This window comes from Onychomys torridus, chromosome 11, assembly GCF_903995425.1.
Source record: "Onychomys torridus chromosome 11, mOncTor1.1, whole genome shotgun sequence".
NCBI lineage: Eukaryota > Metazoa > Chordata > Mammalia > Rodentia > Cricetidae > Onychomys > Onychomys torridus.
Window position 1 is genome coordinate 17,611,437 of NC_050453.1, and position 71,509 is coordinate 17,682,945.

A 71,509-nucleotide genomic window follows, 5' to 3' on the forward strand; every position below is an offset into this window, starting at 1 on the left:
AGCCTAAGACAGAGGGCAGGCTGGTTCATCAAAGGTCCACTGTGATGGCTTGCAGGTGGAGAAGGGCATCTCGTAGAGATAAAACACTGATCAAAGGGATCCTGACTCTTCATGGCATAGTAGGTTGGACTTAAGGCATAGTTCATTAGCCATTTCACCATCTCATTAGTGGAGCTCAGAAATGGGAACACTAGTAGCTCTGGTGAAAGTTGACGATCCTGGGTGTCCGCTGAAAAATGAATGAGAAAGGGAGAGAGACAAGGCCATGGGACTTCGACAGCATAACACCTTTAGCAGGGCATCCTGTAGGGGTCAGAGCCTGCTATCTGCCTACTAGCTGGGATCATTCCAGGGAAGGAGGTGAAGGGGAGAGGGTAGAAGGGGAGGGTGGAAAGGGTGCCTTTCTTGGCCCTCAAATTTGCTTTTGCTAGGACTACCAAGTGAGTAGTCAGAATGTTAGATGATTAAGAAATATCATGAAAAAAAAAAAAAGTCGGGCAGTGGTGGTGCACACCTTTAATCCCAGCACTCAGGAAGCAGAGCCAGGACAATCTTTGTGAGTTCAAAGGCAGCCTGGTCTACAGAGCGAGATCCAGGACAGGCTCCAAAGCTACACAGAGAAATCCTGTCTCAAACAAACAAATAAAAAAGAGAAATATCGTGTATGGCCAGTCATTAACAGGGGTTGGGGAGTGTGGCAGGAATGTAGGAAAACAAAGACCTCAGTTCTATAATGCTAACTACTGTGGTTTCAAAGAAATTGAAACCATGTAACCCAAATGGAAGAACTTTTTAAATGGCATGGCCATGGCTAAAATATGCAGAAACAGGAGAAGTGGAGAACCATTTTTCATATCTCCATTAGTGATCTTGTCTTGTGTGTCACCATGCCCAGCAGTCTTAGTATGTAATAGGTTCTCAAGGTTTAATGATCACACAGTACACAGGTACAGTGAGGACAGTTTACTGTGGTTCCAGTTTGGAATCTAAGCAGAGGCTGGCCGGTCAGTACGTGAATAAGCGAAAGAGCAAATGCTGAACTGCCTTCACGGGTGCTCCAAGACCATGACAGTATACCTACATTGGGGGACAGTACACAGAATATGATTCTATTCCATTTTTATGTATTTGTAATGGTGGGTAGCAAATCCTGGATCTTATATAGGCTAGTAAGCAATCACCACTCTACATCAGTGAACTACATCCCCAGTCCTTTATTATTAGTGTTTTTTCAAAGCAATTTTTGTTTGTTTGTTTGTTTTGTTTTTCAAGACAGGGTTTCTCTGTGTAGCTTTGCCCCTTTCCTGGAACTCACTTGGTAGACCAGGCTGGCCTTGAACTCACAGAGATCCGCCTGGCTCTGCCTCCCGAGTGCTGGGATTAAAGGCGTGCGCCACCAACGCCCGGCTGCAATTTATATCAAAAGTTTATGTCACAGTTAATTTGGTTTGTAATGAAAACATTAGATCAGGGCTGGAGAGATGGCTCATAAGTTAAGAGCACTTGCTGCTCTTCCAGAGGTCCGGGATTCTCTTTTCAGCCCTATTATCGGACACCTGGCATCAGCCACCACGGAAACACTAGGAGCAGAACATACAGGAGCACAACAGAGGCGTACTGAACCGGCAAGCAGACTGCCCATTTCAATCCCCATCAGAGCAACTTAAGCCCTATATAAAAGTCTGAAGGCCTGTGGGGAATCAGTGGTAGAGTATTCGCCTCAAATTACCAGGTTCTGGATTTGATCTCCAATACTTCAAGCGAGAAAAAGCAGGCGCGGGAGTGGGGGGTGGGGGGAGACAGGGAAATTCTTTTGTAGAAGGGATGTATTCCATTTTATAAAATATGGTTGTGAGGATCAAAAACAAAAAACCACCCAGGTACATTACGGATATGACGTGGGTCACTGACTCAGCTCTGCGCCTCAGGTACGGTAAAATGTGAAGAGTTAGGACTTGAGCTCTAGATTTCCTAACGTCCTCGACTTTGACTGCTTTTGAGTGTGCACTTTCGGTCCTTTTTTTTTTTTTTTAGTTCTAAACGTATTCGGCTCCGTTCCAGCGCCCATGCATATTCTTAAATTCCCGCTTGTGTTTTGTAAGGGTATTTCCTTCCTTAGCAAAACCAAGTCTTCAAACAGAGAAAACAAAAACTGGCTTTCCCAGACCGAAGACGGGAGACCAGGACACCATGGCGCCGCGCCTTAGCCGCCTCCCAGCACTGCATGCTGGGAGTTGTAGTCCCACCCCCGTCACGCCCCTCACGCCCCTCACGCCCCTCCGCGCCTCTAGAGTTTGAAAGCCCCAGGAGGGACTGGTGGGCGGGGCGCGGAGGGCGGGACTCTGGCTTGGCCCCGCCCTCCGCTCGCCGCTCTCGCGCGGTTCTCGGCCGAGCAGCGCGCCAGGCCGGAGAAGGGGTGTGGCCTGGGCCCTGGGGTGGCGGCAGTTGAGGCCGCGGCGCCTGCGGGCGGTGCTGCGGCTCCGGCCTGCGCCAAGTGGTCCCGCCCCGAGCGGGGCGGCGGAGCGCGGGGCGGGGCCGGGCGGGAGGGTGGCGGCCCGCGGGGCGGGGGCGGGGCCGGCCTCTGGCTCCTTCTTCCTCCGCATGTGGCTGGCGGCCGCACAGCAGTTGGGTTCACGCTCCGTTCGCCCGCCGCGTCTCCTCGAGGGCTCTTCTGGCCTGACCCGAGCCATGTCGATCTCAGAGAGCAACCCGGCGGCCGCCTCCCTGCCCAACGGCGACTGCGGCCGCCCCAGGGCGCCGCCCGGAGGGAACCGGGTGACGGTGGTGCTGGGCGCGCAGTGGGGCGACGAGGGCAAAGGCAAGGTGGTGGATCTGCTGGCGCAGGATGCCGACATCGTGTGCCGCTGCCAGGTGAGGGACGCCGGGCCCCGGCCGGGGACGCCCGGCGCGGTGAGGTGTCACCTTGAGGTGCGCCCCTCGGGCTGGGAGCTGCGGGGGGAACCCGTGCCCTGGAGGCTCGGGGGACGCTCCGGAGGAACCTGGAGGGTGTGCGACGCTTGCGCTGCGTTTTGGGGTCTGGGGACGGGACTGGCGGTTCTCCGCGGGGCGGAGTTGAGGGAGCTACCGCCCGAGGCCTGCTCCCGACTCCCGCAGTGACCCGGTGAGGACCCGGCGAGGCCCCCACCCAGCGGGGCGGCCAAGGGAGGGTCCTTTTTCCGAAATTCCCAGAAATGGAGGCTCACCCCTGCCCCACCTGCAGGCCTCAGGCGCGCAGAACCTCCGCTCCTTCGCTCCACTTTGTTGACATCAGAGTCTGCCACGGCGCTTTGGGACTGTTCAGGGTCCTCTTTTTTATTTTTTTTCCCCTTTGTATCCCATAAATTAATATTTAGGGGAGATCTGTTTTTACTCATTGGACTCTAAAGAAGGAATCCCCACTCTGTTGAAAATTGAGAGACGAGTCGATACAGAGATTTCAAATTGGATATTTAGAAGTATTTACAGTGTTTCGGTAGCATGAAAAGTTGACTTTCGGGAAATCGAGTGCTTCCTACCCGGAGACACGTGGTTTTCAGTGTTAGCTTTTTTCCCCTATTTGTTGTTTGCTTTGAAGCAGCCTAGAGGCGAGGCCTTAGTAAAGGCTCTCAGAAAACTATCTCCTAGTTTCAGAATTCACACATGAGCTGTACCCATGTTCAAAACAAGATGTAGTGTTTGCAGTTAACGGTGGCATGTTTAGGTTGAAAGAATATTTTTTTTCCTGAAGGTACATGGTTTTGTGTGTTGATGCACAGGTGGTCTAGGTTAGTCAAGGGACCTGATGGGAAGCTTTCTACCTAAAATTGAATTCTAGGCAGAAACAGCTCTGTAAAAAGCTAGATACCTTTTTTTTTGTTTTTTTTTTGTTTTTTTTCTCGAGTCAGGGTTTTTCTGTGTAGTTTTGGTGCCTGTCCTGGATCTCGACCTGTAGAACAGGCTGCCTCAGACCTAGATCCTTCTGGCTCTGCCTCCCGAGTGCTGGGATTAAAGGCGTGTGCCACCACCGCCCTGCTAAAGCTGGATACTTTGACTTTGGTTAGCTTCCTTTTTATTGCGTGCGCAGAAACCCACCCTGTTTCTTAGGCGAGCTAGCCATTGTAGACCTGGCCGGCCTTGAACTCACAGAGATCATTCTGGCTCTGCCTCCCGAGTCTTGGGGTTAAAGGCGTGTGCCACCACCGCCCAGCCTTTAAAATCAGATCTTGGGTGCTGGACTGAAGACTTAGAAAAGTACCTTGCTGGATAGAAGGGTGGGTTTGAGGCCTGCTTGGCTTTTTTACTTAATAGTTCACAGGTCCAGCTGCTTTGTAGATTCTAAGGTTGTAGCCATTGTAGCATTTATCCTAAAAGTTCTCAGCATACTATACCTTTAAAAAATTATAGAATCAGCTTGTAGACTGAGGTATTACTATGTTACCAAGAAAGTGTTCTGAAGGGAGGTCATGTATTGGGCTGATCTGATGCCTTTGGAATGTCCAGAGAAATGACTGGGGAGAAGCCATGCTTGGCTTCCAAGTGTTAGCTGAGGCTAGTAGAGAAGAAATAAGTGATCAGACTCTCCACACTTAGAAACTTACAACATTTATCCATATATAACTTACTGCTTATATAATCCTTACTTTTTTTTCTTGTATGTTTTAAGAGTCCATCAGAACTCTTAACTATTCTCATTAGCTGCAAGTAGGTAAAAAATCACTTAAGCATTTGTTTTTGGTCTGTGTAGCCCTGGCTGTCCTGAAACTAGCATTGTAGACCAGGGTGGCTTCAAACTCAGATCTGCCTGCCTCTGCCTCCCAAGTGCTACCATGACCCTCTAGCATTTCAAGTGGAGTTTTAGCCATAAAGAAAAAAAATTGTCATTTATAGGCAAATGGGTGGAGTTGGAACATTATGTTAAGTAAGCCAGATTTAGAGAAGCAAATATGGCTTCTTGTCTCATCAAAAGAGAACTGAAAAGACATGAAAGTAGGAAGAAGTATTTGGGAAAAGGAAGGGGATTGGATCAAAGAGGTTGAATAGGACACACGGTACACCTGTATGAAAGTATCCTAATGAAATCCACATAGAATCACAAAATAGTTCTTTCACATATAAAATGTAGCTTGAAAATGTAGTTTAAAAGGGGAGGAGGGGTGACCGTTTCCTAACTAGTATACATTTTTTTTTATTTTTTGGTTTTTCAAGACAAGGTTTCTCTATGTAGCTTTGGTGCCTGACCTGTAGATCAGGCTGGCTTCGAACTCAGATCCTCCTGGCTCTGCCTCCCCGAGTGCTGAGATTAAAGGCGTGCACCACCACCACCCGGCCTTACTATACATTTTAATAAATTATATGCCTTTTGGGGAAAAAATAGGTGCAAAACAAATGACATTACATCATTGGAGCACTTAAGGCCTATCTTCCAATTCAGGATCATAGATAGTTATTTATAAATATATAGGTACTCCAGATTCATAAATACATTACTGCTGTGCTGCCTTTAGTTTTAGATCAATTTTTTTTTTTTTTTTAAAGGAAAGGAGAAGAGTAAGTGGAGGACCAGCTGTAGACTGATGACTCATCCAGGAAACACCTATTTTGTATCTACAGGACAACACTTAGCTCTGCAGTGGAAATGCCAGAATGTCTGAGCCTGTACCCACAAGAAACTCCTAGTCTAGGAAACCACTGCTGTGTAAATGGATTTGTTGCCAGGACAGGACTAAGAGAGGTGGTAGTGTGTGGAAACAGGACAGCACAGAAGTAGCTTGTTAGTTAGTAAGCCTATCTCTCTTTTCCCAATAAGATACTGTATTTGCTTCCTTTATTTTGTTGAGTAGAACCTGCAGAGATGAGTTTATACCAGCTTTATTTAATGTCTTAGAGAAAGCAAGGGTGATCTTTGTTACCCTGGCAGCCATGGTTTGCCTGTGATCAGGTAAAACTTGATGTTCCAAACTTCTTCATTAAGACCCTTTAAGGCAGTGCTGTTTCCTGCTTTCATTATGAGTTGGTTCATAATGGAAGTCTAAGGTATGAAACAAAACCCAAGACTGTCATTTTCACATTTGTGTGTCCGAAACTGAAAGTAACAATGGTGAAAGCCAAGTGGATGCTTTGAACTTTGCAAAGATTACCCAACACTTGATGGCCATCTTTGCTAAAAAGTAATGCAGATGCCTTTGTCTTTTCTTTCCCTAGCTAGTGTTTCTGGTTGTGTTGAGTAGTTTAATTAGTGTGCCAGTAGTAACTTAACAGTCAACTTTGGAATCACAAGCTAATTAAAATTAATGCTTAAAAGGGTGCTTTTGTTATGGGTTGACAGGTGCATTGGATTTTGTGAAACAGTTCATCTGGAAAAGTGAAGATTCACTACCTACCCAGAAAGTGTCATGGATAGTAAGCATTGACTCAAACTGCCTGGTTCTTAAGTGTGAACACTAGACAAGAGACCTTTTTGGTTTCTGGAACAGTTCAAGGGCATGGGATCTTGAGGTTCTAATCTACAGTGGGAAGCCCTGTTGTATGGTGGGAAGGAGTCACATCATACAACAGGGCCCATGTGGGAGGTTTATTGAGGGGAGGGGAGGGGAGAGAAGGGGTCAGAGACCGGTCCCTGGGGTTGAGAGCAAAAAGAGAAAGAGGTGGCAAGGCCTGCCTTTTTCTAAGGAAATGTAGCGAATGTGCACAGGGGGGGTGCTCTTAGTGGCTGCAGCCAAGGATATATATATATCCTGTCAGGACCCTAAGGGCAGGCCGGTAGAGATGCCTAAATGCTAACGAACCCCACTCCTTCATTCATTTTGGGCCCTGTTGGTTATAATAGTGTCCATATCTTCAAACAGTAGAGACAGAGAGAAGGAGACTATTTCAGAGTCAGTCCCAAGGGGCTGAGAAGTGCCTTTGAGAAATTGTTAGTCCTCAGTGCTTGGACTTTTGCTGTTGTAAAAGAAGATACCATCTTTGTCTTGTGTTCATAGCACCCTCAAGAGGTTGCCTACACCTACCTCTACTATCACTGCAGGAACTCATTCACATTTTAGAAAGAGGGGAGTAATTTGAGGGACTAGAAAGGTCCAGTAGCAAAGTAAACTAAGAATGCAGTCATTTTTGCAGACTTGATTTCCTCCTTTCCTTTCGGTGCTGTCTTTTCAACTTCCCCAGAACCTTTAGCACTTCCAGATTAGAAACGTAGACATCAATATTTGGTCTGGACTTACAGTGTAAAACTGGACTTTGTAGCCTCTCTGGTTTTGAAGAGCATGGAAAGAAAATATCCAAAGCACTTGTCTTCTGATTTCTTTAAGATCCAGTTAGGAAGAAAGGGTATTTGTGGAAAGTCTGACAACATTTACAAGATGACTAAGTATTGTTATTGCATCCCTGTAATCTGCAGTACCATTCTTTAGAGTATTGTCCTAGACACCGTAGAAATGTTATTAAAATTCAGCTTTCAGCATTTAATCTTTTTTTTTTTTTTTTTTTTGATGCAAAAAAACAGTCTTTTTATTTCAAGTTAACTCAGGTCTCCCTTCAGTCTGGTGCATGCAGCAGTAGAGCAGGAGGAGCCCTGAGTAGCAATGGGGCAGGGTTCTTTTGTTTTATTATTAATTAATTTATTTTTCTATTATCAGCTTGATATAGTATAAATTTTTATCCTCATAGTGAAATGTTTCATTGAGGCTTGCCCAGTAATTGAGTAAAACCAAAACTTGTTATAAGCCACAGTCATCCTAAGGTCCCTCCTGCTATGTATGTAGCCTCCCTGGTTCTGTGGGTTGCAGTCTGATTGTTCTTTGCTTTCTATTTAGAATCCACTTATGAGTGAGTACATACCGTGTTTGTCCTTCTGGGTTTGGGTTACCTCACTCAGGATGATATTTTCTAGTTCCATCCATTTGCCTGAAATTTTCATGCTGTCATTGTTTTTCTCTGCTGAGTAGTACTCCATTGTGTATATGTACCACATTTTCTTAACCCATTCTTCAGTTGACGGGCATCTAGGTTGTTTCCAGGTTCTGGCTATTACAAATAGTTCAGCATTTAATCTTAACGTATATTTTTATTTCTAGAGCAAGGATGTGAACTCCAAGAGCAAAGGATATACTTACTATGTTGTAATGGGCTTGTTTCCTGAATCATGTGCATTCTTTGTTACAGACAGTGGAAAGAAACTGTAATAAGCAAACTGAGGATTTGTCTAGTGGATGAAGCTTAATTAAAAACATTTATTCTTGCTTGTTTTTTTAGTCAGAGTCTCACTCTCTGGCTTAGCCTGGCCTGGAATTTAATGATCTTCTTGTCTCAGCCTCTCCTGAATTCTGAGATTGCAGGCTTTTGTCAGAATGCTTGGCTAAGATACTTTATAATGTTTAGATTTATTTTATGAATATATGTTTTGTCTATATGTGTAGCTGTGTACCACTTGTGTTTCTGTTTGGTGCTCGTGGAAGTCAGAATAGGTCATTGGAGTGAGCTGCCATGTGGGTACTGAGACTTGAACCCAGGTCCTGCAAGAACAAGTACTCGTAAGTGCTGAGCCATCTCTCCAGCTGCCTTAGTTACTTTTTTTATTGCTATGATAAAGCATCATGACTAAGGCAACTTGTAAAAGAAAGCATTTCATTTGGTTTATGGTTTCAGAACCTATTACTTTCCAACTTAGCCTCAGGCAAATTCTTAGGGCAAGGGGAAAAGCAGCCACATTCTTTCCCAAAGTTTTATAAGAATGCCCTCTAGCCCAGTTGGTGTTGTTTGCCCGGCACCGCTTGCTTTCGGCTTCCACATGCAGTCTGTATGGCTCTCAGTAGGCTCCTATTAGGATGACTCGTTAAGCTCTGCTCACAGTGTTCAACTGTTTTCCTAGTCCAAAGTCTAAAAGTCTTCCACATTCTTCCAAAAAGCATGTCTATCACAGCAACAGTCCAGTACCAATTTCTGTCTTTGTTACTTTTCTATTGCCATGACCACACCATACCAAAGCAATTTAAAAGAGAAAATGTTTAATTTGTCTTACGGTTTCAAAGGGAGTCCATGAGTGAAGGAGCAGCTGAGAGCTCACATATTGATCCTCAACCATGAAGCAGAGAATAATAGGAATCACACTCTATTTTTGACCTCAAAGTTTGCCCCAGTGACATATCTCCTCCAACAAGGGCACACTTCCCAATCCCACCCTAAACAGTTCCACTACCTGGGCACCAAGTATTCAAATAGATGAGCCTAGAGGGGCCAGTCTCATTCAGACCTCCACACTAGCATCTAGATATTTAATTTTAATGTAGGAATAGCAGTCAAAGAAAATTGGTAACATACCTATTAGGGAATATATACCAGGAGAGAAGGTGTTTGATAATGAGAGGTCTTTGAATTTTCTTTTTTAAATTATTTTTTCTATTATCAGCTTGATACAGTATAAATTCTTATCTTAATAGTGAAATGTTTCATTGAGACTTGCCCAGTAATTGAGTTAAAACCAAAATTTATTATAAGCCATAGTCATCCTAGGGTCCCCCCTGCTATGTGTGTAGCCTCCTTGGTTCTGTGGGTTGCAGTCTGATTGTTCTTTGCTTTCTATCTAGAATCCACTTATGAGTGAGTACATACCATGTTTGTCCTTCTGGGTTTGGGTTACCTCACTCAGGATGATTTTTTCTAGTTCCATCCATTTGCCTGCAAATTTCATGCTGTCATTGTTTTTCTCTGCTGAGTAGTACTCCATTGTGTATATGTACCACATTTTCTTAATCCATTCTTCAGTTGACAGGCATCTAGGTTGTTCCCAGGTACTGGCTATTACAAATAATGCTGCTATGAACACAGTTGAGCATGTATCTTTGTGGTATGGTTGAGCATTCCTTGGGTATATGCCCAAGAGTGGTATAGCTGGGTCTTGAGGTAGTTCAATTCCCAATTTTCTGAGGAACCACCATACTGACTTCCACAGTGGTTGTACAAGTTTGCACTCCCACCTGCAGTGGAGGAGTGTTTCCTTTGCTCCGCATCCTCTCCAACATTGACTGTCATTAGTGTTTTTGATCTTAGCCATTCTGACAGGTTTAAGGTGGTATCTCAGAGTCATTTTGATTTGCATTTCTCTGATGGTTAAGGATGATGTTGAACATTTCTTTAAGTGTCTTTCAGCCATTTGTTCTTAATTCTGTTTAGCTCTTGAGCCTATTTTTTAAATGGGATTGTTCAGTATTTTAATGTATAGTTTCTTGAGTTCTTTATATACTGTAGAGATCAATCCTCTGTCAGATGTGGGGTTGGTGAAGGTCTTTTCCCATTCTGTAGGCTGTCTTTTTGTCTTACTGATTATGTCTTTTGCGCCGCAAAAGCGTCTCAGTTTCAAGAGGTCCCATTTATTAATTGTTGTGCTCAGTGTCTGTGCTGTTGCTGTTATATTTATTTTAGGAAGTGATCTCCGGTGCCAATGTGTTCAACAGTATTTCCTACTTCCTCTTCTATTAAGTTTAATGTAACTGGATTTATGTTGAGGTCTTTGAACCACTTGGACTTGAGTTTTGTGCATGGTGACAGATATGGATCTATTTGTAATCTTTTACATGTTGACATCCAGTTATGCCAGCACCATTTGTTGAAGATACTTTCTTTTTTCCATTGTATAGTTTTGGCTTCTTTGTCAAAAATCAGTTGTTCATATGTGTGTGGATTAATGTCAGGGTCTTCAATTCAATTCCATTGGCCTGTATGTGGTTTTTATACCAGTACCAAGCTGTTTTTATTACTATAACTCTTTAGTAGAGCTTGAGGTCAGGGATGCTGATGTCTCCAAGGTTGCTTTATCATACAGGATTCTTTTAGCTATCCTGGGTCTTTTGTTTTTCCATATGAAGTTGAGTATTTTTCTTTCCAAGTCTGTGAAGAATTGTGTTGGGATTTTGATGGTGATTGCTTTGAATCTGTAGATTGCTTTTGGTAAGATTGCCATTTTTACTATGGTAATCCTACCTATCCATGAGAATGGGAGATTCTTCCATTTTCTGATATCTTCTTCAATTTCTTTCTTTAGAGATTTAAAGTTCTTATCAAAAAGGTCCTTCACTTGTTTAGTTAGTGTTATCCCAAGGCATTTTATATTACTTGTGGCTATTGTAAAGGGTGATGTTTCTCTGACTTCTTTCTCAGCCCTTTTATCATTTGTGTATAAGAGGGCCACTGATTTTTTTTTTTTTTTTTTTTTTTGAGTTGATCTTGTATCCTGCCACTTTACTGAAGGAGTTTATCAGCTGTAGGAGTTCCCTGGTAGAATTTTTGGGGTCACTTATGTATACTATCATATCATCTGCAAATACAAAGAAGTTTGACTTCTTCCTTTCCAATTTGTATCCCTTTGATTTCCTTTTGTTGTCTTATTGCTCTGACTAGAACTTCAAGTACTATATTGAATAAATATGGGGAGAGTGGACAGCCTTGTCTTGTTCCCGATTTTAGTGGTATTGCTTTGAGTTTCTCTCCATTTAATTTGATGGTGACTGTTGGCTTGCTGTAAATGGCCTTTATTATGTTTAGGTATGTTCCTTGTATTCCTGATCTCTCCAAGACCTTTATCATGAAGGGGTGTTGGATTTTGTCAAAGGCTTCTTCAGCATCTAATGAGATGATCATGTGGTTTTTTTCTTTCAGATTGTTTATATGGTGTATTACATTGACAGATTTTTGTATGTTGAACCACCCTTGCATCCCTGGGATGAAACCTACGTGGTCATGGTGGATAATTGTTTTGATGTGTTCTTGGATTCAGTTTGCCAATATTTTGTTGAGTAGTTTTGCGTCAGTGTTCATGAGGGAGATCGGTCTGTAATTCTTTCTTTGTTGCATCTTTCTTTCTTTTTTTTTTTTTTTTAAAGATTTGCTTATTTATTATGTATTCAGTGTTCTGCTTGCATGTCTGCCTGAAGGCCAGAGGAGGGCACCAGATCTCATTACAGGTGGTTGTGAACCACCATGTGGTTGCTGGGAATTGAACTCAGGTCCTCTGAAAGAACAGCCAGTGCTCTTAACCTCTGAACCATCTCTGCCGCCCCGGGAACTAAGATATTTTAATGTGCTTCATATTATTAGAGATTTTTCTTGACATTTTGAGGCATGTTTTCTGAAGCACAAAAATTAAGATTTTTTAGAAAGGCTGATTGGCCTGTGGGCTAAAGAGATGAAAATCCAGATAAAAGCTGTCTTATTTCAAAAAGACTAACTTGGCCGGGTGGTGGCGGCGCACCCTGTAATCCTAGCACTTGGGAGGCAGAGGCACGTGGATCTCTGTGAGTTCGAAGCCAGCCTAGTGTACAGAGCTAGTCCAGGACAGGCTCCAAAGCTACAGAGAAACCCTGTCTCAAAAAAACCAAAAAAACCAAACAAACAAAAAAACTAACTTAAGGCAAATGCTATGCTTTTGGAATGTAATGTATGTTTTAGGATTCCACCACAATGGTGATAAATTGTTTTGAGTGTAATGATATATACCAGGAAGTTTATGGCAGTATTATTTATAATGACAGAAAACTGAAAACAACTCATCCCTTTCGATGTGGGACCAGTTTAATTATTGTATGTACTGCTAAAAAAGAATATAAAAGAATGAAGTGGTTTTATTTGCAAGGTTATGGAATGGTCTTTAACATTATTAAATAAACAAATCTAGTTATCTGTAAACAGCTGATATTCATCCATAAAGAAGAATGAAGTAGCATCATTTGCATATATAATTGTCTTTTATATATGAGAAACATGAGAATTGACATTTGGGAAAAGGGTGGGGAGAGGAGGTAAGGGGAGTGAATATTGGAAAAGAATAAAGCATGGCTGTGTCTGTCCATTAACTTCCTGTGGAGGCCCTGGGTTTGAACCCTCGCATCACAAAACAGCAAGAAAATAAATCTAAATGTGTATTTTTATGCACAAATATCTTCAGAGGAATACTAGAAATTTGTGACTGGGTGCCAAGTAGTAAGTATATGAGAAAGGCTTCACATTTTGCTCTCTCTCTCTCTCCCTGTGTGTGTGTGTGTGTGTGTGTGTGTGTGTGTGTGTGTGTGTAATTAGATTGATAAATGTCCTGTATATAGGGCCAAAGACAAACTAAATGAGTTGAATGTTTGCTCCCCTTCTTTCTTAAAAAGGAATGTGACTGTCTTTCAGAAACCGAATCTACCAATTTCCTGACCCTTTCAGAGCAATCACTCAAGTGTACTATAGCAGGAGAAGAACCAAATAAGTATATTTTTTAGTAAGTTAATGTATATGGCAAGCATTTGGGTTTTGTTGGGTTATAGATTGACAGTTAAATAGGAATTAGTTAGATGAGCTATTTATTATCAGGCTCAATTTCATCCTTTATTCTGTTTCAGGGAGGAAATAATGCTGGCCACACGGTTGTTGTAGATTCTGTGGAATATGACTTTCATCTTTTACCTAGTGGAATAATTAACCCAAATGTTACTGCCTTCATTGGTGAGTGTTTAAACTGAACTGCTTGGGGGACAATAGTGGTATATTTTCAATATCAACACTGACTTCACTTTTACTAACCAGATGGTTCCTTGTGTCATTAATTTTGGCCACAATACCTTGAGTCGCCAGCTGCTGATTAGCCTTTTAGGTCTTTTGCCCTAGTGGTTCCCAGGATGTTTGCTTTGTAAGCATCTGTGCACATTATAGTCCTTATTCCATAGAGAAGCTCTGATCAAGTCAGTTTTCCAAAGACTTTCCAACTCTGACTATGAAATGAGAGATTTAATTCTAAATAATTATAATTTGATGTATTCTGCTGTTTAAAAATGCTCATGAAACACTAAATTGATTTTGTGACTGCAGCAGTCACAAGTCTAAAAGTCACTGGTCCAGACCATGACCCAGCCATACTGTTAGCTTCTTTCAGAACATGATTCACTTGTTTCAAAGATATTTCAAGTTTTTTCAATGTAATTTTAGCATTTCATATCCCTATCATTTATACATATTATAAACTTTGAATGATTTCTGTGGTAATTCCTTAATAAAATGGGATGTCCTGTTAACAAATGTAACTTATTCTGTTCAAAATAGATGGTTGTTGCAGATGTCTACATTTTAACATTTATAATATGTATGTCTATATTATAATTACAGGTGTTTAAGGTGGAGGATTGTTTGTTTCTTTTAGGAAATGGAGTGGTAATTCATCTTCCTGGGTTGTTTGAAGAAGCGGAGAAAAATGTTCAAAAGGGAAAAGGTATGAAAGAATGAGTCTAACTGTAATGTGTTATTTTCATTAAATGTGTTATTATCATTTTCCTTATCTCTGATTAATCTCTTCTACCTCCCTTTTCTGTCTGACTCATCATACTGAATGATGAAATATCTGCTCCTCACTTGCTGGATCCACTTTCTTTGGTTTCTTTAGAATGTTTTCCTTAGACTATCCCCCAAACCAACTTAGAAGACATGTTTACACCTCACAAACAGCTGTAGGGGAGCTTACTAGTTCTGGTTTATCCTTGAGTTCAGTATCTTTACTGCTCTGCTGGAGAAGCCACCCCTTAATCTAGAGAGAATGGCATTGTAGATGTTGTCAAAGCTAACAACAGATGTTTATTTATCTTTGGTTTTTCGGGGCAGGGTTTCTTTGTGTGGACTTGTATGTCCTGGAACTAGCTCTGTAGACCAGGCTGGCTTCAAACTCAGAGATCCATCCACTTGCCTCTGTGTCTCCTGAGTGCTGGGATTAGAGGTGTATATACCACCACCATCTGACTTTACGTGGTTTTTTTTTTTTTTTTTTTTTTTTTCGAGACAGGGTTTCTCTGTGTAGGTTTGCACCTTTCCTGGATCGATCTCTGTAGACCAGGCTGGCCTTGAACTCACAAAGATCCACCTGGCTCTGCCTCCTGAGTGCTGGGATTAAAGGCGTGCACCACCACGGCCCGTCCTTTTTTTTTTTTTTTTTAAATGTTTGAAGCTTAACTTTTTTATGCTGGGGATTGAAGCTAGGTACCTGCACGTGATAGGCAAGTGCTGTATCATTGAGCAACTTTCCTAGCTCCTGAACCTGATTTGAATATCCATGTTGGTTTTTTTTCCCCCCCCAGAGCTGAGGACCGAACCCAGGGCCTTTCGCTTGAGCAAGCGCTCTATCACTGAGCTAAATCCCCAAACCTCCACGTTAGTTTTGAAAACAGTTTATCCTGAGAATACGTAGAACTTAATGTACTGATACAGAGGAAACTACCTGTTTGTGTTTGTTTTGTCTGTTCCTTCAACAGTCATCCCCCTAATTTATTGCACGATGGGACCAGGTATGAAAGCTCTCAGCCCCTGCTTTTGGTAGCTCAGGGTTAGACGGGAGGTGCATCTATTTCATTAACATTCCATATCCTAGGTGTAGTAAGCTACAATACTTTGGAGGAATCACTATTTTGTCTAGGCACATTTCTTTATAACTCAGGAAGGGTGCCATTACGAAAGCCAACTACCTTCTTGAATGTCCCCCATGCTATGGACCTGATCCCTGCCCCTATGTCCAGCAAAGTATTTTTCTGCTATTTGCTTTTTGGGAGTTATTAGTATTTTATGTGTGACTGCCTTGAGACAGGAACTATTTAGAAAAAAAAATATGGAGATAAGAGCCTGAAGGAGCTTGTATGTTACAAACACAAGTGACAGCCTTGATAAGCTCGATGTCTTCCACGCAGAAGATACAGACATGAGTGCTCCAGTCAACACTAAAACATTTTGTTCATAAAGAAATTAAGTCTAAAAAACGGTTATACAGTGTTTGATAAAGTCTATCTTTTCTGTCCTAGGTCTAGATGGCTGGGAAAAAAGGCTTATCATATCAGACAGAGCTCATATTGGTATGGATGCCATATTATATTTATTTATAACTGCCTTTTAACCAAATGTATCAAATAAAAGCATTTAGAAATGAATTATTATGTTTATGGATTGTAGTTGAGGCTAAAATATTGTAAGATCTTAATTTTTTTTTGCTTGTTTGTTTTGACAAGGACTAGATTGAAATATACCTATTTCTGAAGACAAGGGTAACTAAGCGGATGAGTAACATCAGCAATGCTTTGTGACATTTTTAGTCATTAAAGAATAAATCATATCAAAATACAAAGCATTTATTTGTACACGTTAACATTCCTATAGAAGTGCATGTGCCCTGCATCAGGTTTTCAGGATGGCTGCTGTGATGAGATGGATTATTGCTCTGCATTCTAGTCTTTGTTAAGTAGAGCTACATTCTGAAATTAATTTCAGCTATCCCTAGTAGTGGGGTTTTCTTCTCTTCACCTGTGGGTACTGAGCACACATGCAGGTAAAAAAATTAGACTAAATTCTCAAGGTAGTTTTCTTTTCTACAATGTCTAGACTTCTGTAGAAAATAGAAGCAATATTCAAAAAAACTTCAGCAAGAGTAATCAAATGTAACTAGAAGGCATTAAGGTTTTATAATGTGAAAGTCATTGTTCTGATTATACTACTAATAGCTTCCTCTCCTAGGGCCTAAGAAAATAGTAGCTTTGTGTCAGGGTACTAAATTAATTTTAATTTTTAAAAATACAGTTCAACTGCTTTCTGTCAGCCATTTATTCGTGGTTTTCTCACTGCCTTTTTATTTTGTCTGATAATAGAAAATAAGTATTTAAATGCAAATGTTATTTTAACACAGAAGAAATTGTATGGCATAGTCTGATCTCAGGTGTATTATAACTGACTTGCTAAGTTAGGGTTTAATGAAACAACTCTTTTTTTTTTTTTAGCTGAGGATCGAACCCAGGGCCTTACTGAGCTAAATCCCCAACCCATGAAACAACTCTTAAGAATCATTTTGGTTTCTGAAATAATTTAGAAAGGCTACTGTCTGGATAACAGGATAGGAGCATGTGATAAACTAATCATATGATAGCAGTTTGAAGTATAACATGATTTGCTGACATTCACAAAAACATTTACTCAATGATAGAGGCTTCCAAGTGCCTAGAAAAATTTCTGTGATGACTTCTGAGTCATTATCTGGTCCCTTTGATCAAAGGTTACCACAGCTCATATTTCTCTTATACATTAGTTCTGTCATTTGGAACTTTATTTAGAATTATAGCTTATACTGGTCTCTACTGAACATTCTGCCTATAATTGTTACAGTTTTATTGTTATTGCTATTTGAAGTATTTCTCTTTACCTACTATGAATATACCAAAACTTTTATCCCCTTTACCATTGAGAAAAATTGGGTTTTTTCAATATTGGTTTATTAAAATAGCATTACTGTGACATTCTTATAGCTATCATTTGATATATAATATTCTAGTATAATTTTAAGGATACTCTTTTGCCTACTTGTGTGGTACTGAGACATGTATTGATTTACACTCTGCAAATTCAGCATCTGTAATGTAACTAGTATACAAAAATTTCAAAACTCTCAGAAGGCTTGCCAGAGAAAAGTGGTGATCATTCAAAGCTGTTAACTTACCTTGCCAAGCAGGGCTGTGGGTGGGGCTGCCCTTGTAGCTTGTGCAGTGCCTCTAAAGCAGGAGGTGAGGGTGACAACACTTCTGCATAGCTTTGGAGGCGAAGGCTTGTAGGAGGGCAGTTTCAGTCCAGATTTTATCAAATTTTTCTGTTTTCTATATAACTAATATGTATCTTCTAATGCTGTGGTGGTGCACGCCTTTAATCCCAGTACTTGGGAGGCAGAGGCAGGTGGATCTTTGAGTTTGAGGCCAGCATGGTCTACAGGATGAATTCCAGGACAGCCAGGGCCACACAGAAAAACTGTCTTGAAACAAAGAAACAAACAGACAAAAACGTTTCCCCTAAATCTGAGAACTCACTCATTCTATTTTAACAATTTATGTGAAATAACAGCATAATTGGTGGAAAAAAATCATGGCATAATATGATAAAATTATTGAAATTGTATCCCTAAAACTGGTGACTTTTATGATCTGTTAATTATAAAGTTGTTTAAAAAAAAAAAAACAAGTAAATAAACTTTAGTTAGAAGTTCAGAAACCAAAACCCTAGGCCTTCCTGCCTGTGAGCTGTTTATGTAGTGAGTCAGTAAATATTTGAGCTCTTGCTGGTACAGAATTAACTAGCAAACTGACATTGTCCTAAACTCAGGGTATTGTGTCAGGGTATGAATGTGCATGTAGGCGCACTGCACAGGAAGCTTATTATTGTGGTCAAGGACTGCAAGGGATGCTAATGTGAACAGAAGAGTGTTTTGCCATATAAAAGAATTTTTCCTTAAAAGTTGTGGAAAGCCATTACCTTCCAAAGACAAGGATGTGATTTGTTTGTGTCTTGGAAAGACATTTTTGGATGCATTAAAGAATATGTATTCCAGCCAGGCGGTGGTAGTAGCACACGCCTTTAATTCCATCACTGGCAGGCAGAGGCAGGTGGATCTCTCTGAGTTTGAGGCCATCCTAGGCTACAGAGTGAGTTACAGGAAAGGTGCCAAAGCTACACAGAGAAACCCTGTCTTGAAAAAAAAAAGAATGTGGAATCCATGTCCAAGAGTGGAAAGAGGCACAGGTTAGAGTGTAGTTTTAGTGAAAGGTGCTAGAAGTTTGGGACTAGGGAGGAAGAAAGAGGAGGTGTCCAAGTGATTCCTAGACTCCTAGAGTCCAGAACTTGAAGATGAAGAAGGAAAAAAAATATTATCTTTGGCTGGGTGTTGGTTGCACACACCTTTAATTCCATCACTGGGGAGGCAGAGGCAGGCAGATTTCTGTGAGTTCCAGGGTGGCCAGGGCCAGAGAAACCCAGTTTCGGAAACAAAAAGAAAGGATATCTTTGTAGTTTGAACTTTATTGAACTTCAGGTGAGGACATTCTAAAATTAGCTGTTTGTTTGTTTGTTTGCTTGCTTGCTTGCTTGCTTTCTTGAAACAGTTTGTGATCCAGTCTGGTCTCAAACTTGTGATCCTCCTGCCACAACCTGGGTAGTGTTGAAATTACAAGTGTAAGCTGCCATTATGGCTTTTAGAAATTATACCCATAGAATTTGTCATAAGGTTGGAAGGATTTCTAGTTATAGTAATTTGAAGTAGACTGTTTTTATCTTGTATGTTATATGTATTTCAGTAACAGCTATGATTTGTTTGATTTCTCTTCAGTATTTGATTTTCACCAAGCAGCTGATGGTATCCAGGAACAGCAGAGACAAGAACAAGCAGGAAAAAAGTATGATCTATATATCTATATATTTAATTTTGATGTAGTTTGAGCACATCTACATCTTTATAAATTCTGAACCAGAAATAAACAAAACAAAACCCAGAATAGTTAGATAAAAATATTTTACTTAGGTTTCCGAGAAAACCAGTTGGATTATGCAAATAAGCTTACAGGAAATAGCATAAATAGCAGTCATATGTAACCTCCTTCTTTGGAAAGATCTGACTGCAGACTTACATCTCCCCTCTGTAACTTAAAGCTTGTTGGTTTGTTTTTTAAGTTTGGGTACCACAAAAAAGGGCATCGGCCCAGTGTATTCCTCCAAAGCTGCACGGAGTGGACTTCGGATGTGCGATCTTGTCTCTGACTTTGATGGCTTCTCTGAGAGGTAAATAGGCTGTTTTTTTCAAAATTAAGAAAACAAAAACATTTTTTAAAACCGTATGCAAAATTGTAGCATCAGTATTCAGATTTACTTCATGAAAAATAACCTGATGATGATGATGTAAGAATAGTGTCCTAAGAAGACAGAGCCATATTGGTTTTTAAGGAGTGAGATGGGAGCAGCTTTTCTGTGAAAGGAAGTGCTCCCAGTATGGCAGTATTGGTGTGCTCACCACGTCCTAGGATCTCATCTTTGGGATTCAGATTCAGGGACCCTGTTATGCCTTCCCAGGTCCTGGTAAGTTATTTGGGCACATCTTCAAAACTAGAAATGCTGCATTGACATAGTCTCTGTAAAATGGTTTCCATGGAAAATGTAGTTGTTTGTTCTCACTGGCAGGCAACACTGAAAAGTCCTAGAGATTAGTTGCTAGTGTCTGAGTGTCATAAGTGTCTGAGTGTGTATAGACTGTCCTTGTTCATTTCTTTACACAATGGAATATGGTTCATCTTTTCTATTCAGATTCTAGTTATTCTATCTCTTCTCCAACTATACACGTCACCTTAATTTTGTCTTAAGTGTAAAAATGTATCTTAAGTGTATAAATTATTCATGTTTATCTCCTTTATTAAATTTTATTTCTCAAAAAGTAACTTCAGTTTCAGAACAAATTTGCTTTTAAGATTGTTTGCAAGACAGAAATCACTTGACTTGAATGATATTATTTGAAGTATTCTTTAAGATAGTTAATGACCTGATCTGTTTATTCCTCAGGTTCAAAGTTCTAGCTAACCAGTACAAATCTATATACCCTACTTTGGAAATAGACATTGAAGGTGAATTACAGAAACTTAAGGTAATGGTTTCTTAGTTCAGTGACGTGCTTTAAATACGTATTTGCCAAACTGACATTAGGTTTTTCCTGTGTTCTAGCTTTGTATAACTATTGAAAGAATTTACACGTCCTTTCTGGGTTTCTATATAATTCCACACAGTTTGGTCTAGATGGAATACTGGATGGGAAAAGGAATGGTATGTGAAAGTAACCAGATCATAGTTCTCAGATGCACCTGCCAGACACTTAGCTTTTATTCAGGAGACAGTGGGAAGCTACTGGAGAATTTTGAACAGAAGGAAACTCAGGTTTGGATAATGAAGAAACCACACACAGCTGTTGCTGAAATGTAGATCAGTAAAGAAAGGGACAGTGTAGTGACTTGTAAAGTCAGCACGTTTAGGATTGATAACCGGTTAGTTTCTTCAGCATTTATTTCTGAGACAAATAACTTTACTGGCCGTCGAAGAAGCCCACCCATGCATGGTAACTATTAGATTCAGATTCAGTGGGACCTGAGGTAGCAGAAGGGTTCTCAATCACTGGTAAATCCTAGCACTTGGGGAGTAGAAGCAGAAAGGTCAGAAGCTGAAGTTCATCCTCAGCTACATACTGAGTTGGAGCCCATTCTGGGCTCCATGAGGTCAGGGGGAGAAAAAGAAATAAGGAAAAGAAACAACAAAAGAACAAGGTTTTCATAAGTGACATATGTTGAACCAGGGCTTTGCAGAGTCATTTTTAGCCACACAAAAAGGACTGAAATATGCATAAGGAAGAGAGTACAGACAAGCCCCAAGGAGGGGCCAGACAGACATTCATTAATGGATGCAGTATATTCATATGGGTTCCTCGTAAGTAGCTTCTAGAATTACCCTTCCTGGTGTCTGTAGTTGAAATCAGGTTTTATTTATTGCAGCTGTAACTACAGTTCTCAGGGAGATCTTGTTTATATTTGTACTTGAATTCTGAAGTTAACCATTACTAGCACCTCATGTTAGTAGTTATACTGATGACATATTATGGCCTTCTTATAGTAAAGGAGGCGGCACGATGTCACTGACATTTGCATGCTGGGCAGTGTAGTTTGTGCCTTTCCATGTTTTGGTGTCAATCTGATTTGAATTTGAAAATTGTGGGGTATATGAATTATAAATGCAGCTTTTCAGATACCTTAAAAATATCAAAGTGCCACCTAATTAAATAGAGAGTCCTTTTTATTCTTCCTGAAAGCTAGCTTATGATGTGAGTACTTTGCTCTGTTCCCACTGAAGTTGGTATAGAACTTTTAAATATCATAGTGCTTGTATATTTTGTTCAGGACCTCACACATGCTAGGTAAGTACTTTGCCACCGCGCCACACCCCCAGCCCTTGTACTGCTAATCACTCTTCGGAGAGACCAGAGCTAATCCATCCATATGTTGCACTGGGATGAGCCCCATCACCGGTGCCTTCTGCTCTGATGTGTCAGTTTCCACTGTCGAAGGCCAGGTAGTTCACTTTGACTGGTGTTGCAATGTATTAGTGCACATGGAAACTGGTTTTTGTCTTTGTGTAGGGTTATATGGAAAGGATTAAACCGATGGTGAGAGATGGAGTTTATTTCCTATATGAGGCCCTCCATGGACCACCCAAGAAAATCTTGGTAGAAGGTGCAAACGCAGCATTGTTAGATATTGATTTTGGTAAGTGAGATATGATTCATAGGGAGTTTGACTGAGCCCAAAGTACTTAGATATAAATATTAATGTTAGCATTAAAGAGGTTATAAATAGTGTATTTAGCGTTTGTATTCAGGAATGTCATCTTATGGCAAGGTTTTAAAAGGAATATTGTGGCAAGCACAGTACGAGTTTTATACTTCATCAGAAAAATGGAATCATTTGGATTCTGTGGGTTTGGAGTTCTGCAGATTGTGAATTTCATTAGTTGGTTTGTGATTTATTCAACTCCAGTTTCTCTGGAATTGTAAATGATAAGATCAGTTTGGGGAGAATCTTCTCCTTTAAGTCTTTACACAAATAGAAATTAGGATTAAACCTATTTTAAGATCTAGGCAAACGTGTATGTTAATTCACACTGTTCATGAGACTTGCTGCTAGTTCAGCATTCCTCTATCCTTGTGGCTAAGCGAAACTTATTCAGATGACTCTCATTAGTCTTGGTGGTCACACCTCAGTATACTCTCTTACACTGTTAGCAGTTCTTTTTTTAAAATTTATTTTGACTTTGTGTGTTTGAGTGTTTTGCCTGCATGTATGTCTGTAACCATAGTGCCCTTGGAGGCCAGGAGTCATTGGATCCCGAGAATAGAGTTACAAATGGCTGTGAGCCACCATGTGGGTGCTGGGAATTGAACCCGAGTCCTGGAAGAGCAGCCAGTGCTGCCCTTAACTGCTGAGCTGTCCCTTGAACCTCTTGACATTTCATTAGCTTTGGATACTAACTAAAGAAAATGTATTTTTCTATAAAAGTATTTACCCCTTTATCCTATAATATGCCTTCTCAACCCAGGAAGTGTGTAATTAGCAGAGTGAGTAGTTAAGTATAAAGGGGAGAAAATGTACCCCCATAATTGTTCCTGTAATTTGAGGGTTGCTTTGAATAGAGTTCAAAGGCTGGGAAATGTTGAACACCACAAAATTACTATTGCCCCAGGGTCCCGCTGCACCCTAAATATGCCCACTAGGGAGTCATTTGAAATTAATGGGAGTCAAATCAAAATATGTAGGGTAGAGCCAGGCGGTGGTGGCACACGCCTTTAATCCCAGCACTCGGGAGGCAGAGCCATGTGGATCTCTATGAGTTCGAGGCCAGCCTGGGCTGCCAAGTGAGTTCAAAGGCGCAAAGCTACACAGAGAAACCCTGTCTTGTGAGGGGGATATATATATATATATATGAAGGTTTCTGCATAAAATTTTTCCACAACAGTGATTATATACTATATAGAGCCAAGTTAGCAACTGCACATGCTCTGGGGTTCTCTACAGCTAAAATGCTGCAATTAAAGCTCTGATCATCTGTATTTTTAACTCATTAAAGAGAAAGAAGAGAATCAAGCCTAAGACATTGAGCCTTTGAGAGGTAGTGGTCAAGTCTGTCAGATACCTGGAATAAATTCATATGCCTGGTCTTAATGTAATTCTGTTCTACAGTGTATGTGTACATGTGTTCATCTTAGTGTTTTATTTTTTATTTTTCTATTTTCTAGGAACTTACCCTTTTGTGACCTCTTCAAACTGTACTGTTGGAGGTGTTTGTACAGGTTTGGGTATGCCCCCTCAAAATGTTGGAGAAGTATATGGAGTTGTAAAAGCTTATACCACTAGAGTTGGTATTGGTGCCTTCCCCACAGAGCAAGACAATGTAAGCCCATTTCTTAGTAATTCAGTGTTTAAATAAAGTATGGAAAGAAAAATCGTGTTCCCCAAACCCCCCCAACCTTTGAGACTCCTGCCTCGCTCTTCATTTACAAGGGTCATTTGATGTGTTTCAGGAAAACTATATAACTTTAGTTCTTGAAATGATTGGCTAGGTTTGTCTGCTATATAATAAACATTAATGACTTATTTGTTTATGAACTTTTCCTTTGTTGTGAAAATTATATGAGAGATTTAAAAGGAGGAAGGATGTATTTTTTGTTGTTCATGGTTTCAGACCATGGTTACTCTGGTTTCTGAGCCGTAGTAAGACATACATTATGGCAGAAGGGCATGGTTACCTCACCTCATGGCAGTTGGGAAGCAGCGAGAGCTGTGTGCAAGGACTATGCTTACCTTCAGACGCCCCAGGAACCTCTGCTCTCTAACAAGATACTGCCTCCTAATAGTCTAGCTGTGAAGTCATCAGTAGCAAGCTTTTTCCGTCAGACTTTCTTTGTACCACCTACCCCTGAATGATGACATGGAGACTTATGAGAGCCTACCCTTAGCTCAGGCTTATCTCACTAGCTATTATAATTGTTATAATTAATCTGTTTCTGTTCATCTCTGTTCTGTTACTGTCTACTTCATTCTGTACTGGCTTTCCCCCACCTAGATTCACCCCCCTGAGTTCCTCTCTCTGTCCCCAGAAGTCTCACTTAACCTCTCCTGCCTAGCTATTGGCCGTTCAGCTCTTTATGAAATCAATCAGGTGCCTTAGGCAGATGAGGTAAAACAGACACATTTTTACATTTTTACACCATGTGGTCAAATATCCCACAACACTCACCAATGGATTAATCTACTGATAACATTAGTGCCCTTGTGATCCAGTCATCTCTCCATATTGCCAGCTGTTTAGGACCAAGCCTTCAACTCCGGAGTCTTTTTGTGGGACATATCTCAGACCATAACAACTTTGTTTTTGTTTTGTTTTTTGAGCTGAGGATTGAACCCAGGGCCTTGTGCTTGCTAGGCAAGTGCTCTACCACTGAGCTAAATCCCCGACCACAACTTCTTATTGATAGGATCTAGTTTTTTTTTTTTTAAACCTGTCAATATACACTTGACCTGTGTATAACATTATAAAAAATTAGCTTAAAAGTGTAAAAATGAAATCAAAACTGAATATATTCTAAGTAATGTCATTTCCATGTAATTCCTGTCTCCAGCTTATTTCATGAAAGATCTTTATCAAAAGAGATCTTGTTTATTTTATAATCTCTAGTATAGTCCCCTGGATATATAGCTCTGATATTCTAACTCATGAATTCTGTTATCCAGGAAGTTGGAGAATTATTACAAACAAGGGGTAGAGAGTTTGGAGTAACTACTGGGAGGAAAAGAAGATGTGGCTGGTTGGACCTTGTGTTACTCAAATATGCTCATATGATCAATGGGTTTACTGCGTGAGTATTCTTCAGAAACATTTATTTCAGGAAATAGTAGCCAGTTGATGACCACAGATCTTGTGGATTTTGATTTTGTGGAAAGTAAACTTGAGAGTCTCAAGCAGAAAAGCCTCATTCCTTTGCCTCCAGAATAAAATCATGGTTTTAGGAGTGGAATGAGCTTGATTAGAAGAGGAAGTATGTAGGAAGGGATGCCCAAGGCTCTAGAGGAATCATGGTAGTTTGACTCATGTCTGTCCAGAGGAGGGTGCTGAAATGAGTAGGTAGGGAGGAGGAGAATGGGTACCTGCATAGATGGCCAGCAGGAACCAGGTGTGCACACAGAAAGGAGGCAGTCCTGGTGGGGATGCAGTGAGCACACCTAGTGTCTGACCTCCTGGACTTACATGTGACTGGGTGTGCTCACCTTTCTGAGTCTCTGTCTTATCACTTTTAAAAGCGAGGTGATAGGACTGGAGAGTTTGCTCAGCGGTTAAGAGCATTGGCTGCTCTTCCAGAGGATCTGGGTTCAATTCCCAGCAGCCACACCTCTTCTGTCATGCAGGTGTACATGCAGATAGAACACCATATACATTAAAAATAAAAACTTATTTAAAAAATATCCAAGGTAATGATGTTACTCCTATCATTTGGAAGATGAGATGAGATGTAGGCATACTGTCCTGCTCACTGAAAATACTCAGTAAAGTTACTAGCATTTTATAAATAAACATGTTTATATTTGCATCAATAGGCTGAACTTCTAAAAAGTAAAAGAAGGAAGTGGTTTTGTTTGTTTGCTTGTTTTGTTTTTAAACAAACAAAAAACCCTTGAGATTTATGGACCAGAATCCCAAACCTAGTGTTTTATCTAATTTCCACAGATTTTCCCTTAAAATCCTGTTTTCCAGTCAGTTTTCGGGAAACTTTGATGTATCACGAAGAGGTCCTTGATGTTTCCTCACTCTGTCTGTGTCTGACCAGGAGGGTGGAGGTGATGTTAATCAGAGTGAAGAGTTGGGAATGGTAGCATGTGTGGAAATGTACTTAATATCTTGTGATTATGTGGAACAGCATGTTCTGCTGTATCCCTCAGCCACAAACTGCATTCTTAACTCCAGGCAGCCTCCCACGAATCATCCCTCATAAGAAAGCTGAGCAAGTGTAAAGCTACCAGTGAAAATCTGTTGTAATTACTATAAAGTAACTCTGTAGTATGAAGACTATATGTCAATGTAGTGTCTTTTTCTCTGTGTTTTTATGTGTGGCACGCTTTCAAGAACAGTCCTAACCAGTTTCAGAACTGCTTTGGAGCTTTGACCTTTGCATGAATTTTCCCTTTCTTCTGCGTCACTCAGATTGGAGGTCATAAGTTTGCTGTTTCAACAGTGTCTTTTCTTTCAAATTTAGGTTGGCCCTTACCAAGTTGGATATTTTGGATATGTTTACAGAAATCAAAGTTGGTGTTGCTTACAAATTAGATGGGGAAATCATACCTCATTTCCCAGGTACTATTTATTTATTTTTAGCCTGTGTTTAAAGTTTATAAGATTGTTAATATTATCATTTAACTATACATTATGATATGTAATTGCTACTTATAAGATTATATATATCTTTCACTGGCTTGACTTTTACTAATAGCAGATATATCACTTACATTTTGTTCAAAACTGGTATTAATTTCAGGCTTCGGTCACAAAGATGTTTGGCCATGCTGCTTCAGGGTTTCATCTTTTTAAAATCATAATAATTGACAGGAAATTTTAAAAGTGAAGGATTTCCGTGGAGGAGTTCTCTCTTCCTTGGGATAAAAGGGTAAAAGAAAAGGCCCATGAATCATGTGGTGTGTTCTTGCTCAGTACATGAGCTTACTCCTTCCTTCAAGCCCCACAAGTTTTTCTAACCTCTCTCTGTGCCTGAAGTTTACAGGTGAAGGCGATACCTACTTGAAGCAGTGTAGTTATTTGAAGGCTGTCTTAAGTCATAGGGTTTCCTTACTTGGGAATTCATTAAATACTTCTAGATTTAGAAATGGAAATTGCTGATTTTTCAGATTAGTTTTTCCTTCAACACCAAGGAAATGGCAATTGAAGGGAAGTTGACAACCTTGATGAAACTTGGCAGGGTGGGAAGTTCTATAGACATTCATGGAGAATAAGTTTCTGTCATTTTTTTTCCAATTTCTGTTACAGGAAAACAGGTATCTGTTATTTTCGGATATGGTTTCTTAGAAACTGATTATTCACATATGTTATGTCCTGGTTGTTAATGCTACCTCTCAAAGCTGTTTTAAGAGTTTTAATAATGCTTAAATACCGAAGAAGAATAGTACAATCTAATACAGATTAGATTGTATGGCAAGATCACATACAAATTCCTTTTATTAAAATATAAAAACTCATAAACAGATAAACTTGTCAAATTGATGCTTTTTGGTTTTGTATTTTTAAGCTGACTTGGGCCAGATTCCTTCAGAAATACTCCAAGGTGGAGATTTTCATCCAAGAAGTGTTGTAGAATGTTCTCAGAAGCTTTGCTTGTGATGATAGAGTAGTACATTGCTGTTCCGGTGCCTCATGGCTCCCTTCGAGTGTTAGAGATTACAGAGAGTAGACTGTAGAGACTCTGATTCTGTACTTCCTCGGAGTACTATGAGACCATTAAATTGATGGATGGTTAACTTGAACTTGTATTGTGGTAATATGTTGTTTGTGATCTAACAAATAAAGCTTGCCTGAAAGATCAGAGAGACAAAAGAGCAAGCCATAGCTACCACCTCCTACTTCGACAACTCCTCGGCCTTAGAGAGACTGAGCTCCTGTCTCCTCCTGCCTTGTTCCTCTCTCTGCCCAGCCATATCACTTCTTGACTCCACCTCCCTAGTGCTGGGATTAAAGGCATGAGATCCCAAGTACTAGAATCAGAGGTACATAGAATCAGTGCTACCATTGCCTGGCACTGTCTTTTAGACTGGATCAATCTTGTGTAGCCCAGGGTGGTCTTAAACTCACAGAGACCCATCTGCATCTGCCTCCCTAGTGCTGAGATTAAAGGTTTGTGCCATCACTGCCTGGCCTCAATGGCTAACTAGTGGCTTAGCTCCACACTCTGGTCTTCAGGCAAGCTTTATTTGTTAGATCACAAACAAAATATCACCACATTTTATCGTTTGGTTTTATTATGCTCTGTTAATATTTTTATGGAATATGTATATTTCCACAAACCTCCCTTGCTGGTACGTGGTCTCAATCATTCTTGGGACTCTCTGCTCTGAAGAGGGAAACCTGAATAGTGAACCACACTGTCCACCATGTCTTCAGTCTGAGAAATTGGTCATCATTTGTAGGGCACATGCTGGTTCCAGCAGGGGATATAGAGAAAGTCATTAGGTGGACTAAGAAAGAAAATTTCCATCCCCTAGTAGATGTCTCAGAGAATTGGAGATGTACCAATTTTCTGTGACATTGCTGTTGTGCACACACACAGTTATAGTAAAGAATTCAAAATGCTGCAGAAACAAACGCTGGAAGTTGGGCAGAGCTCATTTACCAGCCACTGTAACTGATGTTATAACCGTGTGGTCTTTCTCTACTCAGTGCAAAGTCATGTTGCTGAAGACATGTTGGTTTATAAAATACCACTGTAGAGGGTTGCATGCTGGTGTTCACCTTTCTAATGGTCTGAAAGCTCTAAATTCTGAGACTTCTGGTTTCCAGGATTTTGATAAGTGTCCTTGAACCTTCTTTTGTCAGTCATTCGAACTGGGCATAGTGGTCCATGCTTCTAATTCCAGAACTTGGATAGGCTGAAGGGAGGAGGATTGCCAAGAGTACAAGGCCAGCTTGGACTGAAGAGAAGCCATGTCTAAAACACAAAACAGTCATTTGGCAATAGGCAGTGTATTCCATAAACACATCTATACTTCTTAACTTTCAGCAAACCAAGAAGTCTTAAATAAAGTGGAAGTTCAGTATAAGTCTTTCCCGGGATGGAACACAGACATATCTAATGCAAGGACATTTAAGGAGCTACCTGTCAACGCACAAAATTACGTTCGGTTTATTGAAGATGAGCTTCAAATACCAGGTAAACGTTTTATGAGCAGCTGTCTTTGGTTTTCTGTTAGTTTGTGGGGTTTTGTTGTTGTTGTTGTTGTTTGGTTAGCTTTGGTGTTCCTCCTGGGACATTTTAGTCTTGTCCTTCTTCCTCTTGATTAGTAATTCTTTTTTCTCATCAGCAAATGTTTGTGGTTGTTTTTATCATTTGGCCCAAGCTGCTCTTAAGAGTTGAAATCTTGGATAGGCAGTAGGAAATGATAGAGTATAATATGACATCATGTCTGTTGCTGTGTCTCATTGTTGCTGTAGTGGAACACCATGACCAAAGCAACTTGAGAGCTGAGAGTTTATTTGGCCTACTCTTTCATATCACTGTTTGTCATTGAAGACATTCAAGGCAGGAACTCAAACAGGACAGGAATCTGGGAGGCAGGAGCTGCTGATACAGAGACCATCCATCAATGATTGTTGATTACTGGCTTGCTCAGCTGTTTACCTGCCCAGGTCTGGCACCATTTGAAATAAACTGGGTCTTCCCCATCAATCACTAATTAAGAAAATGCCCTATAGGTTTGTTCGAGCCCAATCTCCTATATAGGTGGTTTTTTTTTTCAGTTGAGGTTAATCAGGGATATATAGTAAAACTGTCAAAATACAACGAAGAACACAAAAGAATGAGAAATGGGGGGTTGAGGATTTAGCTCAGTGGTAGAGTGCTTGCCTAGCAAGCGCAAGGCCCTGGGTTCGGTCCTCATCTCTGGCAAAAAAAAAAAAAAAAAAAAAAGAGAGAGAGAGAGAAATGGATATAACACTTAAAACAAAATGGCCACGGTTGGGCATAATGAAGTTAATGTGGCCTTTCTGTTACACGATTGCTTTTTTCTTTCATCCTTTTGTTTACGTTGTTTGTAGATGGGAACTAGAGACAAGGAAAAGTAGGTGGGAGGTATTTTCCACACATAACATATGTACTTACACTATCTCTTTTGTATTCCATTTTTATTCATGATTCATTTCAGGCATGTTCTTGTTTCCAGATTGCTAGGGTCCCTCCCAGCTTGATGGCAAACTTAGAGCATATTTGCAAATGGCTTTCAGTCAAGTTTTTAAAATAGAAATAGATGAATCTTAATGAACCCTATAAAATACCATCAAGGGTTCTCCTGCCAGTGCCTTGGAATTGTGTATTAGGCCACTCACTCCTAAGGCTATGTAGCTCAAAATTGTCAAGATATTTCTATATGTCTTAATGTAAAACTTTTGGTATTTTGGTATTTGCTTATCTTTTCTATTAGAACCTTTATAAAAAAAAATTCTTTGTTTCTACTAATTTGGACCAAGATTTTACTGTCATAGTCATTGAGGGTGAAAAGAATGGTAACTACTGTATAATTAAAACAGAATAATAGGCAGGTTAATCTGCCACATCCTTTCTAGAGAGCATCCTTTCTAGATGAAACTTAGGACAGGCTGCTGACAGGAAGCAATCCTGAGGAAAAACTGGAGGATGTGACTTAGAGTGCAAGTTTTTATTTTAAAAATACTTCAAAAGGAATTCACCTTTATTGATAACATAATTGAAACAAGTTACTTTATAAGTTTAAATTACCTTTGAATGGCAATAGTAATTCCTTTGTGGTCCAGAAAGGAAAATATGCAAAATTGACCACACTATGTATTTTTACCTGGTTCACTTGCAAATTATAAAACAAAGACTACAAATGAAACTAGTTCATTTTTTAAAACCATATATGACAAGAAATCTTACAGAAAAAATTACCTAAAGCAGAAATCTTTGCAACTTAATTTTCTAATGGCTTAAAAAAGTCAAATGACTTCTCCAAATCACTTTTGTGTGACTGACAGTGTTACCTGTACATTTCTGTCATTTTCAGAAAACACAAAAAGTAACACAGTATGTAGTTTTTCAATTTTAAACAGCTTTCTTTAACAAATCATGTTTTATAATATCCTAAAATTTTTACATGGAAGAGCTTTTTAAAGATTTATTTATGGTTTTATGTATACTTGCATGATACATATGTGCCACATGCATACAGTGCCCACAGAGCTGGAAGAGGCACTGGATTCTCAGGAACTAGAGTTTTGAATGGTTTTAAGTTATGTTGTGCTAGGAATTGAAGCTCTGCAAGAGCAGCATATACTTTGAGCCACTGAGGCATCTATTTCTCCAGCCCCCCATGGAAGGGTTCTTGACAGAATACCTTAGAAGCGTTTTTCTTTTCATTCTCAAACTCTACATTAATGGAGACCTTTTTAATCCACCTTAAAAAATTTTATGCACTAAATTATCTAACTGATTTATACCCATAGTTCTTTGTTTTTGAGATCAAAGATACTCTATTTATTGTATTTCTGTCTTTAAGAAATAATATTAACTTTAAAAAATTCTTGTCAATCCCTCAGTACTGGTCAATGACATTGGAGCAAAACCTGACACTTTACTTTTGAACCTCTACTTTTATCTTGGAGGACAGCTAGGCGTTTACCTCTTGCCTAGCAGGACTCTCCTGTCTTCTTCATCCCAAGGTTGAATGTCACAAGGGACTTGATGCCATTCTCCTGTTTTGTTTTCCAGTTAAGTGGATTGGTGTAGGTAAATCTAGAGAGTCCATGATTCAGCTCTTCTGAGGACTGCTGGCAATGCACAAGACACTGAGGGAAGATACTACACATTTCTCTATGCTGTGCAGATTCAAGAATAAAGACATTGCAATGCATTTTCTTCAGCTGGCATTGGATTGCAGTCTCTGACGGATGGCTGTCATGGATAGACTGGCGCCCTCCCATCCAGCTTCCCAGCTGGCATGGCTGCCGCATCTGTTGCTCCTGCTGCTCCTGGTGCCACACAGTTCCTTTCCGTGTTTAGTAATTGTATTTTCCCTGTTGTTTGAAGTCTAAAACTTCCAGTGTAGTTCTTCTTCATTATTGTCATCGTGGTTGAGTTTTATCCTGACTAGATGGTGAGAACAATTAATGCAGTTTTGCACAAATATTTTTACATTCTGATCATTCAATTCTGTCATTGTAATCTTTGCTGTTAGAAAAAAATGAAAAGGTTCTGTCAACTTTTGTAATGCTCTGAATTCTGTTTGTGAACTGCTTATTTTCTGCTGAGGCCATTGCAAAATTGAGCTTTGGTTGGGAGGGGTGGAGTGTGTTCATGGGACCTTTAATTTGTGTAGAATACAGAACTTAGTTCTCTCTACAATTATTTAATACAATGAACATTTAATTCAGTGTTCAAAAAGAAGAGATGTTTCCCTACAATAACAATTTAATGTTAAAAAATAATTATTAAAAAATATGTTGTGATATTTGGTGGATACTTTTGTTTGTTTTGAGATATGAGCTCACATGTATCTCTTTCCTTTTTTTTTAAGTATACTGTTATTTCTAAGAACAGTGGGTTGGCTGTCAACATTGTGTCTGCCAGTATATCTACAAAATGACCCATAAGTACCCACATGAACCCCAGTTGTCACCCATAATTTTGATCATGCCTTCGTCTCTCCTTTCTTGAAAAAACCAAGAGGTATTATTTGACAGCAAGGCTTTACATTGTGCTGTAGATTATCCTCCCAAAACTATTAAATGTTTAAATTAGGTATCACTTGAAATTATTTTATTATAACCATCAATAGCTGATTAAAAAGAACCAAATATTTCCAGTATGCTGTGTGTGTGGTTTTTCTTCTGTCCCTAGTAATTCTAGTGTGGAGGAAGGGTGTCCCATGCAGTGCATGGGGACAAGTTTGGCAGAGATCAATAGGATCTTCGGGAAGATCTAAATGTCTTATCACTCAAGTATTTTTATTAATACGTGGTTCAAGAAAAATTCTAAAATAGGAGCAGCTTCATTGAACTCAATGAATGATAAACACTGGTGGCCCCTCCCCCCCCAGCCCACTCTGTAACCTGAGAAAAGAGCAGTGCCAATAAATCCTGCTTCTCCCCATGGAAACTGAAAGGTCTTGGAAGATCTATATTCTTGGCTATAAGCATTGTATTATTGAAACATATTCTCAAGAATGAACTCATTTTCATTCAAGTCAGGAATTTTTTGTTACCCAAAATGTCTCCGATTGCTGTTATTTACTGATTTTAAACCACTCTGGATAATTTAGTTTGTCTTTGAATGTGAGCTATCAGTTGATTTAGGAGAGAGATGGAAATCCTCCAGCTACAGTGGTATATTCTTTAAATAAAGCTGCCTTTCAAACCATTGATAACCATTACAATTTTATTTAACAAGGCTGTATGTGCCATATTCTGCTAGATACTGAATATGTAGCAGCAGGGACAAGTGCGGTCTCACTGAGGCGTTTGGTAGGGCAGCATGCTAAACTTGATGAAAGGTGTTACATGCGCCAATGAAGCAGTGCATAGTGAAATGAGTGGAGCCTAATCAAAATGTCTTACAAGGGCCAGAGAAGGCTTTTAGATGCTTAAACAAATTAAGTAGATGAATTATGAGGGAAATGTACAGGGTCCAAACTAGAACAAATCTTCAGAGTTGGAGAAATGGAACCAAATGAGCAAGGGGCTGGTGAAGTTGGCAGCAGACTGAGGGACGCTCAGCCAAATAACCAGTTGATACACGTCCTGTGGGTCAGAATGGAATGCCTGTTACAGCTGAGCCGCAGTAGAACTGCTGAATTGGAAAACGCGAGCTAGGGGACCGAGAGATGGGTGGCTCAGCAGTTTAGATCACTTGCTGCCCTCTCAGGATCAGAGTTCAGTTTCTACACTGGCTCTCAGCTGCTTTGCTTGTAACTCCAAGTCTGGGGGTCCGATTCTGTTTTGGCCTTCATGGACATTCATATGCATGTGGTGGGAATATACATCTTTTTAAAATTTAGTAGACTTACTGACTGCAAGTGGGAGTCACCACAGAGTCCACAGAATTAAGCTTATCCAACTGTAGTACAAGATCCTTGAGCAGGGAAGGTTAGTATGTATATTTGATATTAATTGACTATTAGACATAAGACAGTTTTGAAAAGATGATGTGAGAGGTTGTATGTGTTTGAGATAAGGCCCTGGCTGGCATGAAATCCCCATGTTGCTCAGGATTACCTTGAACTGATCTTTCAGGACTCTACTTCAAGGTGTGTGCTACATATGGCTCAAGAGGTTCTGCCTTCAGTCGTTACAAAGCAACTATAATCAAAATAGGTAGCACTAGCATGGGAAAAGGTGAAGACTTTTTTAAAAGAACTTGAGGGGGAAAGAACTTAAAGCTATTTTAATATAGACCCTTAAAATACCAAGGATGGGGCTGGAGAGATTGCTCAGAGGTTAAGAACACTGACTGTTGTACCAGAGGTCCTGAGTTCAATTCCCAGCAACCACATGGTGGCTCACAACCATCTGTAATGAGATCTGGTGCCCTCTTCTGGCCTGCAGGGATACATGGAAACAGAACACTGTATACACACAATAAATAAATAAATCTTAAAAAAAAAAAAATACCAAGGATGCCAGAAACAAAACTAATTAGTAGAAAATGAGTGAATCTAAAGAAAGTATAGATGGCCCGAAACATGAGAATGTATCCAAAGGTCTCCAAAGGTCTCCAAAGGTAGCTGTTGGCAACTAGCATTAATGTTTTAATAATTATGGTACTTTATTGCATTTTATAAAAATGTAATTGACAATAATAAGAACAGGGACAGCTGCTGTTAGAAGCAGAATTTTTGTATGGTATTGATGCTAAATTGGTATTTAATCTAGATTTAGGACATGAATTCGTACTTTTCTATGGTAATCACTGCCGAAGCCAGGCAGTGGCAACAAATGCCTTTCATCCCGGCAGTAAGATCTCAGAGTTCAAGGCCAGCTTGTTCTACAGAGTGAGTTCCAGGACAGCCAAGGCTACACAGAAACCCTGTCTTGAAAATAAAAAACAAAAACCAAACAAAAAACTCGAGAACAATTATTTAGCAAGGCATAGGACATGAGAAGGGCAAACTGTTAACTGTGAAGTGGAAATTGTTGGCAATCTATATGTAAGAGGATTATACAATTTAAAGGCCAAGATTGACAAAAGCCATTGAGAAACAATCAGACTTCATTGTGTAAGTGTTGTACTTTCAGCTAAAAGAAAAGATATAGCCCAAGTGGTGGAACACTTGTATGGAATGCTTGCTCAAGGCCCTGGGTTCCATCTTTAGTAGTGTCTATATGAAGGGAGATCTTGGTCTCACCAAAAGACCCAGCTCATCAGCCAGAGCATGTGCGTTATATTTCTTCCAGCTTTCCCCCAAGGATCATGTGGGCTCTTACTGATGTTTGTATGCATTGGAGGAAAGATGATTCACCTTTGTGGGGGCTGGCTCAGAACTGGCTGAATCCAGATCTGAAACTGGCACTGCAGAACTTAGAGATTGGGATCTGTGGTGGTATGGGTGAGCACTGTGTCTCTGAACCTGTGAGGTCATTCTTTCAGTTCTAGAAGGATTAATGAGAATAATACTTAGCATTTGGAAGAATCCCATATTGGTGCTTTGACCCATGAGCTGAGGATTAGTTGGTGGGAGAGGCTACCTGGAAGTCATTAGCACTGCCTATGCCTAAGGAAGTAGTAAGTCCAAAGCTTAAGTATACCTGGGTGATTAGAAATGTCACTGCCACATTAAGATAAAATAGTAGTGGTTCCCCAAGAGCCCATGCGTCTCCCATGTGGGTTTTGGGTATGATCCATTGAAGCAAATCATACATCACTTGAGCTCGATGGTGGAAAGAGAACTGATTCCTCAAAGTTGTCCTCTGACCTCCCTCCATGCATGTACACGTAACATGCATGCCCCATGTACATGTACACACAAGAAAATAGTAAGTAATAAAGCACAAATAAAAATTTTAATGAAACTTAAAAAAATGGCCCTCCTAAAGGAAGGCTGTTACATCTGACCTCATCCACAAGCAGAACAGAGGGACCACGCCCACTGGGCCTCTTTATATTTATACACAACCTATTCCTCATTTGACCTAGCTGCTAGCTTTCCAAAATGAATGATCGACATAAAGGAATCTCAGTTTCATAGACCCAGCATACTACCAAAAGCTGATGGTTCTGAGCTGGGTTCATGATGGGACAATGCTCTACCCAGGCTGTTCTGTACGCTGCCCCACCATCAGGCAACATGATCCGGTGGATTTTCTGTGGCAAACGGACGATGTTTAGAGATATTGGCAGGCTTGGAATCACAGAACAGGCCTTTGGAACACGGAGCTACACCCTTCTGAATAACTACTGTCCTTTCCAGGGAGTTCTTGGCGTGCTATTGGGCCTCAATGGAGACTGAATGACCTTAAGCTACCAAGTTACCATGCAACTCAAGCTGTCTGTCATGAGCTGTGACCTGGTGCAGAGGGATAAGAGTCCTGGCGGGCAAACAATCATGGTGGTTGGAGCAGCAAGCTGAGACCTCCTATCTGGAACCATAACCCTAAGAAGGAAGACTGGGAATCGTATGTGACTTTTGAAACCTGAAATCCTGCCCTCAGTGATATATTTCCTCCAGCAAGGCCATGCGTTTTAAAGCCACCCAAACAGGGCCACCAACTGGTGACCAAGTATTCAAATGCAGGGGCCTCATTTGGACTGCCCCAGACCTTCAGGTTTGACCAGGACTTAACATACAAGTACCCTCCATACAAGTCCTTGGAACTTTTGGCTGGGACTGGAACCTCAGCTTTCATGGGCCTCCAGTTTGTGGATAGAGGCATATCACAGGGCTTCTCAGTCCTTGTGAACACATGAGCCAGTCCTTCTCGTAAATCCGTGTATATAACATTCATAACATTGATTCATATATAGTATTCTACTTTTTCAGTACAAGTTGTTTCAATAACTTGCCTCCCTTTCCCCTGTATCCCTTAAATTCTAGTCTACCTGGACTGGAGTCTGTTTTATTTGGCCTTTGTCTTGGGTTGGTTTTCAAATCCCGTGGTGATGCCTAGTTGACCATGTTAGAGATTAAGTAAAGCATCTGAAACTATATGGAACTCCGTGTTCTTGGAGGAAATTTATTAGCAGAGAGGCTTTACTCTGGGCGAATAAGAAGCCAACTGATGTGTTGGGTATGGGGAAGTGCGTCCCAGCACCCAGAATGCAGGATTCCTTTCTTTGGGGTTATTTCTTTGGGACCCTTTTCGTGAGGAGTTGATGCCTAGTTATCTAGGCTTCTTATTGAGAGGGATGTTAATATGGAGACAGATTCTCATTATTTCCCCTCTTCACTGGTCCTGAGTCCCACTACAGACCCACAGTTGTCTCCTAGACATCTTCCTTGGCTAGTTAGTTCCCTCTGGTTCTCTCCCTGCCCCCCCCATCTCTTTCTCCTTTCACTCTTCCCTCCCTCCCTTTCTTCCTCCCCCTACTTCTATGTGTGTGTCATAATTATAAGCACATACAGATACTGTATAATCTCTGATCCCATGTAGGAACTCTTACTGAGAAGGGAAGATGGTTAGAGCCTTGTCAGCATCAGCAACAAGATGCTAAAAGCAGCTGGGCGGTTGTGGCGCACTCCTTTAATCCCAGCACTAGGGAGGCAGAGGCAGGCGGATCTCTGTGAGTTCGAGGCCAGCCTGGTCTACAGAGGGAGATCCAGGAAAGGCGCAAAGCTACACAGAGAAACCCTGTCTTGAAAATCCAAAAAAAAAAAAAAAAAAGATGCTAACAGCTTATGACAAATTATGAGATAAACGTGTTTTTAATTTTCCCTTTCATGTGGTGGTGCAGGCCAGCACTGTACTGCACCCTTCATTCCCTTCTACAGATGACGAATGTCCTCAAGGTTGGAGCTTGATGTCCTGACCAATTTCCTCTGAAGAGAACTTTCAACACAGACATTGTTTAGGGTTAGATCTCTCTGTGTACACACTGACAGGTAGTGCTGTTACCGTGGATTTTCTCACTAAGACATGCCCGCGGTTGTTTTCTAGGCATACCATGCTGTGTCAGTTTTAAAAAGTGCTCCTTGCAAAGCTGCTGCTTTCATCACGGCAGTAGGCTTCTGGTAGAGAATTGAGTGGTCTAGGATTTGATAGAATCGTGCCCACTCTCTGATCCAAACCTGCAATTTAAAACAAATTAGTGAACTGTTTTGTGGAGTACTTACTCTGAAAATTTAACACACCATCTTTTTTTTTTTTTTTTTTTTTTTTTTAGCAACTATATACAATACAAAAGTAATTTAAGACATTTAAAGAGACATAATTAAAATATGGGTGCCAGGGAGCTGGTCAGTGGGGGAAGGCACTTACGGCCAAGTCTGACAAGTGGGGTTCAATCCTCTGCCTCCAGATAGTGGAAGGAGAGAGCCCGACTCCCACCCCCTGTCCTATGACCTCTGCATGCTCATGTGTGTGAACACACACAACAAATAAGAATGTGACTAAAAACTGTTAAAGTAAGATATAGGAAGGGGACTGAATCAAAAGTTCTCTCTTTGTTCTCCAATTAATAGGTATGCTATTAGAGTTTTATAAAAATGTAAGGAAAACTCATTTGATTGCTGTTTTGATGTCCTGGTGTCTGCTCTCCTGAGGACCTGGGTTTCAGTGTGGTTATCTCTGCCCTACTGGCTCTGGCATCCCTCCAGACTGCAGCTGTTTCTCTGGAGACAAGACAGAGGAAATCCTTCCCAATCACGCCATTCTTAAATTTGTTTTGTCACCCAGGTTGGCTTTGAACTTTCAGTCCTCAAGCTTCAACCTCCAGAGTAGCTGGAATTACAGCCTTATATCACCAGTTCTCTGTTTTTCAATAAAAAGAAAGGAACTCTTTAGGGAAAACTATGCAATTAGTAATACCAGTGACACTTGGCTGTGACAGATAGTCTAGCCTCCAGTTCAGTCATGCTGGAAAGCAATATGGTCTGGGTGTGAATTCTGCCTCTTTTCTCCTGGCTGTGTGATTTTGGGTTGGTTCATGAGAGGTCTTGGCAACTTGGCTCCCTCTTTAAAACAACAGCACTCACCACAGAGGGATGCCTAAGGACTACATATGTGCCTGCCACAGTGTGAGACACCCCCCAAAATTTGGGAGATCCTTGATTTAGAAAGTCTCACCAATTCACTCAATGAGCCAAAATCAAAAGCACCAATAACTACGGCGATGTGGGTACTGTTTAAGTGGGTGCCATGTGAATACCCAGGATCACCTCTATCCACCTCAGGATCCTCACATAGGCCACAGCACACAGACATGCTACTAGGGGAGCCTAGAATTTCTGAACCATGGGGTAAATGATCAATTGCTATAGGCATTGAAACTAGATGGAAAGGAAGGTTCCCTAGCAGAACAACAGGTTACATTCAAGATTTTGTTTCTAGTGCTCAGAGAATCAGCTTCCTAGAAGGACCTGAAGAGTTTTCACCCTTCAACTGGAAAGATGTAGGGAGCTAGAAAGAAAGGAAGAAGGCCCAGGCTCCCCTCTAACTTCTGTGCCCCCATCTGCACATCCATTTCTGGTCCCAGTCATGCCCCTTGAGGCAGTATGCCCCCAGATATGCTGATCTTGACATCCCTGAGAGCTGATAGCACTTACCAATGTCATAAAATGGCAGGGAGTAGTCTCTCATGTAAGTTGTTTGATTATACCATGTGGCTGTAGGCCTTGACAAGCTTCTAAAACAAATGTATCGAATGAGTGTTTGCTGGTCTAGTTGAGGCTGATACGGAGTTTTGCTCTTGGGTGGAATTGCCAAGTCTATGAGTGGTCTACATGGAAACAAAAATAGCTTGCTGAGCACCTTTTGGAGAACTGGTCCATTTTCTCATGAGCTGCAATCTAGGACCCAGTGTGGTCTCTTAGCTAGACTAACACCCTCCCATCCACACCCCCCCACCCTGTGCATCTCAGTGTTATACAGAACTGTTATAACCTTCCCATGCTTCTTCCCAACCATCCTCAAACAATGAACATAAACCAAGAAATCAAGATGTAGTGGCCAACACCTTCCGGTGTTCATTCACTGGCATGGCAGCATGCTTGAGGCATGATTGTAAGTATGCTGGGACACTAGATGGCATGTACCTGAGACCTTGAAAATATACTTGTGTTTTGTCTCAGCAAGTCTAGCAATTATATATGTCAACAAAGATTAAGAATGCTTATCAAGGGACTTTTGTGCTAATGGAAAGAATGGGAACACCATGACCTTGAAAAAAGAAGGGAAGCACAGGAAGTGGTAGACAAGCCCCTCCCACAAAGGTGACATGCAAACTCAAGATGCGCCTCATTGCTTCAGGATTCTTTTTCCCACCTTGGAATGAGATTGGATGTATTCACTGTTTTTAAAAACTTCTCTCCAACAAGGCACTAGAATACACACACGCACACGCGCATGCACGCCTGGTCATAAGAACTATATTCTTTTCTGTTGTTAATTTTATTTTGTTTTAGCTTTTTTTGCGGTGCTTAGGATCAAACCCAGGGCCTCGAACATGCTAAGCAAGCACTACCACCAGGCTATATCCCTAGTCCTTTCTACTTGACTGGATTCCTATACATGAATTGACATTGCCTCTGAAAGCTAATCTGAAGGAAGCCTGAGCCAATCAGAGTCAATGGACTGTTTGCAGAGCTACCCTTCAATAGGCAGACTGGGATTTGGGCGTTAGCCCTACAGGATATGATGGTAAGGTAGAGTGGGGCGGGGTCTTGGGCTCTGTCATTTCCTCTCCACAGGCTGTGGTGGAAAGGTACTTGAGCTCAGCTTCACTTTGAGACCAGCCTAGGTAACATAATTAGAGCTTATCCCCCAGATTTTAAAAATAGAAGTTTCTCTAAGCAAATACTTGATTTAGTACTAAGAGCCCTGACCTGGAACTCAGAAACTATGGATTAAAATGTAAACCTAACATTTACAGTAATTGTGTGACCTTAGTTGAGACACATTACTTGGGCCATCAAGATGGCTCATTGGGTAAAAGCTGGTGACCTGAGTTTTATTCCTTGGGTCCCATTTGGTGGAAAGAGAAAAACTGAGTTCTGAAAATTACTCCCTGACTTCCACACGTGCACTGTGGCATGAGCAGGCAGGCTCAAAATAAATAAATTTAAGAACTAAAAGATGTGTCTGTCATTCATCTGTATTTCGAACTGGATCAGGATGACCTCAGAGCAGCTTCCAGTTTCGTAATTGAAATATAGACTATACACCGCTCTAAATACAGGTGGCCTGCCAACTCCAAGCCTGCAGGAGGATACTTGGAGGTCGGCCAGTAGAAAGTTAGCTAGGAGAAGGGGAATTGAAATAGATAGTAAATGATGAACTCAATGACAATAATCATGCTGCGTGCTTAATATGCCTTAGAATTTTACATCGATTCTTTTATTTGGGAGCGAGATACTCAGAGAATGTGAAAATTGCCCCAAATCAAACATTTTATACGTTTCTCAAATTGACATTTTCACCTCTTGTAGTTTCTAGCCTGTCTGGACCAGGAAGTAAGATTGACGTGTTTATGGCTGTTCTTCTTGTGAAAGCCACACATGGAAAGGAAGGAACCATGTAAACCAAATTTATATCTTTACTGAGAATGAAACCAAATCCCAGTAATTTTGAGTTATTCGGCCAATTTGGAATTCTCAACTCATAATGTTTCTTAAATTCCATAGATGACTTAATGAAAATTCTATACTTATTGCTGATTGTGGAAGCAATGTCTTCTCCTTTGAGAAAATCTGTAAACTAGAGTCAAAAGGATACAAAGTACTCATACTGTTACTGCTTGTGCGATGAAAACAAAGCCAGATAGCGTCAGTAAGAGAGATGTAGCTCCCTGCTAGAGCTCATGCTTAACATACGGGGCTTTGGGTTCGACTTCAGCACCCACAAGTCCTCCTAGGCAACCCAAACCTAGAAGTCCCAACATTTTTCATAGTTTGGCTATTTCCTCCCACTCTTCTTCCAGCCACAACTATTATTGTTATTGTTAAGACTGTACAGCCAGGGACTGGAGAGGTGGGTTAACTCTTATTAGAGATAACCCGAGTTCAGTTCCCAGCATCCACACGGGCAGCTCACTTCTGACCTCCATGGACACTTGCACTCAGGTGCACATACCCGCATGCACACACAGACACATACAAAATTAAAAAATAATATATATATATATATATATATATTTAAGCTGGGTGGTGGTAGCGCACGCCTTTAATCCCAGCACTCGGGAGGCAGATGCAGGCGGATCTCTGTGAGTTCAAGGCCAGCCTGGGCTACAGAGTAAGGTCCAGGAAAGGAGCAAAGTTACACAGAGAAACCGTGTCTCGAAAAAACAAACAAACAAACTATATATATATAAATGGTTATGCAGTCCACTATACCCTGCTTACCATTTTAGCTTCAGCGACATCCTTAGAAATTAAGATTTAGTGGCATGCCTCACCTTGGGGCCTTTTTCACACTGTAGTCAAAATGGAGTCTTGCCAGTTGCCCGGGATAATAACCTCTGATGTCCTTTCCTTGGTGACTGATAAATATGCTGGAGGAAGCAGGCAAGAAGCAGTCAGTCATTATGGTCAGTTCCTTAGGGAAGTGGACCAGCTGGTGTGTAATAGGCAGTTTATATGGACTTTGTGCCCTGTCCCTAGCAACTGAAACCGGTCAGATGTTCCAGTCGTTTTGGTTGTTATTCATAGCAAGAGTCTGGGTTTGTGGTGTTGACTGGCCTCCCAATAACCTCTAAAACCTATACTAGAATGTTGTTTATTTCCAGGGTTCATAAAGAAACATTTAGCATGTCATGAATTAGGTCAGAATAGTAGGGGAAAGAGAGAGGGTGAGGGAAGGGGGTGTGACAGAGGGAGGGAGGAGACAGTATGTAAAGTCAATGAGAAGGCTGAGAGATAGTGGGAGTGGTTAAGAGCACTGTCTGCTCTTGCAGAGGACCCAGAGCAGTGGCCAGCACTCACATCTGGCAGCCCACAACCTTCCACAACTCCAGTCCCAGGGGATCTGATGCCCCTTTCTGACCCCTGAGGGTGCCTGCACACATGTGGTATATCCACATGTACTCAGGAACATACACATAAAATAAATACAGTCCTTGAAGTCAATGAAACAGATGTTGGTAATTGCTGAAACATAGGAGTAAAAAAAAAAAATGAGGAAGGGTTGGGGATCTAGCTCAGTGGTAGAGCGCTTGCCTAGCAAGCACAAGGCCCTGGGTTCGATCCTCAGCTAAAAAAAAGAAAAAAAAAAAAAAAGGAAAAGAAAAAAAAGATGGTAACGATAGTCATTTACATTGTCAGGCAGTGGTGGTGCACACCTGTAATCCCAGCAGCACTCGGGAGGCAGAGCCAGGTGGATCTCTGTGAGTTCGAGGCCAGCCTGATCTACAGAGCGAGATCCAGGAAAAGCACAAAGCTACACAGAGAAACCCTGTCTCGAAAAACAAAACAAAAAACATGAGGATTCCTTATTACTTAACCTTTGGAATATTTATAAAATTCCACAGGAAGTTTTCTTTTTTATTTATTTAACTGTAATAGTTGATTATATAGGACTGTGATGTCAAGGCATATGGTAGTAGTAAGTCTGGTAGGGGGATGCTAGCCTCACCTCCGAGAGCTGGATTGTGAGGAAGGACAGGTCTCTACAGCCTTGGCTGGCCCTGAACATCTTCCTGCTTCGGCTCCTCAGTGCTGGGATTGCCAATATCTGCTACCGTTTTGGTTGTTGTTTTGAAGCCTAACATGAGCTACCCCCATAGGGACTGGGAAAACGTATGTCTGGGATGCGAGCATGAAATGTGTTTGTATAACTGGAATGCTGTGGTGTTGAAGCCTTGGCCCCCTGGGGTGGTGCTACTGGGGAGTGGTAGAACCTTTAGGAGATGGGTTAGGGGAGCTAGAAAATGGGAAGAGTAAGCTATAGCAGAAGTTGGGTGGTAGTGGTACACGCCTTTAATCCCAGCACTCGGGAGGCAGAGCTATCGATCTCTGAGTTCAAGGCCACTTTAGAAACAGCTAAGCATGGTGACCCACGCCTTTAATCCCAGAAACCCAACCTTTAATCCCCGGGAGTGGGGGCAGAAAGAGAAAGTTATATAAGGCGTGAGGACCAAGAACTAAGTAAGTAAAGCATGTAGTTAGTTAAGCATTCGGCTGGTTAAGCATTCAGGCTTTGGAGCAGCACAGTTCAGCTGAGATTCATGTGGAGGAGGACTCAGAAGCTTCCAGCCTGAGGAAACAGGATCACCTGAGGAACTAGCAAGGTGAGATAGCTGTGGCTTGTTCTGCTTCTCTGATCTTCCAGCAATCACCCCAATAACTGGCCTCAGGTTTGATTTTATTAATAAGACTCTTTAAGATTCCTGCTACAGACCTTAGGTCATTGGTAATATTGAGGCAGAAGAATAGGATGGAGGGTGAAGTCCAAAAACCCTTACACAAAAGCTGTAAGATTAACATACAAAAGAAACCTGTTGACGGGGATTGGCCCAAGAGCTGATGAGACCTACAGGGAGCCAGGTATCTAGGGTTTGCATAGGCTAAAAGAAGGACCTCTCTAGGGGAGGGAAATCACATAAACCAAGACTAAATCATAGTTGAGTTCAGAGTAGAGTATGCGTGGATTGTTAGCTTTCTGTTACTGCAGCACATAGCTGATAAATCGGCTTAAAAACAAGAAAGGTTATTTGCCTCATGGTTACAGTCTGTGACTAATTAATTGGTCCTGTTGCTTTGGTCACACAGTACGTCATGGCAGGAGTGCAATTTTCTAACAGCTCCTCTGGCCCTCCAAAGCACCTTTGGCAGGAGACCAGCCCTTCAAACACTGGCCTTTGGGGACCATTTAAGATCTGACTGACTGCAGGGGTCAGGGTTGGCCTGGCTGCCTAGTGTGAATCAACGCAAGTGCTGGGCAGGGCAGGCTCTGTCTGTCTGGACAAACAGACCTCAGAGAACTCTAATTTTCTGAATAACCACAGGTTGTCTGGGCCTGTCTAGAGGCTAGGATAATAGGACCGAGCCCTGAGTTACAGCGGGGGATGAAGTCCTAAGAGGAGAGAGAAGTTGGCACAGAAATAGGGAACAAATGACATTGCTGAGTGTGTGGGAGGTGGAGGTGCCACTTAGACAAGCCTCCAGTTCTGAGCACTGGTGTAGGAGTCCCCTAGAGCCAAGCTACAAGTTGGTGAGGAGTCGCAGGCATGCAGGACATGGTTCTTAGGGTTGGCTGCCCTGCAGTCTGCAGCAGGCTATTTGATCTTCACTGGTATCATCTGTCCAAGAAGAAGTTCACCCCGCTCTAGTCGGTGCTTTGAGAATGGAGCCATCTCCACTGGCCTCTAGTAGGATGACTCACTGCAGTCCCTTGGAAGAGACCCCTGGCTGGTTGGGCAGAAGTAGAGTGAGAGAGGAGGAGATGAGTGCTTTAGGGAGAGCAGGAGACTTTGCTTCTAACTTTTCTCTCCTCCTTTTGCATTTCCTGCTCTCCCATTGCCCTTTCCCACTTTGTTGGGGCTGCCTGTGGAACCCAGGGCTTTATGCATGCTAAACAGGTGTTCTATCACTGAGTCACAGCCCCCTTTTCTTTTTCTTTTGAAATAGGGTCTCTCTGCATTGTCTGTGCTTACCCCAAACTCATGATCCTCCTGCCTCTGCCTCTCGAATGCTTGGATTATAGGTGTGTGCTCCATCATGCCCAGCCCCCTCTGACTCTGGGGAGTTTTCCAAGTTCTCACATGTAACCTTAACCTGGAACATGAGAAAGCTTCTAATTCAGCTATTAAAGTAGGGAGGTTTCTTTCTTTCTTTTTTTTTTTTTTTTAAGTTAGCTTAAGGAGAAATGCACCTGGCTTGGCCAGAGGTTTTGCCCTAAGTACTCAGCTCCTCTCCTGGAGGAGCTTGGGAGCTTGAGGGAAAGGATGACTGAATGGGAATGCCCCATGTGCTGGGCCAGGCTTCTGCTTACAGGTTACCAATTCCTGAATCAGTCATAGAAAGCTGTCCTAAGATGGCGTGGGTGCACCTCTGGGTCTGGTTCCACTGTGCATTATTTGCATGTCCCTGACAGCTTGGCTGTCTGAAAGAGTGCATTTAATCTACACAAGAGTAGCTCTGTCCCCTGGGAGGGTGACTGTAACCAGAGCAGGATTTGACTCAGCCACAGACAACATTCAATATGCATGGGTGAGATTGGGAGTGTTTTCTGTCTATACAGTACCATTGCCTGAGGGAATACCATCTTGTGCCCATCTGAATGGCCTGTGCTGGGCCTCCAGATTAAAGATATGATCCTCTTTAATTCTCAGGCTCCTCTCAAGGGAAATGTGAACTCTTTGTTTTTATAATTGTTTCATAACAGTAAAAAGAGGCTCAGAGAGGCTAAGTGGACATCCTGAATCCCACACAGCCAGTGAACACCAGAGCCACGAAGTAAACCCAGTCCCTGAATTCCATGTCTTACTCAGAGCATCTACAGTCTATGCATGATGTTTGGTTTCCAGAGGAGTTCGGCACTCTCTCTGGACCGGATGATTCTCCCTCTTCAAGGCAGGCAGCAGGCAGACCTAATGTACCAAAGGGACAGGGTAAGCTGGTTTTGGTTCAACCAAAAGAACTGTTCAGAAGCTCTGATGTGTCTGCAGTGTTCAGGCATGGGGTGTGCTGATGGTAGGCATGCTAGGCTCACCCAAAGTTCATCTCCTGGTAAGGAAAAGCCGTATCTAGACAACAAGCTAACAACAGTGGTGAGTGCTGTAACATGTTCGAGAAATGAAGCTGGGGTTAAGTATCTCAGCTCTGGATGTGAGCTAATACAGAAGATGCGATTAAAGACAGGGCTAGGAGATGACCAGAGCATCCTCTCACCTCGCAGGATGTACTGGCCCCGTGGTATTTCCTCAAGGAATCAGGGGGAGGGCAGATTCTCTTTGCTCATCAGTAAAATGAGAATAATAGCTGCTATTTTCGTCAACGGTGGAACAAGAGTAATGAGACATTCGTAGCTGGAGACTGAAAGGTCCCTTCTTTGTCAGATGCTTCTGTCTTTCTAGGTAGAACAAGCTGAGCCTGAAGTGGAGATTTAGAGATGCTGCCGTTGGTATTTCTCCTGGCCACTGTTGTGCTTCTGTGACAAGACACCATGACCACGGCTGCTTGTACAAAACAAAGTGTTTAGCTGGGGACTTGCTTACTGTTTAAAGACTTAGACCATGATCATTATATAAGGTGGGAAGCAGGCAGGCAGGATGCTGCAGCAGTGGCTGAGAGCTTTACACCCTGATCCACAGGCAGGAGGCAGAAACTGGGCCTGGTGTGTGCTTTGAAACCTCAAAGTCCATTCCGGTGAGACACTTCCTCCAACCAGGCCATACCTCCTAGTCCCCACAAACAGTCCCGTTAACAGAGGATCAAGCATTCAAAGCCTGTGGGGGCCTTTTTTCTTTCTTTGTTTTTCAAGAAGGCTTTCTCTGTGTAGCTCTGGCTGTCCTGGAACTCCCTCCAGACCAGGCTAGCCTTGAACTCAGAGATCACCTGCCTCTGCCTTCCAAGTGCTGGGATTAAAGGCACAGACCACCATTGCCCAGCCTATGGGGACCATTCTTATTCAAACTACCACATTTTACTCCCTGGCCTATATAGGGTTGTGGCAATATAATAAAGCAAAATGCATTTAGCCCAACTTCAAAAGTTCCCAGAGTCTTTCACAGTCTTAACATTGTTTCAAAGTCCAAAGTCCATGTCTCTTCTGAAAGGCAATCTCTTTCTTAACTGTAATTTCCTGTAAAAATCAAAAGCAGATCATATACTTCTGACTATAGTGGTGTAGAATACATATTACCATCTCAAAAGAGAGGAAATGGGGCATAGTAAGGAAATACTGGATCAAAGCAAGACTGAACACCAGCAGGGCAAACTCCAAGTTCTGTATCTCTGTGGTTGATGTCCAAAGGATTAGATGACTCTTCATAGATCTTGCTATCTCCAGCTTTGTTGACTGCAACACGTTTCTCTCTCTTGGGCTGGTTCCCCTTCCTGTGTGCAGCTCTTCTTGGCAGGTATCCCACCACTCTGGCATGGACAACATCTTAGGGACTCCAATGTAATCCAGGCTTTACCTTCACAGCTTCAAGCAATGGCTTCTCTGGGCTTCCACACAGATTCCCCTGATACACACACACCTAGCCCAGGTGGCATTTCTTCTTAACCATGGAGGGAGACTCCACAACCCCTTTCTTGTATCCTTCTTGACTCCAAATCTAGAACCATGTAGCCAAAGCTGCCAAAGTCTTCTGCTTTCTGGGGCTGGAACCTGACCCCTCTCCTTGAATTACGTTTGCACAAGCTTTGTTAATGGTTTCATTTGCTGCTTAAGCTTTTCTTTAATTTGTTTTCACAAATTGGAAGTTCAGTTGGGTGAGGTCTTACCCTGAGGGCACCACCCCCTTTATTGATTTTGAATTAGGCCTGTCTAAACTTTTCATCTCCTTGAGCACAGGACTTGCCTCCGACATTACACTTCCTGGTGCTCCTTTTCTCCTCAGACTATACATTTTGTATTTCTCTTTGCCCCAATTGCTTCTTTTTTTTCTGATTGTAGATCTACAAAAAAGTGATCATTAATGACCACATGACACAGTCAGCACTAGGCTGTCTTGAAATCTCCACTGCCAACATCAATTCAAAACTCTTCAATTTAGCCAAAGTTCTTTGCCCAAAAATATCACAAGAATGGTCTGTAGGCCACTTACATATATTCTTCCCCTTTGAAAGCTCTTGAGCCAGGCCTCCATAGTCAAAATCACCTTCAGCTCTATTGTCTTCCATGATCCTACCTGGATTGCCCTTTAAGCCCCTTTAAAGCTTTCTACTGGTTTTCTAGTCTAAAGCCCTAAAGTATTCCTTCAAACAGCAACATGATCAGGCCTATCACAGCAATACTCCACTCATGGTACCAACTTTTGTCTTACAGACACCATGACCAAGGCAATTCTTATAAAGTATTTACTTGGGGCTTGCTCACAGTTTATAGGGTTAATCCATGATCATCATGATGGGAAGTAGACAGACATGGCACTGGGGCAGTAGAGGAGAGCTTTACATCCTGATCCAGAAATGCAGGCAGTGAGAAAGAGAGAGAGAGAGAGAGAGAGAGAGAGAGAGAGAGAGAGATTGAGCCTGGCTTGGGCTTTTGAAACCCTAAAGCCCATGTGACATACTTCCTTCAACAAGGCCACACCTCCTAATCCTTCTCAAACAGCTCCACTAACTGGAGATGAAGCATTCAAACATCTGAGGCTTTGGGGGGGGGTCATTCTCATTCAAAACACCATAATATTTATTTATTTATTTATTTATTTATTTATTTATTTATTTATTTATTTTGGTGCTGGGGATTGAATCTGGTGCCTTGTGCATGTCAAGCACATGCTCTACCACTGAACGGCCCCTCCAACTGATGTTTGTTGATACTGTTTATTTTATGTGTATGAGAGCTTTTTGTCTGCAAGTAGGTCTATACACCATGTGTGTACACTGCCCACAGATAGAAGAAGAGGGTTTCAGATTCCCTGGAACTGGAGTTACAGATGATTGCAAGGCTGATATAGTCATGTGGGTGCTGGGAACTAAAGCCTAGTCCTCTGGGAGAGCAGCAAGTATTCTTAGCCATTGAGCCATCTCTCTAACCTCACTACTTAGGTTTTAAAAGGGCAATTAAACCTGACATGAACCCCAGGTTTTTGATCTCCCATACCACACTGATTTTCCTCCATTTGGGGGATCTTTTCAGGAATATCTTGGGCTCCACAAACCAACAGAGCATCCAGCCCTACTCAGTGAACTCCAGGCATCCAGTCTGGCCTGGGGATGACACTGACTAGCACTTGTCTCTAATTGAAGTCTTTTTATGAGACTCTTATGTGGTCACTAAGATTACACCTGAGCCTTAATTACGAGCTTTTATTAGGTGCCCACACTAGTTTGCCAGTCAGTTTCACTAGTCTAGCCCTCGGGGCTGGGCATGCAGGGATAAGCTGAATGAATGTGTCTGCAAACAGCAGAAGGCAGACCCAAATTCTGTCAGTGACCAGAGCCAAACCACCAATAAATGCTTTTGCTCATTTGTTCTGGTTTACTCAACAACAATGCTGTGGGATAATGCTGTTGTACACTGGTTTAATAAAACACTGATTGGCCAGCAGCCAGGTAGGAAGTATAGGCAGGGCAAGCAGACTAAAGGAGGAGGAATAGCAGAGTCAGGAGTTGCCAGCCAGACACAGAAGAAGCAAGATGTGAAGGCAGAACTGAGAAAAGGTACCAAGCCTATGGCTAAATATAAATAAGAATTATGGGCTAATTTAACTGTAAGAGCTAGTCAGTAATAAGCCTGAGCTAATGGCCATACAGTTTATAATTAATATTAAGCCTCTGTGTGATTATTTTATAAAAGGCTGTGGGACTGTGGGACTGTGGGTGAGAGACTTGTCCCGACCACAGGCTAGGCAGGACACAGAAAAACTTCCTACTACCAAAAGTGCATAGAAGGTCTGCTCTGCATAGTCACTACTGTCAGGCAGAAGCTATGGAAGTGATTTTCAGAGATGGGCAAGAAAGTTCCATGCTAGAGTGGGGACTAACTCAAACAGAGCAAACCATAGTGAGGCCAGGCCAGGCTCAAGTTCTATCTCTGCTAGTTGCAACCTGTGGGATCTTGGGACAGTCACTTATCCACATTATGCTTCAGTTTCCTTATCTGGAACTCACAGTTGTTATGAAGGTTAAATAAAATAATATATACTAAGACCAATGCTGACGTGCAGTAAGATCTGTTAACTTACAATACTAGTGATGAGATGGGTAGGAAATAAATCATAAGTAAAAAATAAAACTGGAAGCTGTGATATGGGAATTGAAGCAGTGTGAAATAGGGAACATGGGTACAGAGAAGGAGAAGTCTTTTGCTGGCCAAGGGACTCAAGTGGCTGTCTAACAAGTCAGAAAGGAGTTGAGGCATGCTGTCTGAGAGGATGGGGAGATGGGGGGAAGAGTCATCCAGGGAGAAGGAAGAATCTGCCCAAAGGCCTGGGATACAGAAGCATGGCCTCCTGAAGGAACTGAAGAAAGACCAAGGACTCTAGCTAGGAGGAAGTGAAGAGTTAGGACTGCAATGGCTTTGCAGGACACAGCAATGAGTTCGGATTTGATCCCAGGTGTAGTGGGCTGAGGGGTTTATTTCAAGGAGGGCTGAGATCTAGCTTGCACTTTATGAAGCTCAAGCTAGAGAATAGATTTTTGGAGGATGAGAGTGAACACTGATAGAGACGATCAGGGAAAGGCAAAGGTGATCTGGACCCCCTGAGACAGTGAGCTGGGGACACAGCCTACACCAGGAATGGCCCCTAAAGGCCCATGTGCTACAGGATTGATTCTTAGGCCATGGTGCTAAAGAGATAATGGAGCATTTAAGAGTTGGCACCTATGAGAAGGAAGATTGGTCACTGTGGATGTAACCTTGCAGGAGTGCTGTGGGATAATGCTCTTGTCCACTGTAAAGATCCGTCACTCAAACTGGTTTAATAAAATGATAATTGGCCAGAAGCCGGGCAGGAAGTATTGGTGGGGTGACCAGATTAGAATAATTCTGGGAAGAGGAAGGGTGGAGTCAGGAGTCACCAGTCAGACACAGGGGAAGCAAGATGAGAATGTCATTTTGAGAAAAAGTATCAAGCCTTTTGGCTAAACATAGATAAGAATTATGGGTTAATGTAAGTGTAAGAGTTAGTAATAAGCCTGAGCTACTGGCTGAGCATTTATAAGTAATATTAAGCCTCTGAGTCAATTATTTGGGAAGTGGCTGCTGGGTATTTGGGAACAGGCAGGCAGGAGAGAAACTTTCACCTCCACAGGGGATACTGGGACCCTTGTTCCTCCATCTCTCATCTGCTTCCTGGGTGATATTAGGCATGCAGCTGATACAGATTAATCTTGACTGTTAATTTGATGGGAGTCTAGAAGATACACTGTAGGTGTGTTCTGTGAGAGTGTCTCCAGAGGGATTAAAATGAGATGGGAAGGTCCATCTTGAATGTGGGAGGCACCTGCCAGCCCTCAGACTGGGATCCAGGCTGAATCCAGCAAGTGGAGTGCCAGCATTCACTCTGCTCTGCTTCCTGACACCACGTGACCAGGTACCTCCTGCCATGTCTTCCCTGCCGTGTTGGTGTGCTGTACCCTTAAACACAAGCCCAGATAAACCTTTTCTTAAGCAGTATTCATCAATTATCTTGTCATAGCGGTGAGGGAAGTAGCTAATGCCCTGCTCTTGTGGTGTTCTGTGCCACCATAGCCACAGGGCCAAGCTGACTAACACCCAAGCTTTCAGATAGGAGAACTATCTTGGCGGCAAGAGTTGACGGAACTCACTGGGGGATTAGACTGTTATTGGCACCGGTCTAAGGTGAGCAGAGAGACACCTCAGAGGGCACACCATGTCTAGTGCAAGGGCAGGGATTCCCTTCACGTGCTTCTGATGAGAAGTAAGAGCGAGGAGCTGGATACCGACAGCCAGAGGCCCCAGGGTGCTCTACACACTGTCCTGCTCAAACATTTGAGCTCCCCAGGGCCTGGCTCAGGACACAAGTGATGGATGGGTGTGGCTCCCCACAGTTCCCCAGAGCAACAGCCAACAAAAAATTGTGTTCATTTTTCCTAGGAGATGAGCCCACAGTAGGCAAAGTGATCTCACCCATACACAGGAGGACCAAGGACTTGAGGAAGGGATGAGTGAATGCAGACCCGATTCTGAGTTCTCTCCATCCTGCTTTCTCCTGGGGTGGAGTTCAGAGAACTCAGAAGAGTCTGTGCCTTCTTTGGCAGAAAATTCTTTCTTTTTTTTTGAACATGTATTTACCTTTCTATGGGTTTGTGTATGTGTGTGGACACACACGTGTGTGCCACACCTGTGGAGGTCAGAGGACAACCTGCAGGAGTTGGTTCTCTCTACCATGTAGGTCCTGGAGACTGAATTCAGGTGTTCAGATTTGGTGTTAGGAGCCTTTGTCCCCTGAGCCATGAGCATCATCTCCCCTGCTCTATGACAAGAGGATTCTCAAGCTATCAGGAAGGAAGTACCCTTCCACTCATGCCTCCCGCAGTAACTTCTGGGAACAAAGGGGCTTCTCTTTGTTAGCCAAACATTGCCACTGGGGCTCCAAGAGGCTGGCCCCAACTATGAGATGAGAAAAAGAGGCTGGGCGGTCGGTGGTGGCGCACACCTTTAATCCCAGAACTCAGGAGGCAGAGCCAGGCGGATATCTGTGAGTTCAAGGCCAGCCTGGGCTACAGAGTGAGATCCAGGACAGGCACCAAAACTACATGAAGAAACCCTGTCTTAAAAAAATAAAAAAAATTAAAAAAAAAAGAAATGAGAAAAAGAGGTCTAAAGGGGTGGAGAGAGGGTGTAACGGAGGGAAAATAAACTATTTCATATTTTTTCTCTCTCTGTTTTGTTTTGTTTTGTTTTGTTTTTCAAGACAGGGTTTCTACACAGAGAAACCCTGTAGCTTTGCGCCTTTCCTAGAACTCACTTTGTAGACCAGGCTGGCCTCAAACTCACAGAGATCTGCCTGAGTCTGCCTCCCGAGTGCTGGGATTAAAGGCGTGTGCCACCACCGACTGGCCATGTTTTCTCTCTTATACAGAATCTAGTTTTAAATATTACATGTGTAATGCAAGCACAGAAGTGGACTAATCTACATGACATGCAACCGGAAAGGGGATTATTTGCAGGTAGCTAGGGGACCAGTGAGAGATGGGGGAAGAGAAACAGAGGGAGCTAATCGGGTGCAGTCATTTATATTTGTGGAGATGCCATAATAAAACTCATTATTTTCTATAATAACTTAGAAATAATTTTTAAAAAGCTTAAAAAAAATTAGGCTGTGTGTGCCCCAGGGTGTGGGGCTTGCAGCCCCAAGTTCTTAGTTACTAAATCTTTGCAGATCCCACAGCGTGGGGTGATGGGAAAGAGGGCTTAGGACTTACAGATGGTACCTGCCGTCTCCCTGCAATATAAAGCCAGCAGTGAAGCATGCCTACAGGGCTTATCACTGTCCTGTGGCAGATGGCCTTGGGGAGCGAATGAAAGCCGCCCTTGGTCGCGCTCTGCACAGTCAGCTCCCGTACTGCAGAGGGTGGGGTGGTTTGATTTACCCCACGGAGAACAAATGGTTCTGGTTCTAAGTTTGGGCTTGAGTTGCCCATTCTTCCCGAAGGAGCCCTTCCCAAGAGAAAACCAACACCCATCTCTTATCTTGGGTATTTGGAGTTTCCTGGTTGCTTGGATTCTGCAAAGAAGTAATTTCTTTTCTTACAACTTTGTCTAACCTTGGGGCTGGAGGTTGGTTCTGTGGTTAAGACCCCTTGATGCTCTTCCAGAGGACCCTGATTCAGTTTCCAACATCCATATCAGGCATCTTACAACCACCTGTAACTCCAACTCCAGAACCTAATGTCCTCTTCTGGCCTCCAAGGGCACTTGCAAGCATGTCACACACACACACACACTGACTCATACACTCACACATGCACACACACTTTTTTTTTAAAGTCTTAAAAAACAAACCCGATTGTCTCTAAAGTCAAGGACATTTCCCTAGACCCCTCTGGCAGCAGTTGCCCCTCAGTGGGTGGGTGATTCTATTCTCCTGGGTGCTTGCCTTCAGCTTGGTGGTTTCTGTATCTGGATGAGCCTTACCTAGGTGGAGCCACTGGACGACGCTCTACAAATTCACGTAGTCGGATGGCTGTCATGATAGAATCTGCAAAGAGTTATGGAGTGAAATTTCATATTGCACGTTTACACACATTTCCAGGTATTAGCTGTTGCTACAGTTTGGCTCTGGATTGTCTCCAAAAGGCAGGCCCTCCCTGGGCAGATGGGCCTGGGCTGTATAAGAAAGGTGGCTGAATCTGAGTCTTTGGAAGCAGTCCAGTAAGGAGTCCTCCATGGTTTCTGCTTCAGTTCCTGCTTCTAGATTCCTGTCTTGAGTTCCTGCCTTGGCTTCCCTCCATGATGGACTGTAGCCTGTAAGCTGAATAACCCCTCTCCTCCCTCCCCAAGCTGCTTTTGGTCAGTGTCATATCACAGCATGAAGACCAGAAACTTTTGGCCTGGTTAGGCTCTTAGGCTTTTAGCAGCAGTTCAGCTGAGATCCATTTGGATGAGAATTCAGAGGCTTCCAGTCTGAGGAAATAGGATCAGCTGAGGAATTGGCGAGGTGAGGAAGCTGTGGCTTGTTCTGCTTCTCTGACCTTCCAGCATTCACCCCAATACCTGGTCCAGGTTTGATCTTATTAATAAGACTGTCTAAGATTCGTGCTACACTGCACCACTTTCATAAGCCACATATCCTCATCCGTTCACCCACCGCTGAGCACTTGGGTTGAAGGGGTGTCTCAGTGACTGTGAATGTGGCTGTGATAAACATGGGTGTGCAAGGGTCTCTTTCATATGCTTTTTTTTTTTTCTTTCTGGAGCTGAGGACCGAACCCAGTGTTTTTGTTTTTTAATGGGAGGATGAGCAAAAGAAAATTTAGGTAAGTGCAACTGAGCTCTTGAGAAACCAAACTCCAAAAACCGAATTTTGAGGGTTTGGCTTGAACACGTGATATGCTGGTGAGGAAGCCAGCTCTAACACATTACCCTCTTCTCTAGATGAGCCAATGCTTAGTACTTAGAAACTGTGAATCAGCATGATGGGAAAAAACCTGTCATGGGTTGTCCTGCTTTGGCCAGGGCATTTAAATAAACATTTTTGGAACAATGGATTCAAGTCTTCCACCACTGGGGGCCTGTGAAGGGCATCTTGAGAGTGTGGCCATGTTTTTGTCTCTCTCTTTATCCCTAGCCACTGTAGGGCACACAACCTCTTTTTTTTTTTTTAAGATTTATTTTTATTTATGTGTATATGTGTGTGTGTTCCTCATGTATATGTGTGTCTGTGGAGGCAGGAAGAGGGTGGCAGATCCATTAGAATTGGAATTAGAGGTGGGTGCTGTGGCCCGAATGTGGGTCCTCGGCAAGAGCAGCAAACTCCTTACCCACTTAACTGTTTTTCAGGCCCAAAGTGCACAGCTCTGTCATTTCCACCATGTGCCACCAAAGGCCCCAAGCCATGAGGCCAGTCACTGATTAAAACCCTTACAACTGTGAGTGTCTTAATCAGGCTTCCAGTGCAGTGAGGAGTCACCACGACCAAGGTGAACCTTATAAAAGAAATCATTAACTGGGGACTTGCTTACAGTGTCAGAGGGTTAGGCCATGACCAATCACGGCAGGAAGCATGGCAACAGGCAGGCTGGCATGGTGCTGGAGCAGTAGCTGAGGGCTTACATGGTCCTTAAGTTGTAGGCAGAGAGAGAGAGAGAGAGCCCGAGACTAGGCCTGGTGTGGGTGCCCACGCCTTGTGACACACCTCCAACAAAGCCACATCTACTCCAAGGAGACCACGCCTCCGAATCCTTCCTAAACAGTTCCACCAAGTGGGGACTAAGCGTTCAAACACATGAGCTCATGGAGGCCATTCTCCTTCACACCACCACAGGGAGCCAAAACAATTCTTACAAGTTGATTATCTCAGGTATTTCGTTATAGTAGTGGATAGCTGACTCAGACATCATAAAACACTTTTTGAACTGAAAGCATAATATACTCAGAAAAATAATACTATGATATTAAAGGCCTCCATAATTATGCCTATTTACATATTCCATAAATGTGTATATGTGTGTCTATCTATTTGGAGCTTTGTCATCTATTCTCTTGAGTAATCTTTGGTTTTCCTTTGACAATGTCATGAGACAATTTCTACATTGCCACAGACATCCAGTTCTAATATTTAGTGTTGTCTGGCGGGCCCACCTATCACCTCATCTATTTAGTGCTAGCAACTGAGTCCACGCTCTGCCACTAAGCTGAGCCTCATTGCCCCGTGTAAAATAGGAACCACATTTGCTCCCAGCCCCACAACGCTATCACAGCTTTACACTTTAGTTTTCCCCAAAACAAAGGCTGTAGGGGTAGACAAGATTGCTTCAGAAATCCTGGGCATTTTCTCCAACGTCAGGCCCCTGAGAAGTTTTTCCTAATGGAGACAGGCTTTCTGAAGACTTGGTTTAAAAGTAATTTTAGGGTGCTGGAGAGATGGCTCCGTGGTTAAGAGCACTGGCTGCTCTCCAGAGGACCCGGGTTCAATTCCCAGCAACCACATGGCAGCTCACAACTGTCTCCAACTCCAGTTTCAGAGGATCTGACACCTTCATACCAATGCACATAAAATAAAGTTAAATAAATTATTTTTAAAAAACCTAAATAACAAAAAACAAAAAACAGAAGAATTAAAAACAATTTAAAAGTAATTTTAAAACCTGCATTGACTTCTATCACACACACAAAAGTTAAAAAATAATATTGTTGGGCTGGAGAGATGGCTCAGAGGTTAAGAGCACTGAATGCTCTTCCAGAGATCTTGAGTTCGATTCCCAGCAACCACATGGTGGCTCACAACCATCTATAATGAGATCTGGAGCCCTCTTCTGTATACTTAATAAATAAATCTTTAAAAAATATATTGTTGTCTGGGCCTGGTGGTCTAAATGCCAGCACTTGAGAAATGGATGTAGGAGGATCGCTGTACAACATGACCTTGCGATAGAAAATAGTATTACCAAATCAGATGTCGGGTGCCCTTAGTACAATGTGGAATTAGTGGCAATTACTTGGTAGGTTTAACCCATATATGAATAAGTAATAAATGAATAAATGGCACATTGTCAATTAGTCTGTTTAGAGAAGAGGCAGGAATAAAATATTAGAGTCAGGGCCCTAAACTCTTCTCTAGTGTTTAATCCACCAAGATTTAGAAATCTCAAAGAATAGTCAGTGCACTGCGTTTTCACTACAGTAACAACGTTGCTGAGGCTAGGCCATTACACAAAGAAAATAAGTCTGTATATCTGACATTTGTGGCTATTGAAGCATGGTACCAACATTAGCAAGACTCATAGTGGAGACAGGTAAGAAGAAGAAATCATGCAGTGAGACAGGGAGCCAAAACGCTCAGTGGTAGAGTGCTTGCCTAGCAAGCACAAGGCCCTGGGTTCGATCCTCAGCTCCACAAAATAAAGGGGGGGGGGCCGAGGAGATGGCTCAGTCTGTAAAGAACCTGCTGGGTTTTTAAACAGCCGTCTTAGCTCAAGGAATCGCATGAGAACTACCTTGGTCCCAGGGGTAACTTCTTATGCCTCCCTCACGATTCCAGCACCTTCTAACTCATGGACCGGACCCTTTGGTGGCCGACTACATCCAAACTGTAGCGTCAGGGAGTCGGGGTGGCGTTTTCAGCCACCTGTAAATAGCACCTGTTGATTCTGTTTGTATTTTGTAAAGCCCCCATTCCTTGGAAGAGTTGAGTCTGTGCGCTGGCCATTCGAGGCGTCTTAGTCACGCGACAGCATAGAGACCACATGGGGTGCTAGACTCATGGTTTGGCACTCAGAAGCAGGTGAGGCTCCATGTCCTGAGAGGTTGGTCAGACAAGAGCTTTCAGCACTTGAATTGCGTTGACGGGGCTCTGTTGTTCCCTTAGGGTAGTAGTCGCCACACTTCTGGAAGGTTCACCTCCCTTACTCCCACCCCCATCCCAGAGTCCTGATGTGAATTCTCTTGCCTGAACCTTACCCTTTCTTTTCCAATCTAAATCCAGTCATGTTTCAAGGCTTTCTTCAGGACCTATAACATTTCTGCCTGATGTCTTGATCAAAGTGGCCTTTGGTAAATTCTATAATGTGTTTTGGTTCTGAGTCTTTCCCTCTTTGGTTTATTGGTTTCTGTATTAATTTAAACATGTTGACATTTAAAACAATTTTTTTGTAAATGGCAATTTTACACTGAGTCTTGGATAAAATCTAGCTTCTTCGAACAATAGCAAAACATCTACTTTGTACAGTCTCCTACCTCATCCACCAAAATGTAAGCTCATAGACCCTGGAGGCCATGTTCTTTTTTTTTTTTTTTTTTTTTTCTGAGACAGGGTTTCTCTGTGTAGTTTTGCGCCTTTCCTGGAACTCACTTGGTAGCTCAGGCTGGCCTTGAACTCACAGAGATCCGCCTGGCTCTGCCTCCCAAGTGCTGGAATTAAAGGCATGTGCCACCACTGCCTGGCTTTTGTTTTGTTTTGTTTTGTTTTCTTTTCTTTTTTTTTTGAGACATGGTTTCTCTGTGTAGTTTTGTTTTTTTGTTTTTTTTTTTTAGCTGAGGATCGAACCCAAGGCCTTGCGCTTGCTAGGCTAGCGCTCTACCACTGAGCTAAATCCCCAACCCCCTAGGCCATGTTCTTATGGTAGCCTCTGTGGGGGTTCTTATCTCACAGTCTTACAAAGTGTTCCCCACTCAAGAAGGGCTTGAAACATGCTTGGAATAAATGAAAGAAACAACTAACTTATCCTTGAAGCTATCTAATAACCTGGTTAAGTCTTTAAAACCTTAGTCTTCTTAGATCATAGGTAAACCTCATGAAATCTAGGTATACAACACTTCTTTGACAATTCATTAAAATACCAAGGAAACGATTCAGCATCCCAAGTAGCGAACTATTCACCTTCTAAAATAATTTTTAGGGCCAGGGGGATAGCTCAAGGGTTATAAGAGCTTGCTGTACTTGGGCAGCTCCAGGGGATCTGATACCCTCTTCTTGTCTGGTTGGCCACTTGTGCTCATGTGCACATACCCACACACAGATATATACACATACATAAAATCTGGGGGTGGTGGGGGACAGAATTCTTGGCTTTGCAAAGAATTTTCAATCATAAAGTTATAAGGTGTGAGCACCTATTAAAAATACAATCCTCACCAGTGCTTGAGAAGCAGAGGTGGGCAGATATCTTGTTTGAGGCCAGCCTGCTCTACAGAGCGAGTTCCAGGACAATTAGGAGCTAGGACGACACAGAGAAACTCCGTTTCTTGAAAACCTCAAAAGCAATCCTCTATTTAGTAATACAACCACTGAGCGAGGGGAGAGACACAAGAAGTGACGGCCTTGCTGGCATTACCGGCTTGGGCAGCAGTGGGCAGGGGCCTCCTTGTTCTTCAAAGCAGCCCTCCTCTGAGGGCAGTGAGCATTTGAGTCACCTCCCTGTGTGGGGTATGCTTCGAGAGCACATGGCAGAGCTGTGAGACTTGATCCCTTTACATCATTCAAAGAGGATTATGATGCACTGGGGTGAAAAGTTTTGCTAAGCAACGCCTTTCAGGCTGAGAGAAAAGAGAGTTTTGAAAATCTCTAACAGAAGCATAGCTGTGCATTAAACGAAAGGGCAGGAATTGGTGTCAAAGGGACAACTGTACAGGTATCCATGACCCGGACTATCAGATCACTACAACTTGCTTTTCTGTAAACATTACCCCAAGGGTAATGTAAGGTCAAGGATCTGGTGCTGTTTGTGTCCGTTGCAAGCTGGGACTGAGAAAGTAGGTTGGCCCAGGGACAAAGGAACCCAGCACTGCCTGGTCTAAATGACACCAGGCTTCAGAAACCCGCTGCTGCTAAAACCATCCGAGGAGGCTTTTAGTTGTTCAGGAATGTGATTCCAACCGATCCACAAGTCACAATAGCATGACTACACAGAAAAGCAAGTCACAGCCTGAGAACAGAATGGCTATGGAATGGTCGTTGAGACCCAGCTACAGCAAACATCTAAGACCAAAACAAACACTGGCGTTGTCTACCGTAGGTCGGCCTGGAAACAGGGCACTTCTCAATCAAATCAAGTTTGCAAGTAGGAAGTGAAATATTTCTGTGAGGCTCCAGATGGCACGTAGGGGAGCCTGGGCCAAGGCTGGGCTCCCCCTGGGAGCTTAACCCACATCACCACAACACAATCTCATACCAGAGTCTTGGTGACATGGCATTTTGTTGAAAGCAGACAACCATGGAAAATGTAAATATGAGGACAAAACAACATATTGGGCCCAGGGGAAAGGAAGTGGTGCATTGAGTCTCATTCGGGAGAAGAACCCTGTTTGAGCTACCTAATACCTAACCATCCCAGTCTCTGCCATGACCCGGAGAGCCAAGCATTTCCATTTTAATAAGAACTAAGAGAAGCTGAAGGACTTAACCAGAAATCCTACAACAGGGAAGTCATGAATCTAGGATTTGAATCCAAATCAGTTTAAATTGGAAGTCCAGTTTTAATTTGCATTTTAACTAAAATATACCAATCTTTCTTTACCATTGTTTGAGACAGGGTCTCATTTATCTCAGGCTGGTCTTGAGTTCACTTTGTAGCTGAGGATGACCTTGAACTTCTGTTGACAAGTCTTAGATGTGGCTGCCTGAAGGTGGGGCCACAAACCTCTAACTCTGGTGTTCTTGCACAGGGAAGTTATGAATTAACAAGATCAAAAGATCAGCACACACTCACAGCAGATGTGGAGATGCAGTGCTGAGGGTAGGATCTTGGACACACCATGTTCTCCTGCACTGGGTCCCTCTACCTGGGACTAGAGGCTCCTCCGTTTTGAAAGTCACCTTTAGAGGAGGTAGGTAGAGAAGTCTAAGAGGAAACCTGAGAAGTGGCAGGAAACCAGCCCTGGCTGGCTAGCTGCATTTTCTAAGTTAGTGAATAAAAGGGATGTTTGTAGATGGCAGGGGAGGGATTCTCAGCACAGCTGCTCTATCCTAGAATGAATTCTGACTAACTAGGCACCATGACACTACACACTCCCCCAATAGTAGCCATGATTTAATTAATGATCATAAAGATGCATACTAGTCTCTCTGGGTTGAAGATGGTACATTACTTCAATGTTCCTCTGTTTTCCTATATTACCTGAATTGTGAGACCATATGTTGTTTTTAAGACTCCCTCCATTTATTTAGTGAGGGAGAGGGGCATGCAGTCTGTGTGTGTGTGTGTGTGTGTGTGTGTGTGTGTGTGTGTGTGGATAACTAACAGAAGTCAGTGCTTCCTTTTCACCTTTATGTGGGTCCCAGGGATCGAACTTAGATCTTTGAATTTGGTGGCAAGTGCCTTTGTCCACTGAACCATCCTTTCATCTTAAGGGAATATTTAGAGCTTCTATGCAAATGAAAAAACTCTCTGAGCTCTCTAATCACCACAGGAGAAATGAGACATTGATGAAGAGATGATGTCCCCAGCTAGTAAGTCCCCAGCAGTCTCTGGGGAAGAGTCACTTAATGGTTAGGCTTCCAGACTTGACAACCTGAAGAAGAAGTCACAATTGCCTTGATGCTAATCTTCAGTCAACTTGACTGAATTTGGAATCTCCTGGGAGATGCACCCCTGGGCATGTTTGTGGAGGTGTTCCCAGAGAGCTTTAACTGAGATGGGAAACCACCCTGAGTGTGAGTGACACCATTTCACAGGGTAGGGTCCCAGGCTAAATAAAAAAGAAAACTGGAGCAGACCATCTGTGCACAGCATTTGTCTCTCTCTTCTCGCTGACCACTGACAGGAATGTGCCCACAGCCTGGCGCTCCGGTCATCAAGCCTTCTTGCCATGATGGACTGTATCTGCTCAAACCAGGAGCCTGAATCAACCTTCCCTTAGTTGTTTATATCGGCATCTTGTCATAGCAACGAGAAAATGTCAGACACAGGAGAGCTGAAAGAATATATTGAGAAGTACAATGAACACGGATACACCTTTGACCTTCTTTGACTAGTCTTTAGTTGTTTGCTACATTACATAATTTGTCTTTTCATGCTGGAGGTCCAACCCAGAGCCTCTCACATGCCAAGCATGTGCTGTCCTGCTGAACTGTCTCTAGCCTCCCCTCTTTTCTTTAGATTAAATTTATTACCTGACAGTTTCATACATGTATGTGGTGCATTCTGAGCACATTATACCCCCAGCTCAAGATCTTACGGCTTCCCTCCCCATCAGCCTCCCTCCCCATCAGCCTCCCTCCCCATCAGCCTCCCTCCATCAGCCTCCCTCCCCATCAGCCTCCCTCCATCAGCCTCCCTCCCCATCAGCCTCCCTCCATCAGCCTCCCTCCCCATCAGCCTCCCTCCCCATCAGCCTCCCTCCATCAGCCTCCCTCCCCATCAGCCTCCCTCCCATCAGCCTCCCTCCCCATCAGCCTCCCTCCCCATCAGCCTCCCTCCATCAGCCTCCCTCCCCATCAGCCTCCCTCCATCAGCCTCCCTCCATCAGCCTCCCTTCCACTTTCATTTCTGTTTTGTTGTTGTTGTTTTTGTTTTTGTGAAGCAATGAGTTTTCTAAAACAACAAATTCTTAAAGAACGATTGCTTTGTGGTCAGCTGCTGTGCTCTTTTCAGGGTGGCTCACTGCCGGATGGTGACAGGACTCTCCTCTCAGGGAGGTCTGCTGACAGATGCTGGTGTCCGGGACCAGCGGTGTAAAAGAGGAAATGTCACTTTAACCCCACTGCAGACTAGTCCTTGGACTCTGCAAACACTTCTGCTCAAAGAAGGAAGGTGACCTGAATTAGTCAACAGCAACACACGGAACCAGCAAGTTAACCCCGTGGCCAGATCCCAGCACAAACACCAGTAACATGACTCTGCCCAGGCCAACAATATGCATCTGCTCAGGACTTCACTCACTCTCTGCAAAGGACAACTACAAATTTATAATACAATTATCTATGTGTTCAAATAAGTTAAAGACAAGAATAAATTATTTGTCTCTTTTTTTTTTTTTCCTGGCTCTGAGGACCGAACCCAGGGCCTTGTGCTTGCTAGGCAAGTGCTCTACCACTGAGCTAAATCCCCAACCTCAAGAATAAATTCTTGAATAAATTCCAAGAGAATATGAACAGCTGATTGAAATTAGGATGTTAATTTGGGATATGAAAATAGAATTCAATAAGGAGATAGAAACACTATAAACAAAAACAACCCAACAAACTGAAATGATTATGAAAGGGGAAATTTTAGTAAGTCCAATAAAAAGCTTAGAGGAATGTCTTACCAGTAGAATGGAGCATGTGAAAGGATATAATATTAGGGCTTGAAGAAAAGATAGAGGAATTAAATCATTTTGTCAAGATAAATGACAGTTTTTATAAAAATGAGTGAATGGAGTATGAAGATCCTTGGGAAGCCATAACAGAAAAAAAAAACTATGAATATAATTTTAAAGAGGAGGGAAAATAATTTCATGCCAAAGACAGGAAATATTTTGAATAGGCAAAAATCCCAAATCTAGGGAAAGAGATGTCCATTTAGATATAAGACATACACAGAACACCATATAGACAGGACCAGAAAAAGAAATTCTGCATGGGCAAGGTGCTGTGTTGCACGCCTTTGAACTCAGCACTGGAGAGGCAGAGGCAGGTGCATCTCTGTGAGTTTGAGGCCAGCCTGGTCTACAGATCGAGTTCTAGGCCAGGCAGCCTTATATAATGAGACTCTGTCTCAATCAAACAAAGAAATAGTCTCCTAAATAAAGAAAACAACATCAAGGAAGAAATTGCACATATCATATTATAGTTAAAACACTGAATATACAGAGTGAAGAAATAATATTGAAAATGGCCAGAAAGAAAGATCAAGTTCATATGAAGGCAAGCCCTCACAATGACAGACGGTTTTCAATAGAAATCTTAAAAACCAGAGGGGCTTAGAGAGATGTGTTTCCAGTTCTCAAAAAGTTATTGTAGGGGTTGGGGATTTAGCTTAGTGGTAAAGCGCTTGCCCAGCAAGCCCAAGGTCCTGGGTTCGGTCCTCAGCTCCGGAAGGAAAAAAAAAGTTACCTTAACTGCTAACCGTGTCTGTCACATCCAAGTGTAGCTATGTATGTCTAGTTGTGAGCAAGACCTGCATCTGGGTGTTTTGTGTGGTCTGTTGGAGGCTTCAGACTGTGTGGGGAAGACACAGAGAGAAAATGTGAGGTTCAGGTGGTGCTGGGAGGGTGTGATGGCGGCCACTCCCCTACAGCATGGTAAAACAGTACCCTTAAGGACATCCAGTGACTGCTTCCCACTGGACTCAAGCTTCCATCTTGCCTCTGTGGAGCCAAATCTACCCAGGTGCCGAGCAGGACGAGGCCACTGACCTTAGAGGGCAACCCCACTTTTGAGGACTTTTTTGCTTATTTACTTTCACTCATTGTTCTATTGAAAACTCCTTTGTGGCTCTCTTAGGAAAGGGCAGGAACTCCGATGAAAACATGGCCATTGTCATCTCTTTCAGTCTCTCAGCCCTGTGTGCCCTTCGGGAAGCAGGACCAACTAATAGCATGGCTGCTACAATACAACCGGAGTGATGTCTTTATTGCTATCAAGGTTGATTCTATGTCCCTCCCCACTCCCCACTCCCTACTCTACAGGAAGGCAGGCTGTGGTGATATTGTGTTCCCCAAAATATTGTGCACTCTAATAAACTTATCTGGGGTCAGAGAACAGAACAGCCATGCTATTAAACATAGAGGTTAGACACACACCTTTAATCCTATCACTTGGGAGGCAGAGATCCATCTAGATCACTAGAAACAGCCAGGCTTGGTGACTCACGCCTTTAATCCCAGGAAGTGATGGCAGAAAGCAGAAAGGTATATAAAGCGTGAGGACCAGGAACTAGGCTGGTTAAGCTTTTACACTTTTGAGCAGCAGTTCAGCTGAGATTCATTCTGGATGAGGACTCAGAGGCTTCTTCTAGTCTGAGAAAACAGGATCAGCTGAGGAATTGGTAAGGTGAGGTAGCTGTGGCTTGTTCTGCTTCTTTGATCTTCCAGCATTCACCCCAATACCTGGCTTGGGTTTGTTTTTATTAATAAGACCCTTTAAGATTTATGCTACAGTAGGCAAGTGCAAACACTTCTCTAGGCTCCTAGGAAGCTCCAAGAATTGGGTCTAGCACCCCAGCTTCTTCATATGCTGTCACTGGAAAGTAGCAAAACCTTACAAATGTCCAGAATAGAAGTCTGGAATGTGGATCATGGTTCCCATACAATTAAGCCTATGGAAATAGATCAATGTGAATAAAAAATATAAATACAAAGAAGTTTACATAAAATGTGAAATAAGATTGCTTGCTGTATAACCTCTATTGAACAGTTACTACAATCATGACATAGTTGTTGTTGTTATTATTATTATTATTATTATTATTATTATTTGCCTCCTAAAAATTCAATTTGGGGGCTAGGAAGATGGCTTAGAGCATTAAGACAACTTACCACCAAGCTCATGATCTGAGTCTGCTTCTTGGAATCTACATGGTAGAGGGAGAGAACCGACTTCTGCAAGTTGTCCTCTGGCCTCCACATTTACACACATGTGCACATACATACACATATGCACACATACTTTCACACTCTCCCACACACACTGATACTTAAATTCTTCTTAAAATGCTATTTGTTATGGAAGCAGCTGAGCTCTGCACATGTACAATCTCCGGCTTACTTTTACACCATCAGTCAAGATAAAGGGTTGGCTAAGTAAGTACCGTCCAAGGCCCATGTGCTAAGAAGTCGGTACCCAGCTTAATGTCCTGGGAAGTGGTGGATCTTTAAGAGGTGGGGGTCGACTAGGAGGTCTTAGGTCCTTGGCAGTGTGCCTGGAAGGGGTGTAGTGGGACTCTGATCCTTTCTTCTGTTTCACATCTTGGCCCCAAGCCTTCCATTCCTACCCACTCTTGACATGATGCACTGTCTCACTACAGGTCCCATAGCAACAGGCCAACGGACCATAGGCCGAAAGCGGCACACTGTGAGGCAAGACCCTCTTTTCTCCATTGTAAGTTGATTAAGCCAGGCATTTCGGCATAGCAACCAAACACTAACGCTACAGCTCTGAACACACCTTTGTGTGACCCCCAGAATCTCTCTGCTTCTATGAAACATTCTTCAAGACCAGTGGGGAAGGCAGGCTGTGGGGCAGAAATGCTGAGCTGAGTTCCTGGCTTTGCTCCCCGACTTTGGGTGTTTTCTGGCTTCCTTTAGTGAAGGAGACGGCTGCTGTACAGTGGAAGGATCCTGCTTCTGTGCTTTCCATGGAACAGGCTCCTGTGATGATTGAGAAGTGTGGAGACCCCCACCACTACTTGGGGGCCAGTGGAAGAGGCAGTGCTGGGCAGGCTCTGGCAGAGAGAGGAGAGGGAGGTGGAACAACCTGCTCACCCTCCTGTTCTCTTGGGTTGGACTGTACCCTTTGTCCCAGAGAGGGGTGTTTCTGCACTGGCAGGGGAGAGCTGGCTGAGGCTGAAGTTGCCAGAGGAAACCAAACAATTCTTATTTACCAAACTGTCAAAATCCTATCATTGCAATTAAGGAGACGGGCAATTAACTGTGTCTTAATTACAGCAGCTGCCACTTCTTCTGAATGCTGTAATTTACGGAGAGAATGGGAGGAGACTCTAAATTAATGTGTGTCTTTAAACAACGAAAAACATTGATGAGGCCTGAAGGAAACTGTCAGCGGTGGTCTTGGGGCCCCTCCCGAAAGGAGGCATTGTTGGGAGATGCCTCCAAGTGCAGACATGATTTCCAGAGCTTTTGTTGCCTAATGGCTACGTTTTCTCTAAATGCCCAGTGACATTGTTACATCCTGTTTTGTGTACAGTGCAGATTCCCACAGCAGCAGCATCTGTGGCAGCCACTGTGAGTGCCATCTCGGTTTGGTTGCTTTTAAACTTAGCTTTAAAACAAAGAGATTGAAACAATGCGTCCAGATACCCAGGCAGAGGAAGGAGCTTTTCTGTGGGGGCTTATAAGGGCGGGGGGTCGATCTGCCTCACCGCACTTTGTAGGAGAAAACAGAGGCTCAGAGAAGTGAGGCCCAAGTCACAGCACAAGCTATTCAGGGGCCAAGTTGCTTTTAAGCTCAAGTGTGACCCCCAGGGTTTGATTCTCTCCAAAGGCAGGCTGGCAGCATGGTGTGTAAGTGAGGGATCCAGGCTGGGGAGATGACAGAGCCGTGGCACTGTTGACAGTGAGCAGCTCTGGGAAGTCCCTCAGCAGGGCTGGAACTCTGTAGCCTAGTAGATTCAGCACGTTGAAGACCCTGTGTTCAGTCTCCAGCATCAAAGAAAGAATAGGGCTGGGGTTAGAGCTCAGCTGGCAGAGTGCTTGTCTACCACCCTCAGAGTCCTGGGCTCTACCCCAGGGCCTGTAGGTTCATTGTGGCACAAGTCTGAAATCCTAGCACTTGGGAGGTGCAGGCAGGGGGATCATGAATTCCAAGTCATCCTTGGCTACATCATGAGTTCGAGGTCTGGGCTACATGAGACCCTAGAGAGAGTGGGGAGAAAGGGGGAGAGAGGAAAAGGGGAGGAAGGGACAGAGATGTAAGGAAGAGAAGGAGGGAGGAGGGAAGGAAGAAAGGGGAGTAGGGGGAGAAGGAGAGAGGGAGGGAGGGAGGGGAGAAGGGAGGGAGGGAGAGAAAGAGAGGGAAAGAGTGGAGGGTGGGCTGACATAGTGTCAGGAAGGGTAACTGGAAGCTGGGACCCAGGTTTAGTTGTGGACTGGGAAGCCTGGGGGCACTTGGTGCTACCCAAACTCTCAGGCTGGACTGAGTGAGCAGTCTTCCAACTTGCTCTCTTCCAGTCAGGTGACCTTAAGAAATGTCTTATCTTGGAACCAAAGGAGCATGTGGCCTTTTGCCTGAATATTGGGAGACTGCATGAGCATTTCCCAACCTGGAAAGACAAAAGGACAACATGGCCTAGAGCCTGGCCCAGTGACTGGCACGGGAGAGGCATTGGATGTGTGCCAACACATTTCTTCTTTCCTGGAAGGTAACTGAGGTCCTCCGATACCAAGGGATAGGAGGTGCTGGTGACCGAGATGCAAGTGCTTTTGACAAGAGCTAAGTACATGTTGGGAGAGGGAGACTCAGTCTCAAGGACAAGAGTGGGTATCAGTTATCGGCATGAAGGACCAGACCAGTGCCGGACCACTGAGACCACTGATTCGGTGCTGAGTCCTGGAGAAACGGCATTTGAGGCTGTCCAAAACAAACTCCAGAAGCCGGGCTGTGGTGGCACATGCCTGTAATCCCAGCATTCGGGAGGCAGAGGCAGGTGGATCTCTGTGAGTTCGAGGCCAGCCTGGGCTACAGAATGAGTTCCAGGAAAGGCTCCAAAGCTACACAGAGAAACCTTGTCTGGAAAAACAAACAAACAAAAAAATCAAAACAAAACAAAGCAGGACAAAATAAACTCCAGGAGTTGTGTGAGAGACTAAATAGCCGAGATGCATTGAGAGAAGGGATGCCTTGGAGTCAGCAGGGCTGACTCCACTCCCAGGATGATGCACAGCTGAGTAGCCATCCTGGAACTCGCTCAGTTGACCAGGTTGGCCTCAAACTCAGAGATCTGCCTGCCTCTGCCTCCCAAGTGTTGGAACTAAAGTTGAGCATCACCATGTCCAGCCTGCAAAAGCACACTCTTACCTCAAAGGGAGTAAGAGAAGAATTTATTCTGAAGCCAAATATGAGTGGCCACGGCCCAGAAACACAGATTTAGGTTATCCCAAATGCCACATTTCAATATGGCAACAGCAGTTTCATGAGGCTTTTATAATTAGAGAATGTAAGTCATAAATCAAGGTATTTTTCAAGTATCTTTGTGGAAACACCACACAGATAGATTATTGCAATGTGGGACAATCTCCGCAACATTCCAACACTCTGAAATCAAGACCATTATAGATAGCCTTGTAGAATTTTTAGCACAGGTGAGGCTTTACTCCTGGGAACTTCATTTCACATGGGAGACTCTAACTCCATTGAAAACATTTGCTGAGGGGTGCAGCTCTGCCCTGCCAGACACACCTCCGGCTGCTACATTCTGCGTAATCTAGTTGAGGTCTGTCTTCTTATACGATCACCTGTTGCCTGTAAAAACCTTCACATGAGAGTTAACCTGAGTGTTCCCTGACAACCCAATTGATAAAGACAGAGCTGGCCAAGGGAGAGGCTCTGTGAGGGCTCAAGTTACCCTGTAAGCCCCACTTGCCTAAGGACAGACACCTCTGGAGATGGGGGACAGGGTTCCACTTCCCTAAACAAGTTTGGTTGATCCAGCTGCACTGGATGTGCTTGATCACACATAGGCGGGGGATAGGAAGGCAGGAAGTAGGTCAGGATGCATGCTTGCCTCCCACCCCCCATTGGATGAAAGTGGGAAGTACTGTAGACTGGGGGGGTGCATTCTTAAAAAGATTTATCTATTTATCTATTTATCTATCTATCTATCTATCTATTTATTTATTTATTTATTTATTTATTATGTATACAGTGTTCTGCCTTCATGTATCCTTGCAGGCCCGAAGAGGGCACCAGGTTTCATTACGGATGGTTTTCAGCCACCATGTGGTTGCTGGGAATTGAACTCAGGACTTTTGGAAGAACAGCCAGTGCTCTTAACCATTGAGCCATCTCTCCAGCCTAGGGGTGGCGGGGGGGGGGGGGGGGATTTCGCCTTTATGAGCACCTGCCTCACTTAAACTGGGGCCCTTTTCTGGGAACTCTGGGTATGGACCTGGCCAGTGTCCACCTTCCTGGCCAATATTAAATAAAGCTTGCTTTAATCAGGTAATTGTGGAGCTGGTCTTTCTCTTCACTGTTCTCAGGTTTAAAAGGCTCCCATCTTGTCCTAATGGGCCCCGTATTTGTTCTGTGCAGCGGTAACAGGATGCACCAGTCTGAGTAACTTATGCAGAACAGAAATTTATTTGCTGAGAAGTCTGCAATCAGGGCATAGGCGTCTGGAGAGGGTAGCTGTCTGCTTCTAAGACGGTGGCATCCTCTGGAGGTCAGGAACTTGACCCTCGAACACAGAAGGAAGAGGACAAAGAGGGACACATAACTCGCCACTCAACTGCTTTCTGAAGGCCACGCCTCCTGACACTGTTCTTTGGGATTAGATTAAACTGGAGCACACGCAGGTACTCATCCCGGCTCCTCCCTGCCCCTCACTCCTCTGATGGTTGCCACCACCTGCATTTAATGGGATGTGAGCTTTGGAGAGCCTGACTCCAGGGAGCAAGCAATTTGGTATCTTTGTGATCAACATAATCAGGAGTGTTCCTCTGTCGGATGAACGGCGACAGAGTGGTAGTCACCTGTGCAGAGCTCTGGCTCAGGGAGTTGCCGAGTGTTTCCGGCAGAGGACAGAGGAGTAAAAGGTGAGGATGGCAAGGGGACAGAAGGCAGAGGTGGGGAAGATCCAGGTGTACCCCACTA

General features: G+C 42.8%; 2 protein-coding genes across 2 annotated transcripts; one reads left to right on the forward strand and one right to left on the reverse strand.

The window, feature by feature from the left end:
- Nucleotides 1-2,399: 2,399 nt before the first annotated feature.
- Adss2 (adenylosuccinate synthase 2) lies at nucleotides 2,400-32,963 on the forward strand. Its single transcript, XM_036202573.1, has 13 exons — nucleotides 2,400-2,871; nucleotides 13,350-13,452; nucleotides 14,144-14,212; nucleotides 15,783-15,833; nucleotides 19,115-19,181; nucleotides 19,456-19,563; nucleotides 20,335-20,416; nucleotides 21,953-22,079; nucleotides 23,606-23,760; nucleotides 25,101-25,225; nucleotides 26,618-26,715; nucleotides 29,147-29,296; nucleotides 31,868-32,963. Exons 1-13 carry the CDS (start codon nucleotides 2,602-2,604, stop codon nucleotides 31,918-31,920), a joined length of 1,458 nt encoding a protein of 485 aa, XP_036058466.1. The 5' UTR covers nucleotides 2,400-2,601; the 3' UTR covers nucleotides 31,921-32,963.
- Nucleotides 32,964-38,265: 5,302 nt separating this feature from the next.
- On the reverse strand, nucleotides 38,266-55,073 carry C11H1orf100 (chromosome 11 C1orf100 homolog). Its single transcript, XM_036202010.1, has 4 exons — nucleotides 55,018-55,073; nucleotides 42,698-42,793; nucleotides 39,852-40,024; nucleotides 38,266-38,375 (listed from the first exon to the last, which is right to left on the reverse strand). The coding sequence occupies exons 1-4, from the start codon at nucleotides 55,071-55,073 to the stop codon at nucleotides 38,266-38,268; spliced, it is 435 nt and encodes a 144-aa protein (XP_036057903.1).
- Between the last annotated feature and the right edge of the window lie 16,436 nt (nucleotides 55,074-71,509).

Excerpts from the sequence above, each read along its gene's own strand:
- Adss2 (XM_036202573.1), top strand. The coding sequence starts at position 2,602 with ATGTGGCTGGCGGCCGCACAGCAGTTGGGTTCACGCTCCGTTCGCCCG. Across the intron at positions 2,872-13,349 it reads ACATCGTGTGCCGCTGCCAG|GGAGGAAATAATGCTGGCCA; the intron begins GTGAGGGACGCC and ends ATTCTGTTTCAG. Across the intron at positions 26,716-29,146 it reads AATCATACCTCATTTCCCAG|CAAACCAAGAAGTCTTAAAT; the intron begins GTACTATTTATT and ends CTTAACTTTCAG.
- C11H1orf100 (XM_036202010.1), bottom strand. The coding sequence starts at position 55,073 with ATGACAGCCATCCGACTACGTGAATTTGTAGAGCGTCGTCCAGTGGCT. Across the intron at positions 40,025-42,697 it reads AGTGTGAAAAAGGCCCCAAG|ACCACTCATAGACTTGGCAA; the intron begins GTGAGGCATGCC and ends GTTTCCATGTAG. Across the intron at positions 38,376-39,851 it reads CCTGCCATTTTATGACATTG|GTTTGGATCAGAGAGTGGGC; the intron begins GTAAGTGCTATC and ends TTTAAATTGCAG.